The 72,089-nt window shown below is 37.9% G+C and overlaps 1 protein-coding gene across 2 annotated transcripts; it reads right to left on the bottom strand.

Moving 5' to 3' along the window:
* Positions 1 to 23,174: 23,174 nt before the first annotated feature.
* Positions 23,175 to 52,230, bottom strand: Fam174a (family with sequence similarity 174 member A). Of its 2 annotated transcripts, XM_059278481.1 has the most exons (3): positions 51,646 to 52,222; positions 34,721 to 34,855; positions 23,175 to 23,770 (listed from the first exon to the last, which is right to left on the bottom strand). In XM_059278481.1, the coding sequence occupies exons 1-3, from the start codon at positions 52,077 to 52,079 to the stop codon at positions 23,767 to 23,769; spliced, it is 573 nt and encodes a 190-aa protein (XP_059134464.1). In that variant the 5' UTR covers positions 52,080 to 52,222; the 3' UTR covers positions 23,175 to 23,766. The 2 variants fall into 2 exon arrangements, with proteins under 2 accessions (XP_059134464.1, XP_059134465.1); XM_059278482.1 differs by lacking the exon at positions 23,175 to 23,770 and having other exon boundaries at positions 34,717 to 34,855; positions 51,646 to 52,230.
* Positions 52,231 to 72,089: the final 19,859 nt, after the last annotated feature.

Below are 72,089 nucleotides of genomic sequence, written 5' to 3'. Positions count from 1 at the left end.
AGACAGAGTTTCTCTGTGTAGCTTTGTGCCTTTCTTGGAACTCACTTTGTAGACCAGGCTGGCCTCAAACTCAAAGAGATCCGCCTGCCTCTGCCTCCCGAGTGCAGGGATTAAAGGCGTGCACCACCACCGCCCGTCTAGGTAATGTCTTGCTAGATACAATTTGCAGTTTCAGTTATGCGTAGTCTGCAATTTAATATACTGTTGGTTTTCTAGTTAAATAATTATTGCTGTTTTTCTTATTTACCAGTTCTATTTTTTTTTTTTTTTTTTTTTTTTTTTAGAATTTGCCTAGAAGGTTCTACTAATTGTTAATTCCCTGCTTGCCCCATCCAACAGTGCTCCAGGGGTGAGTGAAGGAAGAGAAACACAGACAGACCGAAAGCTAGGATCAAGTGGACTGAACTCTCTGATGGAGAAGCCACAACATCCCAGAAGTTCAGCATGTTTATTATATATAGTCAAACAAGGAGGTGGGGATATTGCATACCCCTGAAAATCAAATGGAGTTATTACATATAGATAAGCTGCCATTATATACAGCTGAATTAAGGAGACACAGTCTATGATACACAGTTAAATCAAAGAGGTAGGTAGACTAATCTGGGTAGGAATAGTCTCCACAGAAGAGCAGTCTTCATGCCATTAAGATCTGGGGGTGGGGGTTGAGGGAGCTCTGGTGAACATTTTCTGCACACACTGTCAACATTTGTACTCAGACCTGAGGAAGGCTTTGCCGTCCATCTGAGCCTAACACAGAGAAGCACCCCTATGCAGCTGAAGCCTTGGTCCTTGACACGGCTACGAGCATGTAAGCAACAGACATTTACTTTGGACGTTTACTTAAGTCCCTTAAGTCACTTAAATTATCTAAGCATGATGTATGAATTTTACTGATTATTATTTATATTACATGGACAACTATGTGTGGTTCTCCTTCTTCCTCAGGATCGTTGGTGTGTTGGTCTATGAGGGTGGAGTGAACAGAAGCAGGAACAGTGTTCAGATGGTTGTGGATACAATGGAGATAGACCTTCAGCGAATCAGCTCAACTTTATTCCAGAGTATAGAAAATATATAGGATTGGGAAGTCTGCGGACAAACGCTAATTTGCATTAAGTAGCATGATGCTATCATAAGGTTTCCTATGTGGCAGCAAGGACCTATAGCAAAGCTCCTAGTATAAGTCTTAGTTACCATATGGGCAGCAGGGCGATATCTTCTAGCAGGAAACTGTGCCAAGGGTCATGCTAGAGATAAATCAGGCATCCAGGCTTAGAGACAGCTTTCAGATAAGGTCAGTCCTCCCGGGGCCTAGAGACATTCTCCAGATAAGGTCAGGTAGAAAAAAGAAAGTCACAGCTGGGGAGAGAGTCCTCCTCACATTGTCAAGCTTTGGAGAGACACGCCAGGCCGTGGTAGACTGCAGCCTCTGACCGTCAAGGCCCCCCAACAGCATGCTCTGTCAGTTTGGATTATGATCTAGCTGCTTTGCTTTATGGTGTGAGTATGCCTTGAGCCTAAGATAGGATGAGTTTCCTGCAGAAGCAAGCCAGTTTCTCAGGGACCCCAAAGCATAACTCTGAAGTAGTTTCTTTTTAATCTCTGCGTTGCAGCAGTCTCGTTCTGAGGGCCTGGCCTCAGTTTCTCCACGTGGCTGTGCTCAGACTTCATCATGCACCCCATTGTTGTCCTCCAAGTACAGTCTCTTACATCTTCTTTTGCTGCATCTTTAGACCCAGTTGATATTTTACTGTTTGTTTCCTTATTTGGGGGACTTGTCTCGCTTCCTTGTGTGATACCAGCCATGCTTCAGGGGACATGCCATATCTATCCTCTAGCTATTTGTGCTTATAGAGTCTTCCATCTAACAGTGTGCTGCAATATCCACCAAACAGAAAACCTATTATATTACTATAAATTAATATAAAATATTTTTTCATGCATAGATTTGGCTTTTCCCTGATTTTAAACAGCTTCATTAGAATGTAACAAACTGTGTTTTATTTTTCACTCGGCTTGCTTTGGTTTATTATTTGTTCATTTATTATACTTAGTTTTTCTTTCAAAAGTTTCAAGTATTATAACTTTGAATTATCTTTCCTTAATCAAGTACCCATGTTGCTATTAAAAATGAAATTACCCAGTGTTCACTTTACCTCTGCTTCACCATTTTTATATCCAGGGTGATTTTATCAGTTCTACATTGAATATACTAAAAGTATTTAGGGGTATCTAGGATGTGATAAGTCTTTTCTATGAAAATTAGTATGTAATTATTATATATTATTCTAATTTAGTATGCTTATTTTATTCTATCTTGGTATTAATACTTTTATTTTTATTTAGTAATTTATTCGCATCTTAGATTCTTAGGTAGCCTTTAACAGATTTTTTTTAGTTAATATAAGACATATGGGACTGGAGAGAAGGGTCAGCAGTATGGAATGCTTTATGCTATTTCCAAAGACTTGACTTCAATTCCTCGAACCAAATTTGGGCAGCTTACAACCATACGTAATGCTAGTTCAGGGGATTTGATGCCTCTGTCCTTCTGGAGCACCCACATGCATGTATACCTATGCCAGTATGAACACATGCATACACATAATTAAAAATAAAAATAAATCATAAAAATATGTACCTCTTCACGGATGGCCCACAAATTTCAAATCTGTATGTTCACATGATTTTTCTACTTTCCAGTGATCTTCTGGGTGTGTTAGAACAATCATTGAACTGAGCTATTAAAGGTGGAAAAATCATCAAAGACATAAGCCCTTGTATAATTTTATCTGCCAAAGCCAGTGTTAAAATTTCATTCTCCCACTTTACTGTTATCTGAAAAAAGAAACAAAAGTTTTGTACTTAAATTTAGTAAATCTTAGATCGAAACTCACCTTGTACTTTAACAGTCTACGTTTCTACAAGATCATCCCTCCCTGTGCTGTGATGTTATTTCAGCTCAGGAACTCATAGCACCAAAATAGGTCATTTGAAAATGTTTAGAACATGAGATGGGAATGTATATGTCGCCAGCATATGGCTTTGCCAGAAGCTCCACTGATGTCTCTTTTTCCCTCTCTCTACTACTACTACTACTACTACTACATATGAACACACACACACACATACACATGCATGTCCCCACTCATACATACACACACACACACACACACACACACACACACACACACACACACACGTATGGATGCACACTCATATACACATAGGTACACACATGCAGACACACACCCTCACACATACACAAGCACACACACACAAACTCGCACTCACACACACATACATGCAGAGAGTTTCTCCTACAAATGAAAAAAAAATCTTACTAATTATTTAATTAGCTCTGTCAGCTATGTTGACAGAAGTTGAAGCTACACTAAGTCTCTGTCCATACACAGACATAGAATTTGGTCTCAACTCCTGTTTTTGATTCCAGAATCTCTCAGATAAAGGATTTTATTCTCCATTGATATAGTCCAGATATTTTTTTGTGTAAGTATTTTTTTAGCATAGTGATATTTGCTTTAGTGTGTCATAAACTGGTTCTCTGCAATGGTAAAAGTAAGAGCAGAGATCCCTGTAAATGTGAAATAACATCATAAATGTTAACAATTTATCAGAAACAACATCTATGTAGAGAGCTATGCAGGATAACATTTGTTTTAGTGCCTCTTACAAAGTGTAAAATAAAAAAAAATGAAACAAATCATTGAAAATAAATATTTGATTAAAAAAATCAATGCCATTCCACAGAAAAACACCCTATAGTCAGTTAAAAACAAGGAATATGTTAAGAATTATTGATAAACCAGAGAAATACAATTAGATTTTAAAAGAACTATTCATCGGATACATCAACAAAACACTCCTGCATGTAAGCCTCAGGGAATATTGGGGAACAGGAGACAAAAAGATTGTAAGACCCAGAAAATCAGGGAGTTTGTTACAAGGTTGTCTATTAATAATATTCGAAGCTACACCCATACTGTCTCACCAACATGACTGCCCAAACATGAGCTGAACAAGGATGACAAAAATGTTCACACCAAACCAGACAGAGAAAAAAAAACCCACAAGGCCTACAAAAAAAAATTACAGGCAACTGAGGAAAGCTGGGAGAGGAAGAGGTGGTCATCCCTAAGGAAGAGCACATCCATTGGTTGTCCAGGACTGGGCACACAAGTGGCATTCTAAGAACTAAGCAGGTTATAGTTAGGAATATGTATGCACACACACACACACACACACACACACACACACACACACACACACACACACACACATATATGAAATAACAGTGCAAAAAAAGAGACCCTGAATTTGAAGGAGATAAGAAAGAGGAATATAGAGGGTTAGGAGGGAATTAAAAGAAGGGAGAACTATTGTAATTATAATCTCAAAAATTAAAAAAATGCTGACTCAGAAAACTTAAAACTTTCAATCATCCAGCCTTAGTCTTCTGAGTATAGGGATTATAGGTGTGCACCACCATGCATGACAAAAATACATCTTGAATAGAAAATAAAAAGCCACTTTATTCATATGGAAGTTGATATATGCATTTCTATGCTTAAGTTTTAGTAATTGTGCATATAAATACATCACAAGCATAGAATGCCCAGTGATTTTTTTTTAAATTTAGGTTATCTACCTTGTAGTGGCAAAAAAAAATGTGTGATAAATACTTTTTATTTGAAAAACATGATAAAATTTAAAATTCTAAAAGCTACATCAGACTTTCAGGTAGAAATAGTTGGTGACTACCAGCACCAGAGGAAATATTTTTCAAATGGAAGTATGGACTTTAATGGAATTGTAAAATCAACAATTAAATGAAGGTAAGAATGGAGAGAATTATGAAGAAAAATAAGTTTGGGATCATTGTACAGTAACTTATTGATCATCTGTAAAGTTTAGAAAAAGAACAAATACAGAAATTCCTGTTGTGGCCCATGTCCTAAGATCTTTTTTAAGCAAAATGTAGAGAGCTTACATAACTAAATAGACTAGATGGTGTTTCTTTTAAATCACTCTATATAATCTATGATTTGAAGTGTCTAGATAAATAAGTGGTTAAAAAAAAGGTTACACTCAATTCTTCTTCTGTGAAGGCAACACAGACTCCATCTTAGACCACCTGCTGTACTCAGTTCCAGCAAGGACCTCAGGAATGTGCCATGACAACTAGTACAGATACAGAGCAATATGCTCCTGTAGACATTCTGTCTGCGCTTTATGGTCCTTGAAGATATCTAGATAATCCTGCTGAGCAGTCCAGACAATCCTGTTCAGCAGATTGTGGTTCCCTGCCAAAACTCTAACCCAATGGTTTCAAATGTGGCTTCAAGCCAAAAGTCTAGACCAATAGTTTCAAAAAATCACCTTGCCCCATATCCCTTCTAATCAATCCCAAGCATGTAATTCCCTGCTTGTGGTTTTTCCCTATAAAAACTCTCTACACCTGGGCTCATGGCCACCACCACATTTCCTTCCAGCTGCCGTGTGGTGGCCCAGGTTGAACCTGACAATAAAAGAACTCTTATGTGCTTTCATCAGAAACCGGCTCCTTGGTGGTCTCTGGGGGTTTTATGAAATGGGTACAACACTTCCATATTGTAAGGGATCATGAAATCATTGCTGAATTCAGCACAATGATCCAAAATGAAAACCAGTTATTATATAAATGAGAACAATGATACAATTAAGTTCAGAAAATGTAGCTTGTATTTCATACAACTACTTCATTCTGTTTTTAGTACATTACAGAAATTACCTTTGGAAAATTCTGGCAAACTGGAAGCCTATCCTTGATGTATATTTTCCTGTGCCATTTGCTTATTCATTTCCTTGTTCAGGCTAAGATCGATGGGAATAGAAATAGATCCCCACCCCCCTTCAAGGAAGTAGTTTTTGTTGTTGTTAGTTCGTTTTTTTAAGTACATAAATAATTAATGTACCTTGCACACAGGTTAATTGAAGAGTGATTAGGTGGAAGCCCCACCTATCTCTCTCCCCAGATCCTGCTCCTAAGACAGCCCGCCAAGACTCAGTCCCTCCCTGGGGCTGCTCAAGAACATACTTACTTAAGAACTGGTCACCATACCTCCCCTGCCTTCCAGAAAGCCACCTAGGAGGTACTCTGCTCTGCTCAGATTAAACCTGGATTTATTGACTTGGCCTGATTAGTTTATTACATCAGCAGCAGAGGATACTCAATAACCAGGGATCCAAAACTTATCAAAGAGCCCATGAACTGGCCTACCCTGAGGCAGACTTACCATCCTAAGCTTTGAGTGAAATAGCTTTAAGTTTTTACATGAAATGAAAAACAAAGAAACAAACAAATAGAAAATCAAGTAGGGGCAACTATGTTTTATAACGCCGATGTCTGTCTAATAGTTATTTTTACAAAAAGCCAGGCCTTCGGATGAAGGATGCATGAAGGAGAATCCCATGAGTCAGGCCACGTTGACAGTGGGACCCAGCTGCAAGGCTGAGTCAAACCGCAACAAGGAGCTTCGCAGCTCTCCCTGCTACTCTTCTGTTAATATGCATCGATATCAACGCTGTATGGGGACAGCTAAGGACCCAGAGATGTGGCAAGGACACAAGAGGAACAAACAAAACAGGAAACTAAAATGCAGGTACCACTAGGGAATGTTCTTTCATGATATTCGTCACATCAAATATGTCTAATTCTCCTTTAGCTAATCACAAATTTTGGATGCTCATATTCATGGTTCTAAAGGCAATCACTGTTGGTGATAACCTTCAGCAAAGGTCAGTAACTCATACAGCAATTTTTTACATGTGTTTGTTTACATCCTAATAAATTAAACATTTTTATATAATTTTATTTAATATATCTCCCTATGATATACCTCTTTACTTTTTATTTTCTACACAATCTAAACGAACGTCATTTAAACACTTATTTCAACTGAAACCTGTCATTAAGACATTTTTTTAATTTTCATTTTATTTTATTTTACAATACAATTCAGTTCTACATATCAGCCACAGATTCCTTTGTTCTCCCCCCTCCCGCCACCCTCCCCTTCCCCCCAGCCCACCTCCCATTCCCACCTCCTCTAGGGCAAAGCCTCCCCCGAGGACTGAGATCAACCTGGTAGACTCAGTCCAGGCAGGTCCAGTCCCCTTTTTCCAGGCCGAGCCAAGAGACCCTGAATAGGCCCCAGGTTTCAAACAGCCAACTCATGCAATGAGCACAGGACCTGGTCCCACTGCCTGGATGCCTCCCAAACAGATCAAGCCAATCAACTCTCTCACCCATTCAGAGGGCCTGATCCAGTTGGGGGCCCCTCAGCCATTGGTTCATAGTTCATGTGCTTCCATTCGTTTGGCTATTTGTCTCTGTGCTTTATCCAACCTTGGTCTCAACAGTTCTTGCTCATATAAACCCTCCTCTTTCTCGCTAATTGGACTCCAGGAGCTCCACCGGGGCCTAGCCGTGGATCTCTGCATCCAGATCCCTCAGTCATTGGATGGGGTTTCTAGCATGACAATTAGGGTGTTTGGCCATCCTATCACCAGAGTAGGTCAGTTCAGGCTGTCTCTGGACCATTGCCAGTAGTCTATTGTGGGGGTATCTTTGTGGATTTCTGTGGGCCTCTCTAGCACTTTGCTTCTTCCTATTCTCATGTGGCCTTCATTTACCATGGTCTCCTATTCCTTGTTCTCCCTCTCTGTTCTTGATCCAGCTAGGATCTCCCGCTCCCCCAAGCTCTCTTTCCCTCGACCCTCACCCTTCATTTCCCCCACTCATGTCCAGGCTGTTCATGAAGATCTCATCCATTTCTCCGTCATTGGGCAATCCCCATGTCTTTCTTGGGGTCCTGTTTTCCAGGTAGCCTCCCTGGTGATGTGAGTAGCAGTCCAGTCATCCTTGTTCCATATCTAGTATCCTCCTATGAGTGAGTATATACCATGTCTGTCTTTCTGAGTCTCAGGATGATTTTTTCTAGATCCATCCATTTGCCTGCAAACCTCATGATGTCATTGTTTTTCTCTTCTGAGTAGTATTCCATTGTATATATGTACCACATTTTATTTTCTTTTGGGAACTACAGGAAAATAAATTCTGATGTCCTGTAAACCAATTTAAAAGTGTCTTTGTTATTATATACCATGATAAATATTGGGAATTGTAACATGAATTGCTAAAAGGTCTTATTAATAAAAAACCTGGAGCCAGGTATTGGGATAAAAGATGAAAGATCAGAGAAACAGAACAAGCCAGCCATGTTATTACCTCTACGAAGTCCTCAGCCTCAAGAGAGAGAATTCCTCTTTACTCATGCCTTTTATACCCCTCTGTGCCCTGCCATCTTACTTCCTTCTTAGTGCTGGGATTAAAGGCGTGTGCCATCATGCTTGGCTCTGTTCCCAGTGTGGCCTTGAACTCTGTATCCCTGCCTCCTGAATGCTAGGATTAAAAGTGTGTGTTACCACTGCCTGACCTCTATGTTTAATATAGTGACTGGCTTTGTCCTCTGATCCCCAGGCAAGCTTTATTAGGGCACACAATGTATCACTGCAGCTAATATTAGGAAGTCTAACATCCTCACATCATCAGCATTTATTCTGCCTTAGTTTGTTAGATTATGTTAAGGACATTTAGAATGAGATATAGACTTTAATAGCTTATGTACAAAATGAAGTATGACCATCTACGCGTAGTGTTATTTAACAGGCCTGTAGCACTTGTTCATTTGCATAACTGAAATTTCATATTCATTGAATATTAACTCTCACTTTTTATAATCTCAAATCTTAGAAATATGTCACATGAGAATCACATACTTATATTATTTCATTTTGCACAGCAGACTCCAAGTTTATTCATGGCATCAGTATTGCAGACTTTCCATTCAAAGGCTGAATAATTTATCACACTTACTGATTTCTATCCATTTATCCATTGATAAATATTTAGGCTTTTTCCAAATCCTGCCTATTGTGAATACTGCCAACAATTAACATAGTGGTGCTAATATTTCCTCAAGATCCTAGTTTCAACAAACGCCCAGACAAAATATTAGGAAAAGCTAATAACTCAACTGAACATTAGGCAAAAGACTAGATTATATATTTTTTAGAAGACCTATAAATTCAGAAAACATATGAAAATATTCTCAAGGTTCTTACAATAGAAATATAAATAAACCACAGTCTTCTCTTCACTCACACTATTATAATGACTGTTCTCATAACCTCAGCTTTAAATATCTCATGACTTCGAACCCTTTCCACCAGAAAGTGAACTTTAGTAATATACCCATGGCTTATACGGTATTTTGATTTCTTGAATGTCCAGTTTACTGGTCTCCTCTTTCTAAAGCTTCACAGTAGCTCCAGTGTTTTCATTACCTATCCTAAATTGCATTGTGAGTTATTCAATCACCACTTGTAAGCAATACAAAACCAACTTCATTTGTTCTTCCTCTAATATTCTGTAAAACCTTCATTTAGTTTTACCCAACAATAAAATAAATGTGTATTGCCTATACATCGAACATTCCCTTATGTGCTTAAACAACTTTTAATTTTAAAATTATTTTTTATGTATTAGTGTGATAATAAAAAGGGTATGTGGGAAGGTTTAGAGGGAGGAAAGAGGAAGAAATGATATAATCACATTATAATTTCAAAAAGTAAAATAAACAATAAAAAGGAAAAATATAAGACTCTTAAAAAAATAATGTGCTATGCCTTAATGAGATTAAATCACCCACGTGTTTTTTCCCAATCACCTAGCTAGGAAACAGAGAGAGAGTTTTGTTCAATGAAAGAAACTTTCTCTTTTTTTAATTTATTTTTTATTATGTTTTCATTGAAATATAATTACATCAGTGTATTTCCTCATTTTTCTCCCTCCAGAACTTCCTAGATATCTTCTCTTAAAACCTTCATGTCTTCACCCCCCATTTTAAATTAATAGACTATTTTTCTTTGATTATTGTTATTACATACACGTGTATATGCGAGTGCATGTATGTTTGCATGGGTGTGAGTCTGCTTTGACTGTTTGTATATGGTGGCAGAGCCGACCAGTCTACACTGGACAATCAGTAAGGGGCTGACCCCTGGGAGATGTTAATTCTCCCTACCTCAGTGGTCCTTAGTTGCCTGTTGTTCTGTGTCTTGGGAGGTGATCTGGTGAAAATCCCCCCTTTGACATTTTAAGTCCACCGATACTGCGATTGTTTCTGTACTGCTCATGCCTGATTTCTAGGAGAGACTGGTTCCCTGCAGACTTCCCCCACATTCTGGCCCTTACACTCTAACCCAATGTCCCCTGAGCTATAGATGCAAGAGAGGTGATGTAGCTGTATCCTTTGGGGCTGAGCTCCCCATGATCCATTGATCGCTGCACTGTGTCCAGTTGTGGGTTTCTGTGAATGTCTCCTTTTTCTTTAACAGGAGTGGTAGCTAAACTTAGCTGTGGGTATAAGGATAAGATAGAATGTAGCAAGGAATTGTTCTGGTCTGGAAAAACGGTAGCAATAGACTACTCTCTAATGTCCATGCTGTTACTAGCCTTGGGAAGCAGGCTAGGTTTCCAGTACCAGGAATAATTTCCCCTTTTTTGGTGGGTCTCAAGTTCAATGAGGCAGCTATTGTTTCTCATTGACAAGTGCATGGAATTTACTGAACTTTGATGCATAATTTACCATTCTGGTTATTGTCATGGTTCAAAAGGGTTGCACCTGGGTAGGATTTTTTAATTACTTCCATCCCTTGGCACCTTTTTTGGATTTTCTGGTACCATAAGGCTACACTGTAGGAAATAGGCTTTCAGGCCAGAACCATATCAAATTATTAGAGTCCTGTGTCATATTTTTGTCAAATGTTCAGTGATATAGGCTTACCCTCAATACCTGAAAGGCAACCAAGGGCTACATTGATAGTCTATATTGTTTTGGAAGTCATTTGGACTATCTTGAGCAATCATTCAAAAGAAGGTCTCTCAGGTCTGGTACTGGGGTTTTGTTGTCTATGGACTTGTTACTCTATCTTTTTTTGTGGGAAATATTGTCAGCCTAATGGCTTTATTAACTTCATACATACATACATGTATATGTATGTATATATAATTTTAGGTAAATATAGAATAATATAATTCCTTGAGGATTTATCAAATATATATCCTGGGTGTTATTTGTTCCTCATCCCTCCTCTCCTGCATTGCACATTCCCATTTTTCTATTTCCCACTTCATATTGCTTGTATCCTACTATTCTGCTATCAGGCCAAACCATGCTACCTCCTGCCCTGTGTACGGTACCTTTATGATTTCCTGCTTTCTGTGGTTATTCCAGATTGTGTACTGGATGTCTGAGGATTTGGATCTAGAAACTGCGGAGAGAGAACATTCAATATTTGTCTTTCTGGATATGGGTCAACTCACTCAACATATTTTCTAGGTTCATCCATTCACCTGAAAATTTGATGATTTTATTTTTCTTGAATAGCATTCCATAGTGCACATACTACATTCTAACTTTCCATTCGCCAGTTGAAGGACATGTAGGTTGTCTTCATTTTCTGGCTATTGTGAGTAGAGCAGCAATATTGGTCAGAATAACAGACCAAGCATCTGGAATAGGATGTTGAGTCCTTCGGGCATATGTTAGGCTTTTGTTTTTGCTTTTAACTTTCTGAGGATTTTTCCATACTGATTTCCAAAGTGGCTACACCAGTTTTCATTCCCACCCACAGTGAATGAGGGTTCCTCTTTTTTTCTACACCCTCACCAGCGTTCGTTGTCAGTTGTTTGGTTGATCTTGGCCATTCTGACTGTGGTGAGATGAAATCTCAAAGTTGTTTTAATTTGCATTCCCCAGTTCTAAAGACTATGAATGTGTTTTATGGTATTTCTTAGCCATTCTTATTTTATAGCTCTATAATGTATTTTGAAGTCTGGAAGAAGAATAACTAAGTATTCTCCTTGCTTGGAAATGCTTTGGCTGTGGCTTCTGGAAATAATTTGTTCATTTTCACAAAGAGAGGTGGTATTATGGTTCCTCTTCTTTGGTTGAAGGCCTCCATGGGAGTTCCTGTAGATGTGGCAGCCATTTTGCTCACATGGATACTAGTCATAAAGAAGATCAACACCAAAATGAGGTGGAGTTAATAAAGACTGCTCTGAACTATTAACTTAGGCAGCTCTAGGATAATGCAACATGGGAACTTCATTTATATTTTTGAGAAAAATCAATTTGCCTTATTAAGTTGACTTGAGGTTTTGTCTTACCTGCCATGAAACTGAAGCTATTAACCAGTATGTGATTGCATCGTGTACTATTCGACATTCTCATATTCCATGGGTCCCCTTACTTTCCTACTGGACCAAACTGCATTTAATTCATCTCCTTTACTTTAATTCCATGAAATTACTCACAGCCTCATACAACATCAAGATTTCTCACTGGTCCATTACTAATTTTCTGTCTTCGTTGTCTCTGCCAGTTTTTTGTTGCTTCTGGTGATATTTTAGGAAGAATCTACACCTCCATCTATAAAATATGAAGTGCTCCACTTACATTATTTTACTTCCAAAGTACTTCTGATTCTTTCCTGAGTCTCATCTCTCCACTTGCATTCAAAAAAGTGTTTGTTTTTCTATATAGTATTTACTTCATTTCATCTTCTGTCTTCTTACTTTCAGTTGGATTAAATCTGCGTCATTTAATTAAGTCCCACCTGGAAACACAACCAGTAACTGTTATATTTCTGTATCCAAGCTGTACTGTTATGTCACATTGTTAAAGCTCTCTGCACTACCTGATACAGTTGAGCACTGTATCTCTCCCAAGCATTTGTCTTCCTCAGTGGTGGTATTAATACTCCTGAGAGCCTATTCTGGAGTCTTTATACATTTCTTTTTTTTTTTTTTTTACTATAATACTTGTCTGTTATTGATCTGTCCTTTATTTTTTTTAATTTTTTATTTTTATTTTGCAATACAATTCAGTTCTACATATCAGCCACGGATTCCCTTGTTCTCCCCCCTCCGGCCCTCCTCACCTTCCCCCCAGCCCACCCCCCATTCCCACCTCCTCCAGGGCAAAGCCTCCCCCGCGGACTGAGATCAACCTGGTAGACTCAGTCCAGGTAGGTCCAGTCCCCTCCTCCCAGGCCGAGCCAAGCGATCCTAAATTTACATGCTTTCCCTGAGTTACAGGAAACTTCAGCTATTCTTATGACTTTAACCTTTTCAAATCGCATTTTGTTCACAAATACATATAAATATGTTTTAATCAATCCTTAACATAGTGTATTGATCATATACCATTACAATCTACTATAATTCCACCATAATAGAATCTACTACAATCTACTACAAATCTACTACTAGAATTTACAATTCCTGAAGGTTTACAGACAGGGATCTTATAATTCCTCTTCTGCAATGTGAATAATCTCAGTAGATGATTTCTTTTTACACATAAATATATTATATTCATGTTGATATATATTTCAAAACTCTCTAACAAAGTGCTATATGTGTAATGTATAGCTACTACTAGCTTAATTACTTCTCTAAGCTGGTAGTAATTAAATAAATACCCTGTGTGAGATGAATGGTTCAGTGGTTAAGATCACTTGTTATTCGAACAGAGAACCTGGGTTAAATTCCCAACACCAACATGGCGGCTCACAACTGTCTATAACTCCAGTTCTAGGGGATCCAATGCCCTCTTCTGACCCCCACAGACACCCAATATGGATGTGGTACACATGCATACATGCACACAAAAGATTTGTACACATAATAAATAAAATAATGTAAATGAATATTTAATACCTCTGAGTTCTTAACCTATAATGAATGTCTCACTTTTAACTATCACTTCAAAATTGTAAATTTCACTGGAGTAAAAGAAAATCTTGAAATTTTAGGAATTATACCCCATCTATTTTCTTATTCATATTCAGTATCTCAGTTGAGAATATTATGAGGGATTCCGTTATTGAAACTAAAAATGTGATGGCTTTTGCTACTATCCTTTCAGTCTTCCTGACACAGTCACTTAATTGGCCCAGTTGGCCGCCTGTGTCAAATGGTATCAGGTTTCATTCACTTAAATCAATTTCATCTGCCACCGTTTCTAATACTGTGCCTATTTATTTCAAAGGCCGCCTAACTGTTTTCCTCACCTATCTATACTAATATGACAGCAAATAGGGCCTTTTAAAATGCAAATCAGTTGCATCACTGACTGCTTTAAAGCTTCCCATAGGTCCTCATTCACATCAGTTATAATGAAACCAAGATTCTTGCCGGCTCTTATTAATTGCTCTGTACAGCCCTGCCCATGATGCTGTCCTAGTCTCGTGCCATTTGGTTTTAGTAGCACAGGATACCACACCTTTGAGTTCTCTAAGTTTCTATAGCAATTCAAATTGGCTCCCATCCGAGCAACGTTCAGATAACAATTCCCCTAGGATGCTTTCCGACTGATTTTTCAATAATCTGCCTCTTTCCTACACATCTCATTTTATATGTAACTGTTTCGAGAAGCCTGTCTTGAATACCACATATCGCAGTTCATCTTGCTCCTACCAGAGATTTTCTAACATAAAAGCTCAGTATTTCAAAATATTTGTCATGACTAGTAATCATCTCAGCGGACTTGAATGTGTGCTGTCATCTGCTCTCTTGCTGGAATACACACTCCTTTCGGCTGCATCTCTTTCCAATCTTTTTGCCTGTATGTGCACAGCAGGGTTTCTACAAAATTGTTGTTGCACTGGTGTCTAAGTGTTGAGACTAAGTGACATTATTTATCATCCAAGAACACATGGGAAGTGCCATTCTTTCTCCCAAAATCTTTAGTGTTCTCCAAAACACACTCAGCTACTGCTGAATACACCAAGGAACTTTACTTCTGGAATTTAAATTTTCATGCAATCTTTTTCATATTCTAGTACAGATTTATATTTATGCAAACTATGCCTTGTTCTAGAGAGAAAAATATCAAGATCAGAATTATTATTTATGCCAATAAAAAGAATATTTTAAGTTGAGAAGAAATAAACTGGAGTTTTTTTTTTTTTTCAAATAAAAGCCATTACTTAGTGTGAATTTACTTCAAATAGATACTTTGATAAAAGCTATTTCCATTATCCAACACTGTCATCACATTCAAGACTAGGCCAAGTAATGATACTGAAGCTTTAAAAATTATTAACAATATTCCCATGGCGAGTAAAGAATGGATGTCCTCAACATCCATGTGTGGAGTCTCTTAGGTTGTATCTGTTATATGTTTTATTTCTTTTCAGCAGGGGTGGGGGCACAGGACATCCACGAACAGAAGCCCCTACTTATATCATGGTTTAACATCCATTCTTGCATTCTTTCATCTTCTTTATGTAAACTAAAGGCTGTACAAGTTAAAAACTCCAGCCCTTGGATATCTTTCCAATGCCAAGAGCAAGTTTGTAGAATAGAACAAAACAAGGAGGCTTCTAGGCAAGGACATGAGATCTCCTAGCACATATAATTTCAAAGATCTGTTTTCTGAGCATCTTGTTGAAGTGCCTGCTTTTCTGTTTCTAATGTCCTAAGAGTAAAGTGATAAGTTTGGAAGCAGGATTTCCCTTCGAAAAATGTTTTCTATCTGGCCATTCTGGAGATTTTATGAGTTGTTTGCCATTGAAGTTAGCTTAAATGTATTGCTCTTGGACCTAATTACCTCGATTGATTTAGTAATTGCTGTAAAAAGTAGTTATATATAACAGATAACAAATTGTGGATTTGTCTTAATGGAGAATGTGGAGAGATGAAAATGGATTTTCAGAGACTAGACTAGAAAGCTAATTACTTTGGATGCACAATGGAAAGCGGTAGGATTAAATTTCCACCTGCTGCACTGTGTGAAGCAAACTGTATACTGTCTCACTGCAGTATTAGAACAAGAACTGGCAGAATGTTGGGTGGAGCCAGCTTGGCACTGTTGGGAAACTCTGGAGGTGAGAAGGGGCCTACAGGCACAGATGGGGGAAATGTCACTTCAGTAAGAGAAGTGCTTTCTGCCCACAGCTTGACATCTATATTTACAGATAATCCTATAATTCAGACCTTTAGAAGATTAAAAGATAAAAGCTCTGCCAGTGCTCTTAATAGAAACCATTCTGAGGAGGGCAAACTGCAGCCTTCGGAAGAGATAAAGTGGTAAGAGGCCAGGCAAATTCAGACAGTATCAAGGAAGAAATGAGAGTAAGATTTGGCTTCCACCCAATATTGTCTTCTAATACTATGTCCATGTCCAGTAAGCTAAGGGAGGGAAAGTGGGCATTGTAAAGACCATTCAATGAAAAAACAGTGTGAAGATACCCAGTCCAGGCTGTAGTGTGACTGTCAGCAGCTCCAAGTTCCCCCATTACAACCACAGCAGTTTTGAAAAAGAGTCACAGGTGTTAGGTCTGTACTCATCTCAAAGGATAGTGAAGTGTAGTAGAATATTATTTTAAGATGTGTTACTTTTGTTTATGTTGCATTTGATTGACTCTGTGAAGCTGTGTTACTGTGCCTGTCTAAAACACCTGATGGTCTAATAAAGAACTATCTACTAGCACTGCAGGAGAAAGGACAGGCAGGGCTGGCAAGCTGAGAGTATCAATAGAGGGAGAAATCTGGGAAGAGAGATCGGAGATGTAGCAGCCAGAGGAGGAGGAGGACTCCAGGGACCAGCCACCCAGCTACAGCAAGCCCTGGAGTAAGAGTAAGATTTTATGTAAATAAGACAACAGGGAAAAGCCAGGAGGCAAAAGATAGACGGGTTACATCAAGGAAAGCTGCCTTGAAACTAAGCCAAGCTAAGGCCGGGCATTCATAAGTAAGAATAAGCCTCCCTTTGTGATTTATTTGGAAGCTGGGTGGTGGGGGCCCCCAAAAAATAGTAAAAAACAAACAACACTGAAGCTGAGAGGGAGGAACGATTGGCTGACCAAAGAAGTCACAGTCACTAGCTCAGGGAGTCCTTGTCATGCTTATTAGCAGAATATGAGACCTGGTATAGATCAATACTTCTCTAGATTTTCTTGGTATTATTTTCTTGAATGGAAGTTTTCATAATAATCATTCTATTTTCCCCCCCAATTGTACTTGGCTTGAAGACATCTGATCTTTCTTTTAGGTAGTAAGCACATGAACCTTGGGACAGGCACCTGTTGGTAAGATGGCACACTGCCAGACATACAACTGGAATTGTTAAACTGGACACCATCACGAGGGGACAACTTGGGATGTCTCTGCTGAAATAGATTTAATTACAGAATACTACTGCTAAAACAGTAGTGGTGGGGAGAAGCCACCAAAGATGGGCTACAACCAATTAACTTCGTTGGGATTCCAATCAAATTCCCATTTCTTTCCTTAGTTTTTTGTTTTGTTTTGTTTTTTGTTTTTTTGTTTTGTTTTACAATGAATTCAAACAAAAATCTCTATTTCTCCAGTGTGAGCAGCTTTGATGAGATGCTTCAGACCACAGAGAAAGTGCAAGTGTGATAAGAATTTCTATGTAATCTGACTTTTTCAATTCTGTATACTGTTCCTAAACACAGACACCATAAAATTCTTTAAGCATAAATCCCTTCCTCTATCAAGATGGGACTTAATTACTCTCATCTTGAATATAAGAATGATTTCATGGCTAACTTAAATAATCAAGTACAGCAGAAATCACATCAGAGAACTCCCGAGATGTCATATAAAACTTTTCATTGACAAAAATTGAAATTACATGTTGGTAACACGTTCCCATAATGCAGAAAACAACCACAGGTGGTGTTTTAAGTTATAATCTTTCTGCCTGGAGGCTGACTCAGGAAGAGTGCCATTAGTCTGAAACTAATGGGATTTATAGTGGGTCCCAGGCCAGCTTGGGTTTGTGTGAGACCCTGTCTCAAACAAACAAACAAACAAGCAAAAACAAAAATCGAAATAATAAAAAAAAAAGAAATGGAGAATGGTTCCAATAATTTATATACCAAGGAGAAGGATAAAATTCCAACTAGTTTCTATTGGATCCATAACATAATATAAAGACAGGATAAAAAAAGATAAAATTCAGTATTTTTAGGAGAATTTTTAGAGGACAAAGAATAGAAGACACAAAATTGGACACTTTATCCAATTTCCCAGTAGCAGAACTCTCAAAAAAAGAAATGCATCAGAGCAAAAGGCAGTCTTAGGCTGTGTGGTGGTATTGTGTTCCCCAAAATATTGTGTACCCTAATAAACTTATCTGGGGTCAGAGAACAGAACAGCCACTAGATACAGAGGCTAGAAAATGGAGGCGCTCACACCTTTAATCCTAGCATTCCACAGGCAGGAATCTATCTGGATCTCTGTGAATTCAAGGCCACATTGGAAACAGCCAGGCATGGTGACACACACCTTTAATCCCAGAAAGTGAACCTTTAATCCCAGGAAGTGAGGGCAGAAAGCAGAAAGGTATATAAGGCGTGAAAACCAGGAACTAGGCTGGTTAAGCATTCGGGCTTTCGAGAAGCAGTTCAGTTGAGATTTATTTGGATAAGGACTCAGAGGCTTCCAGTCTGAGGAAACAGGATCAACTGAGGAACTGGCAAGGTGAGGTAGCTGTGGCTAGTTCTGCTTCTCTGATCTTCTAGCATTCACCCCAATAACTGACCTCAGAAGATGCCTTTTGTTAAAGCCACAACCACACTTGTCTTGGCAAGAATCAGTAGTCCTTTGTTTCATGTCCTGTCTGTCCATTTGGTCAGCAGTCGATTCGAGGATACTTTGTTGTTCAGTGGCTAACTTTTGCCACAATGAAAGTTAACTCCATATGCAGTTTCTTCAATGCCCATATTTTCTCTGAAGTAGATTGGTACTGCCAGGAGCCAACATGTCTCATAGTCATAACAAAAAGAAAACTTTTCTAAGTTATTAAAACATTTAAAATGCCATATTCTGTAGATCTCTGAAGGGTTTGAAGATGACCTGTCTATCTATAATATATCTGGTCAATCTTGAAAACACACCTAATAGGACTACAAGTTCAATTGTAATGTCTAACTACTAACTTTCATTTCTTTATATCCTAATAGTTGGTAATAACATTCAAGGGTCAGCAAATTGCATTACATTGTTAAATGAATGGTATAAGTACAATATCTTGAACAAAATTAGAAATGTACGTATGGCATTTTCTAACAATATCAATCTCAATATATATAATTTGTATACAATATAAAAAATCCAATCCAATGTAAAGTATTAAAACTAGTAATTGTCTCTCTCTCTTTTTTTTTAAAAAATAAGAACCTTAAATCTAATCTCCTTTGCTTAGCCCTTTTCTATTTTAATAAAACACGAAACAAAGGACTACTGATTCTTGCCAAGACAAGTGTGGTTGTGGCTTTAACAAAAGGCATCTTCTGAGGCCAGGACAATATGGCACCATCCCTGAAGTGGCCTTTGCAATCTGGAAAAGGTACAGTGCCCTTTTCTTCGAAGGCAGTTGAACAGGCAGTGGGCCGATGGCTTCTGATGTGCAGTGAAACAGCAGCTGAAACAGTTATTCTTGAAGAGTAACTAAGCTCACACCTCTCAATAGTAGACTGGCATTTAACAGAGGGATGTGGAGAAGAATGGGATGCTGAGATGAAGCCACACACACATATAGCCAAGAAGAATGGACAGCTGAATTAAAAAAAACACCAACAATTTCCAGAATTTAAAATCCTGAATCATGACATGACACTAGTGGAATTCAGGTGTTTCTGGTACATGGACTGCTGTCACCAAATGTGAAGTCGAACTATTGACCTTGTGTACATCCTAGTTCACAAATGAGTTTGTCAGATACGCTAAGCTTATAGGCTGAAGATGATGCCCCAACACTGCAGAGAAACCTCAGGTGACTGCACAGGCAGCTGGCTGTTTCTGTCAACTCACATTTTTTTGGAAGCTGCTTGCATGCACTTCCTGTTTTTATTTTTGTTAGCTAATATTTCCTTCTTGGGTCTCTGAGGGAGTTGAAGATTAGATAGTTATAGTTAAAGTTTAGATAGTTATAGTTTTCCTTGTTAAGAATTTTAGAAAAGAAACTCACTAAAGAGTAAGTGTATAAATTTGAAAGACATTATAAGATAGTTCTGTTAGTAATATAAGTTAGGATAGAAAGTGAATGAGGTACATTTTGGACTCACCAAAATAGGTAGATAATGGAATTATTTTCTCTGAATTTGTCAAATGCAAATGGACTAGACATTGTTTAGGTATTTATTGCTTGTATATATGGTATATAGTTATTGTACTTTTGTATATAGTTTTTCTTATATTAGTTATAACTTTTTTCTTTTTATTAAAATAGAAAAGGGGAAATATGGTGATATTTCATTTGTACTGAAATGTGATTTTATTTGTATGTTAATAAACAAAGTTGCCTGGAGGTCAGAGCTAATAGCAAGCCATAGCAGAAGCCGGGCGGTGGTGGCCCACACCTTTAATCCCGATCACATGACAAGACAGATTTCTGTGTGTTCAAGGAATAAGCCAGCATGGAGACTCACGCCTTTAATCTCAATACCACAGAAGACCTGGAGGTCTGTATAGGCAGGCAGTGATGAGGAGGTCATGTGGTTGGGTTTACAACCAATGAGAAGGCAGAACAGAAAGTCAATAAAAAGACAGATACACAGGAAGTAGATCTCTTTCTGAGGGGAAGGATGACAGCGTCAGTGAAGGGTAAGAAAGGTTTTTTAGTAGCAGCTCTTAGCTACTGCTCTGACCTCTTGGGCTTTTAACTCTGCATTTGGTTCTGTGTTTTTTATTTAATAAGACTGTTACATCTACAAGGCTGTTTTCAATAATGTGTAACATTATAATCTTAAGGCATGATTCTCGTCAATCACGCACTTAGAAAAACTTTTAATGACACCTCCATGGAAGAGAGAGACATAACATAAACATAGAAATGAACAAATAAATAAATAAAGCAAACTCCTTTAAATATCAAGATCTGCAAACGTCAACCAAACAAATGGCAAGATGGCATCAAGACTCTAAACCACAAAACAGAGAACCCCTCTAGGAAAAACAGAAACCATGAAGATAACATTATCTAAGGGAGTAAACCCCAATGAAAATGAAGGAAGAGACTCAAATTTCTATCGACATAAAGCAGGTCCAGCCAGTTATTCAAAATCAATATAACCCATATAACCTTACTGAAAGGAAGGTCTTAAGAGTCCAGTGTCAGCAGCCTAGAGGACAGACCAAGTGGCACAGATCCAGTCCCTTGGAGCACAATTAGAACCCAACCAAACAGGTGACAGGTGCAGAGGAATCAGTGTGACAGGAAGAGCTAATAACTGAGTGCTGTTTCTGCAACACCAGAACAAATATTAAATATTTTTATGATAAAGTATTATGTATTAGAGATGAGAGAGTTTAAGACATCCGATTTAACAATTCAACATTGTATTAAACCAAAATGCCACTTACTATTCCATGGAAATGTATAAGCATAACTTTTTAATGCTACGATTATACTGTCCCTCCAGTCAAAATTGACCTTTTATAAAATTTGAATTTTTAATGAACTTCAAACCTGTATCTCTCTCTCCATTGCACTACTGACTATTGAGCAGATCATTTGCCTCTGGTTTATATTTCTTTTGCTAAAGAGAAACCATATTTGAGGAATTGCATTTAAGTTCCTCAAACTACATCCAAGCCTCTCATTTTCTTTTAAATTTAAATGTATAAATCCTAGGGTTTGAGCCATGCCCTAAACAGAATATAATGTGGGGAACACCAGAGAAAGACTGTTCTGCAGAAAGGGGGATATGAATCCTGGTAGGAATACTGGTGGTCTCCACAACTGGCCACCACTGGATTCCCTCTGTGTGTTTGGTGTTGCTTCTCCCATGATGAACATGTAGACTGCAGTTTCCTTCCCTTGACTTTAAATTAATCTTGGTGACAGGCTTGATGAAGAGAATATGCCAGAGTTAATATTCACACACATCTGAACTGAAATCCTAAGAAATGTTGCTGGTTTTCACTCTTACCTTAGGATGGTCTCAAAATCTAGTTGCCAAATACATGGTAAGCATGTGAGTTAAACTCTCCACCAACAGTCCCCATCAGCTCCCAGACATGTGAGTAAGATGCTCGGGAGTCACAGTCAAGGGGAAACTCCAGGGGACTATAAGCCCTGCCACAGTCTGATGGCACCACATGAACTATTCCAGATGGACAGCCCATGAAGACTTGTCAATAGAGGAGAATGTGCTGACAGGAACACCTTTTAGCATATATGCTTTGAGTTTTATTCTGAAATATTACAGGCCTAGGTTATATTTAAATGTAAAACCATTTTCTTTCTATCTTTTTCTCTTTGTTAGAGGAGTGTCTATTGTGGCCTTGCTGAATGGGAGTAGCTCTAGGGTTGGCTTTGGTCAATACAAGAAGGGTAGAACTGAAATTAATTCATCATCATGAGGAAGTAGCCTATAAAATAACTAAGTTTAGCATTTGAGATAGATTTCTTGATCATCTTTGCTACAAAGAAAATATAATACAGAACAAAACTATAGACTATAAGTGTAGCTGATATATTAAAAAATAAATCTTTACTGTAAGCAACCATGACCGAGGATGATCCCATTCTGTTACACATTTAAATGACCTCACTTATGCTAGTAGAAACAGTGTTCATGATCCATGCCTTTTCTGTAAGTCTTCTTCTAAAATTTAAAATACGTAAAATCAGACCTGGGTGAGATTAGATTTGCTGTGAGATAATGAAGCTAATCTCTACATAAATTCCTGACTTCAAAGTCTACAGATGGAATACTTCAATCCCTTGGTCTCTTCAATCTCTTCTGACAAGACTCAGAACCATACAATCTGATCTGTAATTAACTCTCTCACATTAAATTATAAATGCCTTTAAAATTCATAGATTTCCAAAATATCTCATCTCTCAGAAGAAATTCAACCTTCTTTGCCCCATTTATCCTTGGACTCAATCTCAGAGAAATCTCCTGTCTTATGCAAGAATTATAGATGTGAGACACTAAGCTAAGGAAAAATACATTTTGGACTCAGTACATAGAGATAACATAAAAACACACATTAATGCATAATAACGGGGTGTTTATTTTGTAAACACATTCTGTCTGTACCACTTAAATAATTTTAAATTACATTTATTCTTTTGCATACAATAGCACAGACAATTACTATTATTGAAAAACTCAAAAACATAACAAATTTGGCTTTTTCCCCACAAAAATGGGAAACTTTTAGTAAAGAAGAATTTTAATTAATTTTTCATACCAGTTAGTTGTGGCTTATAGTTCTTTAAATTATGACACTGACAAAAATAATTAACAACAATTGATTAGTACTTAAAAGAAAACAAGGTACAATAATATGGTAAAAGGAAGGGACAAAGCTCTTCAGAAAATACCATTTTAAAATAATTTTCCAATGGAAAATCCAATACAATAAAGTTTGTCCCTAAGAGCATGGAGCCCATTAATAGAGCAGTTCCAAATATACAAAGATATAACAAAATGATACAGTATTTATTGCGCAACAACAAATTAAAGGTTGTCATAATGTATACAACTTAAATCCCCCTCCCCTCAATAGAGTGGCTTCTTATTCCTTAGACATAGAAATTCTGTTCTTCAGTAGAAATATGAAGTCTTCTCATGAAAGGCACATTCTCATCTGTAAAATGAATAAGTAAATATATAAATAACACTTCTGTATAAAATCTAAACACATCTAAATATTCAGAAGTTTTGAGGGAATAAAATAAAGCTAAAAAAAAAAAAAGAAGCTTTACTGTAAGCCACTATGACTGGGTGACACTGTCATTATTAATTGTTTTGGATATTATCCTTTGAACTGTAATTTTAACTATTCAAAATAATTTTATATATAATATTATTAGTCATAAAAGCCTGTGTCTATATTCATAATAACATTTCCTCACAGAACATTAACAAATGATTTCAACTGACTTCAGGCAATATAATCTTTTCATTTGTTTTATAGTTTCTATAAATACAGTTCTTTATTCCTGCTTCTCAGCTTTCAAAATGCAATCAAAGGCCATAAGTCTGAAATTACACTCAATGAAAAAGACAATATTTTAGAAATTTGTAGTATGGCAACAACAACAACAAAAAAATCACATGAAAGAAAAAGTTTTGCTGAGTGTGGATGTTTGCCATAAATTCATGGCTAGCCTGGGCTACATACTCAGACCCTGTTTCAGGCAAGTGAACAAACAAATGAGACACATTCTTCAATAAACACATTCATTGGGATGTCTGCTCATTTTTCTTTTAAATACTTATAGCAATATGAATCTTCATTCTTACTCATTCCTCACTGGACCATATAAAGCAGCTCAAAATACTGCACCTCAGTTCTTTCTTAACTCTAGTAGTGAGTAATTCACAAACACTAGAGTCATCTAGAACGTAAATGCAATAGTTTTACTAATTTCTTCAAAAGCATGGGATGGTCTGGGAGCACTCTTGACTGACAAAATCAACCTTCAGTTTTGTTTTCATTTTTACATGAACTTCTTAATTTGGCTCCAGCTATGATAGATTTCTCCATACTCCAATCCGCAAAGCCTGAGAACAAGTGAACATTTCTATAACATATAACACCATACCTTAGTTGGAACTTTAACTTCCCTTAACACACAGTATCTTCCTCTCCCACATGAACATTTCTGGCTATCTTGTGCACTTTAAAAAAGTAACTGCAACTCAAATATCACTTCATCAACATGCCATTCTCAACTGCTATCCTTAACTCAGTTGCTCTTTCTCAGGAAAACCAGGATGACATTAGCAATATATGAGAATAAATAAAAAAAAAAAATCCAAGTTCCTCTTCCTGAAGAAAGAATACAGATGTACAGATGTTATAAAAGGTGGCCTGGTAGACCAGAGTCAAGAGGGCAGTCGGGAAGTGCTGAGTGTTGAGAGCTGTTTCTATTAAGAGGCTCCTTTGGGCAGAGACAGACACTGAAGTTGGGGAGCAATTAGGACAGACTGTAGCCACTTTAGACAGGACTGCCAGCATACCCTGTCCTAAGAAGAAGGCTTAGGACACAGTATTCCATACTATGAGATGGAATAATATCCTAGACAACAAAGTTCAATAATTTCTGTGCCAATAAAGAATCTATCACATACCAACAAGCACAACTGCCACCACAAGCTGCCAAATTAGTCCAGAGACGAAAAATGGAAAAACATTTAGGAGACGGTTAGAAAAACACTTGTATAAAGTATCATTACATTGTCAGAGTTAAATTGGCACCTTGTTTAGACATTTTAGTGATCAGCCTAAAAGCTATAGAGCTTCAGATTAAGTAAGTAATGGTTTAAGTCTCCACAGAACTTACAACGATTTGAAATGGACAAAAGATGGGTCGAATCTTTTACTAAACAAAGTAGTCAATTTCCAGTGCACTCAGAGCAGCCATGCATGTATGGCACACTGTATGTGCCAGTGTGTGGAATAGTTTTAAAAAAATTTTTAAAGCAAATTTTTTTGTTGTTTAATCACCTAAAATATATTGAAGGACTTAATCTTTTTTTTTTTTTTTTTTCCAGACAGGATCTAGGAGTCCTCCAACCTCAATCTCCCAAATTTTAGGATTAAGGCATGATCTAACATGCTTGGTTCTGGGTTTTTACAACTGTTAGAAATACTGCCTTTTAAAATTTTTATCATCATCATCATCATCATCATCATAAGGTCTCATATCACTAAAGATGCCTGCAATTTTCTGATACCCTAGCTTTATTTTACGAGTCAGGAAAATTGTTTAATTTTGGGAAGCTGGGAAAACAGTGATCAATTAATAAATTAATTAAAGAAGAATCTCAATTCTCTACTTTGTAAGACAGTTGTACTTGTGAAAGTACCCACCCAGCTTGGAAGTCACTCTGATGCAGCTAATCTTGACCTGAAATGAATGCCTCTTTTCTAAAACACCTATTTGGCCAGTTGGTTGCTGAAGTTATAAACAAATTTTAATTGAATCAGACTATAATTTGCAACGAAGATTACTGTTGATTTTTTTTTTTTTTTTTTTTTTTTTTTTTTTGGGTTTTTCGAGACAGGGATTCTCTGTGTAGCTTTGCGCCTTTCCTGGAACTCACTTGGTAGCCCAGGCTGGCCTCGAACTCACAGAGATCCGCCTGGCTCTGCCTCCAAGTGCTGGGATTAAAGGCGTGCGCCACCACCGCCCGGCTTACTGTTGATTTTTAATAGTAGTCTTCAAAATGTGAACCGGCAAAGACTACAAAGTAGAAAGCAGGGCCAAGTGTTTCATAGCGCAGTCAACCTCCATAATGTGACAGTTACTGGCAAGGAAGAATCTAGCCTCAAGAGACTGGTCTAAGCCACTCTCTTAGCTAGAATTGACACGTGGCCAGAAACACGTCGGTCCACCACATTCAGCAGCTTAGGGTATGTCACAGCACTGTTCAGGCACCCATCTGTATAGCCATCCCTATAAGATCCTGCTAATTACTGCACATGTCAAAACTGAAGTAAAATCTGTTTTCTGATTTTTGACAGGCTGATATAAACAGCTAGAAAGCGTTTTATGACTAGGTATCTTTAGGTACAAATTATAATGAACACATACAATATTAAGTTAAAGTAGCAGAGCGAAAGTAGTAAGGCAGCAAATTCAGGGCTTTCAAATGACACGTTTGACACAAATTACTAGCATGGCATTAAAACGGCATTAGCACTAGCTTTTACAAGCCATTTCCATAATCTGAGTTGTCTTCTAGTACATAGCATTATACTAATTTTAGTTTTGATAGAAGTTAAACTTAACACTACTAATATATTGTTTCTATTTGTTGTTTGTACTATAAAGTGTTTTAAGTTTCCAACATTAAAGTGGATTATTGGCATATAATAAAATAAAAATCTCAATTTTTTTCAGAAAAATAATAGGCTGCCTGTTCCCCTGGGTTTTTCTGTTCAAAGTAGGAGGAAACTCCATCCATCATTTAAAAATGTGATGTGTTCTTCCTATGTTTATAGTCCCTAAACAATAGAATGGGATAGCATAACAGAAATACTCTTTATAAACAGTACCAAAAGCTAATTTTTAAAACTGTAAGCAAGAAAATTCCTCTCCTTCTCTACATATGATTTGTTTCCTGGTGCTTTTAAAAAAAGAATCTGACTCTGATGAGTTCTCTCTAGTTTGGTTTGGTCGTCTCTTGAGGTTTCCCCATCATGATCCTGATGCACTTGCTCATAGAATCCCTCATTCTCTCTCTTTGACTGGACTCCTGGAGCTCTGCCTGGTGTTTGGCTGTGGATCTCTGCATCTGCTTCTCATGAAAGTTCAATCAATGGCTGTAGAGCCTAAATGGGACTAGACTAAACCCTCTGCATGGCCATACAGTTGTGTAGCTTGATCTGCTTGGGGCCCACTACCCATGATGGGACACCTTGTGCAGCCTTGAGGCAGGGGGAGGGGCTTAGACCTCCCTCTACTGGATTAGCCTCCCCATGAGAGGCCTTGACTTTTTGTGGGGGGGGGGAGGTGGGTTGGGAGGGAGAGGCTGGGGGGCGGGAGGAGGGAAGAGGGGGATCTTTGATGTATAAAATGAATAAAAAATTTTTCTTAATAAAAAAATAAAATAAAAGAATCTGGGCAATAAAGGAGAATTTTGTAAGTATTAACACAGTAGAAGTAAGATATGATCAAAACTAATTACTAGAATGACTATTGCAGAAAACTAATGTTCTTCATGCAACAGGAAAGAGAGCGACTCACAAGACTCATATTCATAGGACTCATATTCCTACCTTATGGATGTACATTTGAAAAACTGATAGCAATGGAGGGTCCTAGCATGAGGGAGGGCCATAATGGAAATGTTACATTTATAGGTATAAATCAAATGAATATTAAACAAATGGAATGAGATTGTAGCAGGATGAAGAGTCTAAAGCCATTTAAAGTCTCTCAGCCTTTTTCCTCTTTCAAATGAGAGTCCTAAAAACTACTTTAGAAGACCATACTGATAAGCCTCCTAGTAAAGCGTCCAGAATAGTGCATCTGAAACCTATCAGCTAACACTTCAGTCATTCCTGTTACAGTTCTCCGACCTCACTGTTCCCAAGTCAGAATGAGTTATTCCCCTCTAGGGAAATCTGCATCGATTACTGAGATATTTTCTATCCACTAAATTTGAGTATTATTTCTGCTAATAGAAGGCAGATTCACTGTTAAATTTTACACAATATAGGAATAAAAGTGAGACATGGTTGCTCACACCTACAGCATTTGGGAGGCTCAGGCAAGAAGATCACTATAGGTTCAAGACCAGCCTGTCCACATAGCACACACACACACACACATATATATGTGTATATATATATATATATATATATATATATATAGAGAGAGAGAGAGAGAGAGAGAGAGAGAGAGAGATGGTGCTGTAGATTCATCCAATGGACTGGTATCTACAACTCTGAATTTCTGCCGCAGAGGTGCAAAGGCTGTAAGAGGCAGAGGATTAAGAAGTTTGTTGTCAGATTGTATCTCCTAGAAATGTCAAAAGCCACATCCACAAATTCTCACCAACACAACTGCTTAAGATGAGCTGAACAAGGACAACATCAACAGGACTGTTGAACTAGAGAGGAAAGACCACAAGGCCTCAACCCTATACAAAAAACCTACAGGCAACAAAGGAATGCTAAGAGAGGAAGAATAGTATTACCCAGGGATGATCACAGCAATTTGCTTATCCAATACCAAATGGTCAGCCCTGAAAACATACAGGTAAGTACTATCTTATCCAATACCAAATGGTCAGCCCTGAAAACATACAGGTAAGTACTATCTTATCCAATACCAAATGGTCAGCCCTGAAAACATACAGGTAAGTACTATCTTATCCAATACCAAATGGTCAGCCCTGAAAACATACAGGTAAGTACTATCTTATCCAATACCAAATGGTCAGCCCTGAAAACATACAGGTAAGTACTATTATACAGACTGAGCACGTTGTACTTAGGTATTTAGGAGTGTATATGTGTGCGTGTATACGTGTGTGTGCATACATATAAACATATATATATATAACAATAAATTAAAAAGCCACAAATTTAAGAGAGTAAGGTGTGGTGTATGGAAGGATTTGGAGGTAGGACAGGGACAGGGAAAAGAGAAATGCTATAATTATATTATAACCTTGCAAAATAAAATAAAAAAATTAAAGAGCATAAAAGCATTATATTAAAAAGGCAAACACAGAAACAAATTTGGATGAAGAATTATAAAAGGATTAAAAGTAAACCACAGACTTTGTTTGCAAAGTTATGATAACACAGATATGACTTAATTTCAGATAATACTCATTTGACTGTCTTATCCATATACTTAGAATGTTTTTATAGAATTCTGAACCGGCTGAAAAGTTCATGAAAATCCCTAGCTTAAATCACGCTTGGTAGATTTACATAGATTAGCCTTCTCCCTTAAGTATTTATGTTATTAAGGTAGCTTCTTAAATAACTGTGAGGTCTGGGTGGATCCACCTATGTTAAAAACAGGAACCTGTTCTGGGCCCACCCCCACCCCCTTTAGCAAGCATGCCACCACTGAGCTATAGCTTAAGTCTTGGGTAGGATTTTACAGTACTTCTAGCAAATCTTCAATAGGTCTAAGGGGGGGAAAAAGATCAGAAATATTCCAGTTAACAAAGGAATCACCCTTTCTATACTGTGACAAATTCCAAACTTGAACAGTTTTATGTCCCTTCTTTGATGGCTGACTTTAATTTCCTCCTTATGGCACAGTATGTGACGACTATAATCAGTGCAGCACAGAACACAGCTACCAGTCACCAGTCTGCTGCAAAGCCTGCTCCATCCATTGCTGCACATTAGCAGCAGTCTTCACCACTGAATACCGTTGTTTTTAACAAGTGCAACAGGAAGGAGAATGCGACATTCCTCAACTCTTCTGCTTCATTAATTTGTATCTTTAAAAAGAGGAATGGAGCTACTATAAGGTTTGGTCTAAAGAAGGGAAGCAATACAAAGGGAACAAGAAGGAACAGAGGTGGAAAGACTGAAGAGGGAATACATCAAACAAAAGAGAAAATAGGAGAGGAAACACTGCTTGTGGGTTCCTGTAACATTATGTTATATACAATCTAAGGCAGGAACTTAATAATAAACAGAATTTTGTACAACCCTGGTACTTTTCAAATGTGTAATATACACAAACAAATAAACCCGTGTGTGTGTGTGTGTGTGTGTGTATGTATGTAACTACGTGTAATACAAAAATTGAACGCATTACTAACATTTTTATCAAAGGAAGAAAACTCCACTCCCTAATGCTCCCATTCATGAATACTGTCAGCCAACAAGGAAGCAACAGCAGTGATACAAATCTAGTGTGAAACACAAATACTGAGCTGGGGACGCAGCGCAGCAGGTGCTTCCAGACCATAGACATGCTAGACTCCAGATTTAATCTTCATCAACACACACGTACACACACAGAGAAAGGGAGAGAGGGAGGGAGGGAGGGAGAAAGAGAGAGACAGAGAGAGAGAGAGAGAGAGAGAGAGAGAGAGAGAAGAAAGGAAGAACACAGACACAATTTGTTTTTGTTACGATGTGGCTCTATCCATCTTTGTTTCTCATTTAAAAAATAAACATATGCCTGGCCTCCAAAAGTATATTACCATTGATTTTGGTAACCTTAATTAATAAAAATGTGGAATCTGAAGTTTACTATTTTTAAGTTTCTTTTGTTCTGTTTTGCTAGCCTTAGGTTTAATAGACCATTTTTCACAGGAAACTGGGCAATTTGCCTATCTCTGTTCTCCCTATAAAGCCAGAGGCTGATAGAATACCTGGGTACATAACAGATAACAATCACTTATTCTAATAACAGAATGATTCCTTTGTTTGTTTGTTTGTTTGTTTTCTAGAAACAAGGTTTCTCTGTGTAGCCCTGGCTCTCCTGGAACTCAACCAGGCTGGCCTCAAACTGGGAGACCTGCCTGCCTCTGTCTCCCAAATGATGGGATTAAGGGTGTGTGCCACCACCATCCAATTGGCTCTGATCACTGGGATACTGCATAATCATCCTAATTCCTCACAATAAAACAGGCTTCATATTTGATGACCCACAATAACTTTCACAGCTTCATTATAGCTTGAGTGTGCTCCCCATGGGTAGCTGTGCTACATGTAATACCTACTGTGATATAAACTGAGTAATTCAAATTTCAGGATAATTTAACTACTTTATCTCTGAACATTATACCACCTTTATTATTACTATCTCTTTCTCCTCTGCCTAGAAACAGTAATTCCTAAATCCGGTTGGTAGCCCTCTGATACCCTTAAATAGCGCAAGTCACTTGTATATTTGCAGGGTCTAACTCACATTTCTTCTTACTCTGGCCACCTCCAAAATCTACAGAGTGATCATCACAATGGGTTGTGGAGCAGAGTCCCAATAGATATACATCTACAAAACACTCCCCCACCTAAGGCTCAAGGAAAACCGCAGGAGTAGAATGACTCAGAGCCAGAGGATCAGGGAATTCGCTGTGAGACTGTGTCTCCTAGAGATATCAGAAGCTACACCCATAAAGTCTCACTAACATTGATGCCCAAATGTGAGCTGAACATGGATGACATAAGTGAACATGACAAGTGGACAGAGAAAAGCCCAGGAAGCCTCAACCCTGTACAGAGAACTACAAGCATCTGAGAAAAGCTGGGAGAATAGAAGTGACCTTCTCCAGCAAAGAGTACACCAATTAGTTATATCACCAATTAGTTACATCAGTATTTACCCATGTTTTCCTAGGTTACAAACTTGACGGCATATAATTATACATGTGAGTTTCATGAGTTTCTTCTTCTGTTCCTGAAGCTTCACCTTCACAACAACTGAACTTTAGGTAGTTATTTTTACCTGTTGCCACCTCGTCAGTGAAGAATTCCTGTACTATTTACCTTCACGGAAGTAAGAGTTTAACTTGGCTTACACTCTGAAGGGCACATTCTGTCACGGTGAAAAAGGATGGCAGCAGAAGACTGTGAGGCGGCTGTTCACACTGAATCCACAGTCAGGAAACAGAAAGCGGGCAGGAACTGGGGCTGGGCATGGAAGTGTTATGCCCCACTGACAGTGTCCCATTTCCTTCAGCAAGTCTCTACTGGCTAATGCTTTTACAGGCTTGAGAAGACAATGCTACCAGCTGAAACCAAGCGTTCAAACATGACTGTGTGGAGGATGTTTCACATTCAATCTAAAACCTGTTTAATATAGATGAACTGATATTCAAACTAAGTTCTTCAGAGGTAATCACGAACTGTTAATTTCATTTTATGCCTTTCCTTTCTATGAATGTATATAGCAGACATCTCATAAGTACCCAGCATAATTAAATACAACAATTGTCACTGCAAATTATAATTAATAATAATTTTGAAAAGTAAATGGGATTCTAATGCCATTGTTTTACTTAGCACTCTCACGTGAAGCCCAAGATGAGATCATCTTCTATTTACTCAGTAAGCCTTTGTTCTCAATGCTACTTCATATTATTCTCTTTTGATTTTAATATATTACATATATTCACTTTTAAATGCAAGCTAACAAGTTTGGTTGGCCCACACTTCAAAAAGAGACAACCAATAAAATTAGTCTTACCCACCAAATAATACAGGCATTTGTTATTCCTCGTTTATCCATTAGAACAAGATGAAGATAATACCCATTGCTGAAGACAACACACATTCAGATGCATGATAAAAAGAAATCAGGCTAGAACTGAGCCATAACTTTTTCTCCCTGATAGCTTTCCTACGGCTGCGGGGATACTTAAAGGCTGCTGCTGGGCCTCTCTACCATCAGCTCTTAAACAGTTATCCCATCTCTGCCTCTGAGAATTTTATTTAATAAATGTAATAGCTTTTGGGACCAATGCTATTCAGCCATGTAGGATATCTCCATCCTAAGAACAGAGAAATCTTGGGATTCAAACAAAGGTAATAAAAAACTGGGCTATTCAGTTTTATATCAATACAAAAGGTCACCCTGCAAGAGTCCTAACATTCACAATGGTAACCTGCAGGATATGCCCACCAGTACAATAGCAACACAATTGTTCCAAGGATAACCAACAGCTTTTAGACTGAATTCTAGGCCTCTCCAGAGAGGAATCCATGCCTGGTGTTAAAAATAGTAGAAACAAACAAACAAACAGCCAACAAAGCTAGGGGCTAGGGAGCTCAGGGCCTAACTAGGGATTCACTGCTGTTGTTTAGGTAAATTGACATGGAACCAAACTGCATTCTAAATGTGTATACCCATAGACAAATATTACTCTTATCCTTAACCAATGATATATCTCTTTGCAAAGAATAGCAGTGAATGCGGAGGCATGGTTGCTCAAGGGGCTATTAATAAGTGGTATTTGAAAGCTCAGCCCTAAGTAGGACACTTAAACCTCCCCCAGGAGGCTCAGAAAACATTTCAGAAGAGTAGAGAGAACACCACAGCTGGAAGATTCAGAAAAGAACTGTGAAACGCTGTCTTTAGGGCATGACATAGCATTGCCAAGGGCAGCTTGCAGCATCTGCACCAAGCCTTTATAACATGGGCCTGTCAACTGCCAATCATGAACTGGGTCCTCCCTGCTGAGCTACTGGAAACTAAATGATTGTCGTGAAGGGACAGTCATTCTTATCAGTTATGGACCTCACTGTGAGACCACCATGTTCCGGGGGGTGGGGGTGGGTGGGGGTGGGGGTTGTTGTTGTATACCTGTGTTCACACAAAGTCAAGGTTAAACTCAGTACATCTGAACCAAAACACAAAGGCATGAATGTGGGAAAGGGACTTGCAGGAAGGAGGGTGGGAGGACTACAGGAAAGAGGGTGAGGTTAGGTAGAATGCACTATACACAGGTCTGACACTGTCAAAGAATAAATTCAATCAAGTAAGAAAGATTTCTGTGCTCCCTGACTTATATGATTCTAGACTCTAGCTTTCCTTCACCAGAAATCCTTCTTTCTCTTAGGATATTTCTCTTACAAGCTGTAGCATTTGTTGCCTCTTCTCATTCCAAATGCAAATGCACTGATATTAATCATATACCAAACCCCTTAGGAAAGATCTTGACATGTCATGAGACTAGATCTGAATACAGACATCAGAGCTACACCATGATACAACAAATCTCCAGTCTTACAGTTCTGTCAGGGAATGCTATTTCCAAATCAAATAAACCAAACAATAAACAAAATAATTTCAGGATATAAAAATAAAAGCAAGCTTACTAAATATTTCTCAAATACAAACATATGCCAAAATAACTAATACTGTAAAAATGAAAAATTTCAAGCCCAAAACACTGCAAAGAAATCTGTAAAAAAGAAGGCTAACTTTAGGGAATGTATACTATTGGTTATATCCAATTCAACAAAGCCATGTGAATAATATCTGTGAGCTGGGCAGAACAGAAGACATTAAATAGAAACCAATAAAATTTGCTAGAATAAAGACTGTAAGATTATCTGAGCAAAGATCTACATCGTTATTTAACTCCTGTACCAACTTACCTTCTAGGATGATTGGCATCAAACAATGTGTTGTCATCATCCTCATCATCTTGTTCTAAGGGTGTCAATTCCATGTTTTCTATGTTAGTGTCCAAAACTCCGTATCTCCTAGTTTTACGGTTTCTCCTCCTCATCCTATTAAATCAAACAAATACATTAATAAAACAATTTTAATATAGCCTAATGATTACTTCATATGCAATTGGAAATTAAAGAAATTAGTTCATGTTTCCTACCAAGCACATAGTCAGTACAAAAATGATTACAATTCAGGAATATTAAAACAATCAATTTAGCACCAAAGATTACTGGCAATTCATTAAATAAACCTATTCCTATATATTTGTATGGCATCAACATTTCTCCTGTCTAGCATACTCTCTAGTCTTTCCAATCTCTCTGAGCTGAAGTTGAGAGATCATTTATTACTTTTCAGTTATGTGTATGTGTGTGAGTATGTGTGAGTGAATGAAACTTGTGTGGATGGTCACCTAAGCCAGAAGGATGAGGGTATCATAACTCTTGCAGTCATAGTTACAGTTGATTCTGAGATGCCCCACATGGGTGCTGGGAACTGAACTCAAGGTCCTATGGAAGAGGAACAGTACTCTTAACTGCTGAGCCATCTTTCTAGCCCCAAAAGATAAAATTTTAAGCCTTATTTCAGATATCAAATTTTCCTTGAGCCTTCAATTCCAGCCTTTATTTCATGTCCTTGATGCCTCCTAATTGACAGAAACAACTAAGCATTGCTATTACCATCAAAACTTAGATAACGGAAGTCCTAGACACACACTCAAATTTAGTCAGTGGCTTATAATCTGGACTAAACATCAGAATCACCTGAGATTTTTAAAATGATCATACTAGGGCTATAATTAAACCAAAATGTTCAGAAATAGAGACCAAGCATCACTAAGCTGGTGATTTCTGACTCAGTGATTCAAAACTATGAACTTGCAGCCAATGTCCAAGTTGCTTCCAATGCAATAGCTTCAACACTATATACAGTAAGCAGTGCTTCACAGGAACTTTTTGGAGATTAGAAACAAAACAAAATATTTCAGGAAGTGATCACAAATGAAATTTGTTTTACTTAAACTATAATTTACTCAGCTTAAGATACTAATGTTAACTGATATTTAGAATATTAACTTCAGCACCAATGGCAGAGTGATAAGGCCCTCTTCAAAAGTGACTCTGGGAACCCTGACAAAGTATCCACACATTTATGCAAACATACATATATTAAAATCCACGTTGGAACTGTATTAACCAATAGACACTATATTAGCTTTTGAGTATATGTGGTGATATTGTGTCCCCCAATATATTGTGCACCCTAATAAACTTATGTGTGGGTCAGAGAACAGCCACTAGATAGACATAGAGGCCAGAAAATGATGGCACACACATCTTTAATCCTAGCCTTCTGCAGGCAGAGATACATCTGGATCTCTGTGAGTTCAAGGCCACACTGGAAACAGCCAAGCATGGTGACACACGCCTTTAATCCCAGGAAGTGATAGTAGGAAGCAGAAAAGTATATAAGGCATGAGGTCCAGGAAATAGAGACTTTTTAAGCTTTTAGCAGGAGTTCAGCTGAGATCCATTCAGATGAGGACTCAAAGGCTTCCAGTTTGAGGAAATAAGATCAGCTGAGAAGTTCTGTTTCTCTGATCTTTCAGTGTTCACTCATAAAAATAAAAACATACCTGGCTCCAGGTTTGTTTTTATTAATAAGACCTTTTAAAATTCAGCTACAAGTATAAAATATCTATTCTCAGCAATCAAAATTTTAAGATATTATGTCTGGAGAAAAATATAATTTCCAAAAGTCATTTCTTACAGACCTATCTTTATATCTACCTAAAGGTAATGGACTAAGAAACTAGTTTCTGTACAGTATTTATCATCACATATTTAACCACTGTAAAACTCAATAAATGCTTTAACTAGTAAGAATAAGACAGTATGAAGTATAAAGTAGCATTTTATAGTAAGAAACTATATGCTTAACCTAAGAAATTTACCAATGCATATATAAACTAACACATACACATATACACAAACATGCATATTTGTATACATTCACACATATCATATAGAACAGAATCCTAAATGTTTCCTGTTATTTAGGTTTTATGGGTCAATATGATTTCTGTCAAATATTTGTCTTAGTATTTTGTTTTGTTTATAATTGTTTAGAAAATTCTTCTATCTAGGACTTGTTTACAAGAACTTGCTGGCAGATGGAAGTTAGCTTGTTTACCAAGATTAAATTTAGACTTATTAAAGTCCTTTACAGAAAAACTAAAAATATCACTTTGGAAAGAAGAAGAAAAAAGTTAAGGAAAGTAGCTCACTATTGGTCCCTTTTCACTTAATGATTGGTAATTAAGATGCTCTTTAAATATCTGTGATGTTTCACATGCCATCCTGTGATTTGAAAATGAGTGCACAGTGCGACAAGTGTGGATACTACAGTTCTAATAGGGCCTCTTCTCTCTGGCAATTCTTTTAGTGAAATTCTTTTCTAAATCACATGACTTCGCAGGAACTTGGTGTCATATGAAGTCATCTTGGGCAACAAAATAAATTTTCCCAAGTCATAAACATCAAATGGGCAATATGCTAGTAACCAGGATTAACCTCAGCTAAGGCTTTATCTAGAACTAAAGTCATCACATAAATTGAATGAATTCTTAATCTTCCAAAACAGATAAATGCATCTGTCTAACATTATATCCCATTCCTAATTATAGTATAAATACCTGACTACATTGATGTAGGGATTTTATCATTTGTTTTAGTTTATGTATTCTCTAGGCATATTCTCACTATAGTTTACATTGTAGATTTATTTTGTAATATATGTAAATACTACCTCTCAAAAATCTCTTGAAACCAAGAACCTATTTCATAAATAGATACAGAATAGTTAAGTGCTAAACATTAATAAATGGGAGGTGCATCTTGATTAAAATAATTCACCATTTAGCATATGTATTAACTCATAAAAGTATTAAACAAAATTTAAAAGCCATATATTAATAGAACAACTTGAAATGCTATTTCTCTAAAAATGTCTTTCCCCATTCTAGTGATATATGAAGTGATGGCTAAATGGTTATGAGAGCTGCGTCCCATAACAATATCAACTGCTATATAAACACTGCGGTATGTAGTGGTACTTCTCAAGGACAATTTAAAAAAAAAACACAAAAAAATTTAAAATAATTGTGATGACCCAATGACCTAAAATGCTAAGTATAAAATATACATTTTTAATAAACAAAAATACTAAGGTAAAAAAGCTATTTTTTTTTTGCTTTTATCAGTTTATTTTTTTTCAATCAAAACATGGAGACTTTAAAATCCAGTCCTTATAGTCTTTACTCTCATACATATAATTGTGCTAATAATCAAATACATAGTTATTAATATGCACACTTTTCTTTCTTTTTTTTTTTTTTTTTTTTTGGTTTTTCGAGACAAGGTTTCTCTGTGTAGCTTTGTGCCTTTCCTGGAACTCACTTGGTAGTCCAGGCTGGCCTCGAACTCACAGAGATCCGCCTGGCTCTGCCTCCCGAGTGCTGGGATTAAAGGCGTGCCCCACCACCGCCCGGCCACACTTTTCAATTAGGCATAACAAACACATATTACAACATGAAAGAGTATTTTGTTGGTCCTACTGAATATTATGACTATTACCTAAAACAAGTAGAAAAATATCGAATCCTGAAATGACAGGAGACAGTGAAACAGTAATCTATATTGAGCTACATTTAATCACAGCATAAGTGATTCAAGTCACTGTCTTAACACAGATGCAGATTCCTTAATGTTTCATCAAATATATTCAGCTCAGTCAGAACTATCTCTGTTTCAATAACATGCATCAGTTATTTATGGAATCAAAATAGAAGTACTAAAATAAGCATGATAAAATTTTATGTAAAAATGTTTGATGCCACATAAAATAAACACAACAAAATAAAACTCCATTTCATTTTACTACTCTACGAAAGTGTGAACACCTGATTTGATTCATAAATTTGTTTCTCATTTTCTTTTACTGGAATATGTGCAAAGAATGTATTAAGTGTGAAATAATAGAAATATTAGAATTTCTTTGTTTTATAATACATCCTAAATCGACTGAGGAATATATAAATCAGTCACATTCATATACACATGTACATATGAATCCTCTATGTGCTTAGACATAAAACAGAGTGGATTTCAATAAATAAATACACAACTATATATTTATATACTTGTATATTTGCATAAATAAAACTTTGTCATTGATTTCTTTACCATAAAATTAACCAAGAATTAATGTAGTAACTTGTGAATAAGAATTAATTCAAATCATTTTCTGTAATAGTAATATAAGCAAATAACATTAGTGAGCCCTATTAGTTCTCTACAATTTTCATCATGAATCAAAGTTGGATGTGCTACATAATCGAACATCTCTGACTAACTGGACATCTCTCATTTCACCTCCTCACATTTATATAACCAAAAACACCAGTTGTCAGCTGAAATTCTTCTAGAAACAGATAACAATAATGGATATAGTGATATGCAGACTGAACAACGTTCTCCAAATTTTGTACTTGAGTTAGAGTTGAGGTGCTAATTCCAAGAACTGCAGAATGTGGCTTTATTTTGACATATGGTCCTTACAAAGGGGGGGAGAGAGAGAGAAAGAGAGGGGGAGAGAGAGAGAGAGAGAGAGAGAGAGAGAGAGAGAGAGAGAGAGAGAGAGAGTGTGTGTGTGTGTGTGTGTGTGTGTGTGTATGAAATGGATAGGGGACTGTCTTAGCTACTGTTCTATTGTTGTGAAGAGACACCATGACCAAGGCAACTATTATAAAAGAAAACATTTAATTGGGGCTTGCTTACAGTTTCAGAGGGTTAACCCATTACATCATGGCAGGAAGGAGACGGGAATGAAACTAGAGCAGTAGCTGAGAGCTTGCATCCTGACCAGCAGGCTACAGATAGAGCAGAGACAAAGGGCCAGGTGTGGGCTTTTGAAACCTCAAAACCCAACCTTAGTGACACACTTCATCCAGCAAGGCCAAACCTCTTAATCCTTCCTAACAGTCCACCACCGACTGGGAACCAAACTCTCAAATATATGAGCCTATGGAGGCCATTCTTATTCAAACCCCCACTTTCCTCTTTCTTCATGGCTTCCATCGCCAACTCTTTATCTAGCACTATCAAACCTACATTCTTATAAACATTTCATAGGCAATACCACACAGATGAGTAACTACAATGCCATACATAATTTATATATATGTATATATATATATATATATATATACATATATATAAATTGACATTTGACATTGGAAATTTGGGGGCCTTTATTTACTAACTGCCCCAATAAAAGTAATTGCTATTTAGTGTGCAGACATATGTGGCAGGCATGAGCTATGTAGCTTATAAGCCTCATCCTTTATAATGTTTTAAAATAAGATCCACACACAAACAGCTTGACTACACAACTAGAAATTTTAAACATTAATGTATAGTGTCTTCATAACCTGCCTAAGTTATCTTAACCAAGGTTACAAAGTTAGTCAAATGGTCTTGTGATTCCCCAAACAATATTCTTACAATATACTAGAATGAATAACTTCTGTGAATATAAATTATGTGATGCATCCTCCCCCTTTTTAACTTTGGTGAAAAATAATGACTTAGCATCTATTTACCCATCTCTTCCATTTCATCATAGTAGAGGATCTGCTCTCTCTTTAGTGATTGCTCTTAAGCCAATGTAATCACAATTGTATTTTGAGAGCAATGACATAAACCCAGCCCTAAAGAATAGAAAATGATCACAACAACTGACATAAACTAATCACAAAAACACAATTTCCTTGGTAGGCATTTTGAGTGGGTTGGAAATTAAGCAATTTAGACAAATGAGATTGAAAGAATGTTTCTTGTGGGCTTTCTAGGAAAGACTGCTTCCCCTACCCCCCCCAAAAAAGGGGTCTTCCCTACATTCTAAAAAGTCTGTTGTGTGGAAACACAATAATTATGGCTAAATTATCTATCCTACAGAGACAGAGACAAAAAATTAAGAATGCTTGACAATTTTATAAAGCCACTGCCCCAAACTTGGTCCGGCTCACAACAGGAAAGCAGAGCCAAAATACGACTTTCCATGCCAGTAACTGTTGATTGTGTATTTGGTTTCTGAGAATTCAAACCCTCCTAAGAAATAAATACCTAGTACTTAGGTTGTCTGTGAGACACTGCCATCCACACTCCATCTGTGACTACTTCCTCCTAACTCTCCTCAGGACCTGTCAGGTAGTTCTGTTCAAATGCCCTTTACTCTGAATACCTTCATTAGAGTTCCTCAGCAGATTTTACTGTCAAAGCGCTGAGCCAACAGTAAAATAAATAAAATAAACCCCGTTAACTCTTTGTAGTCTTATTTAACATATACTGTTCCACTTTGCACAGCAGTTTCAATACACTGAGCTATCATTTCTATCAGTGTATTTGGATCAAGGAAAGAATACAACTCTAATTGGGCTCCTCAGACTCCTACTTCAATGAACATCAGCCAAACAGTACAGCATTTTTTTTTCCTAACTATTTTACATACTGGGATCCTCACACTAAAAATAAATGAATAAATAAATCCATAGAAATAACTAATATCAGAGTAGTACACAAAATATTATATATTGCATATACAAAAATACATAAAATATAAAAACAATTCTATTCATGGCATCCTCCCAAAGAAAACTTATTCTACCTACACACTCCTGTGAGTGGAAAAGCAATAACAGTCATGGTTTGTACCACGAAAACCAACCAACTGCAACTCACAGGCGGATTTAAGATGACCTGGAAATGAGCACCATTCTCACACCAAGACTGTCAATCTCGTAAAAGAAGCGTCAAAAGTAGAATTCAAATTGGTTCCTGCAGGGCTGTGGTTGTACAGAAGTATTATGGCCTTTTGGTAGATATAACTATGTTCACCAAATCTGAACATACCCCTCTCCACTGAAGAACCAAAGCACCCCCATTTCAAGCAAGAACCTCACCCCAGCTTGAAACAGGCCTGAGTATCAAAATTCTCAGAGCTGCTGACATAGGTCCCAGGACTAAGTCATGATGTTTGAAGAGCCATCTGGTAGCAATTGATTAACCACAGAATGCCCCAATGCCAGAGGTAGTCTATAAAGTTTGTCAAACATCCTCTACAGATGGCTTGATGAGGTCCCTGCCGTGGCTTGAACTGCTTCAATAAACCTTGCTTTTGCATTTTGGTGAGTTCATGTCTCTAGTGGTCTCTTTGGGGGTCTCGCGCCCAGGGCATAACATTCATGACACACATACTTTCCAGCCCTAAATAGTTAGGATCATGCCTACTTCTAGCCAAGAAAACATGGACAGAAGCAGCTGTGACTAACAGACTGTGACTAACAGCTGTGACTAGATAGTCGTCTCTAATCAATAACTCCCAAGCTCTGACAACTGCAGAAGACATGTGCTAAAGTAGCAAAACCAGATTATTACACAAAGGTAAACTTTTGAGTATATTTAAGCAATTGAGAAACACAGTTCAAGCATCTAGCTGAAATTTTCTAAAAATAAATCTTATCCCATGGATGTGAGCTGCTCAGAATTTTATGTAATAATGACATTTTTCTTTTCTGATTCATTGCTACCAGTGATGTAATCTCTGAGTGCAGGAAACGCTGCTCTAACTTCATTTTAGCTGCATTCATTCTAGATGCATATAACCAGTGACTAACAGACTAGACAAGAGAACCACACCACACGGGAACTGTAAACACACATGCACATGTCATAACACAGCTATAGTTTAGAAGGAGTACAATTCGTTCAGGATGGAAGATAAACCGAAAAGACATATTTAGAGTAGAGAAAATAATTAGGATGGCTTCTACCAGAAGAACAAAGTTATTAAATCCTAACAAATACAAGGCTGTTACATGTAAGGGACATTTGTAAACTGAAACTAGATGACTGGAGGTAGATGGTAAACAAGACTAAAGGCGGATCAAGCTCCTAGCCCGGGGAACTGTAAATGTGAAGGCATTCACCTAGGGAAAATCATGTAGCTTAAGTTTAGTGGAGGAAAAAAAAATATGATGGTTGAAGTTGGGCATAGTAGTGCACGCTGGTAACTCACAAACTCAGCAAGCTGAGGCAGAATTGTGACATCAAGGGCAGAATGGATTACATAGCAAGACCCTGTCTCAAAAACAGAAATCATGCTTTCAAATTGAAATTTGCGAGACTGTATCATCTGTCTAGTAAGAAGCTAGATGACTATGCAAGCTTATAACTCACAACGCTATTAGCAGGGTTGAAATGGCAATAAAAAACAAATTTTGAATGGATCACAGAGGCAGCAGGGATAGTAAAATGCAAAGGGTTAAGGGAAAGATACATGTCACTGAAATAGATTAAAAGAGGTAAGAACATTCCCCTTGCAAATATTCATATTCTACTATCAAGAAAGGGACCTTGGTAATCAAAGACCTGCTCTTCAAGGCAAATAAATGGTGATCAAAACAGGAAATAAGGTTGAGTGGTCCACAGCTGCCTGAATCATGACTCTCCAAAGGCAGAGGAACAGGAGTTCAAAGCCTGCCTTGGCTATATTTTGAATTAGAGGCCAGCCTGGACCACATGTAACCCTGTGTTAGACGAATGTAAACAAACAAACAAACCAAAAGTAAAAAAAAAAAAAAAAAAAAAAAATCAAGAAGGAAACTCATGAAAAAGCAAGATACTATACACAGAGAGAAAAGAAAAACTGAGACACGATGCTGCGGAAGTCAAAGTAAAAACTGTTGTATCCACTGTTCACAGGGGGTAGAGGGAGTACATGAAGGGAGACAAAAGTATTTATAAACTGTCCTCTGTAAGGATATCTTAGAGTGGTACATTTAGAAGCCAGGCTATGCAAAGGAGACTAAAAGACAGGGAAACAGATGTGTCAGATGAGATCATTCATGTGCAGGGGGGTATGGACATAGACAAATGGGGATATTTCAATGCAAAAGCTCTTTGCTGCTCTGCCCATGTTATTCCTACCATGTGAGTATTAGATACTCCTTCCTGTTTTCTCAGATTCTGTGCTTTCTCATACCTTCAAATGTTCCTTCTCTATTTGCTGTTTTTCCAGTATTCACATTCAAACATAATTGGACAGTTTATTCTTGAATACACATCTCTTTACTATAGTAATCCAAAAATTCTCCGTTTGTAGGAAGCACAGCTTAGAGTAAGCATTGGAGAAATCAGATCGTCAATCACGGGTGCCTATTCTCCTCAACAGAAGGAAATGAATGATACCTGGTCACCTGGAATGCCAGAGTGTAAGTGGTCAGACAACTTGATGATCCTTTACTATTATATTGGGAGCCAGCCTCCACCTGAATTCCCCAATATCCCGAGCATTGTTTAGGTCCTAATCCTCAGCTTTGTCTCTCAGTGACTAGAACCATCCTTATGACATCCTCCACCCACAGAGTCTATTCTTATGCTTATACAAATCCTTCCTCTCTAGGCTCTAGCCCTAAGCAGTTTATGGCAACCAGAATTCATTCTTATTCCAAAGGTCACAGGTGCTTTGCTACTTTGCTTTGCAGCTATGCTTAAGGCTTTGTTGTGATACTTGTTACATGGAAACCTTTTCCCAAAGTTTTATTGTGTTTAAATATCTAAAGGACCAGACTTGGGGAGTTTTGACCCAGTGCCTGAAAGGTGGTACTCAGTTGTTTCATCCCACCACATAGGGATCATCTCCCTCCAGGCCAAGGAAGTCCCTGACACGTGCCTGCAATTTTTCAATTGTTAACAGGAACCAAAATATTTTTCTGTAAAGGTTAACTGAGAGTAGACTGGGTTAGACCTGAAGATGACACATGTAAATTATAGACATATAGCACAGTGTAAACAAATAGTTACTGTTAACAAAAGAAAGTGTCCTTTCAAATGGCCTATCTCCAGAGTGAGATCCCAGAGCAGTTTCCTCCAACATCAAGCTTGATCTGTTATTCCTAAATTCCTCTGACTTCAACTTACTACCCCAAGCAGCAAGAAGACTCCTTGACTGGACAGCTGGCTTCTTGAGGAGACACATGACTTAGCTTTGAAGTCCCAACAACAAGAATAATTTGAGAGGTTTAACAGTCACTCAAATTTACCATGAACTAACTATACTTTAATATAGTCCACATTTACCACCATCTTTCAAATACTTCCCAAATAACATGCCATACACACAAATGCAGAACATACATGCTGATGCATAAGGCAAAGTCCCTCTCACTCTCCATTCTTGAAGTCACTGAGCAGGGTCTAGGATGCATAATATCAAAGAACACCATATAGATATAAACTTCCCTGCATGTCAAAATGACAGGAAAACGTCGGGAAGCATAGTCCTGGCATTAACATCTAAAAAAATTAGAACATGTTTACATTTCAGCTATACACAAAAGGTCAACTAAATGCAGCAGTCTTGGCATATATGGAAGGACAGTGTGAGAAGACTGCATTAAAAACACTCAAGGAGAGCAGGATGGCTTAGGGAATAAAAGGGCTTCCTGGAGAAGCCTGACAACATCACACACACACACACACACACACACACACACACACACACACACACCATCAACAACACAATAATAAAACAACAGAAAAAAATGAAATGCTCAAAGTGCTTAGCATTGTACTTCACAACTGTAAGTTCAGTATTCAAGAGATGGAGACAGGAATATCAGGTGGTCAAGGACAGCCTCAGCTATGTAGGGAATTTGAGGTCAACCTGGGCTACATGAGAATAAAACATTGTCTTGAAAAAAAAAAACTCTCAAAAGTATTGATTATGTTTAAATAATAGGAGAAAAGAGGTAGATTTACAGATGATGCTTAAGAAGAAAAACAATAACCATCATCACCCCCAAGTGGTCTTTACCTGGCAGGACCCGTACTACCCACTTTATGTAGATCTTTGACTAATCCTTTCAGGTAGAAACCCTCAGTTTCCCTGATTCACAAAACTGAGATGGACTTTGAGGACACCATGTAACTTACATATGAAAGTCGGAATACATTGCAAGGAGGTTGACTTCCTAACAGGCTACACTGACATGGATTTGGGCTAGGACAACTGAAAAAAAATTAACATGGAAAAATTAAAACAAAATAACCCATTACTGTACTGGAACTGTTCAGAACTGATCCTTCCTATAGAATTATGACTATTAGCGGGTGTGTATTTGAATAATGACCTTATGGACTGATGGGCTTGACTCTGTACTGCTACAGTATCTCCTATGCTAACTGGTCAAATCATAAGATGTTTTTTGAGCCAGTCCCAAAGACAGGAGTTTTAATTTGCTGGCTTATAAAATAGTAACTTAAAACATAACATAATGGTCCTCCCCCAAACCTAAAGCAAAGATGAAGATGAGCATCAACTGTTTCTGATGACTACAAACTTTGCCTTCCTTGTAGCACTCTGTATTTCCTTATTGGTATGATCTCCCCAACAAAAGTCATCATCTGGAAAAATGGTCATTAGGTTGCTACCATCCTTGGCAACAAGTGAACTTTTTTTTCCTCAAGCATCTAATTCCTGAGCTGAAGGACAAAGGCAGAAGCAAAGAAAAGACACGGGAAGCTGTATTCCTGCAGTACAGATGCAGAGACCTGTGTGCTGTGCTGACTTTGTATCCTTCTTGTCTTAGCCTGCACTGATCCCTGCCTGCTCCTCCTCAGATCCTCAATTGTTCTATTTTCTTTCTTTCCTATGACTTCTTGATATCTCAAAATTCTAGTAAATGCCAGCACTCAGGAAATTTTTCTTTTTTCTTTGTGCATATTTTGTAGGGAGAGAAGGCTGAATACTTCTGTTGAAAAGCTCAATGAGATAACTACTATATATTAAACTACTGGAGAATGACTCAGGAATACTGATGCTGATGACTGACAGGCTACACTGTTGCATCACTACTGTCACCACCACTGGTCATATTTGGCATCAGGAGAGTAAGCCACATAGCTTATTTAACGCTGTGTTATTTCACAATATACATAAACACTTGGGAAAGTTTCATCTCTCAGAAAAAAATACAAACGCTTGAGGAGTCACACTTCTTAAATTTATTTCAAAGCACTTTCATATCTCTCTATATAATAATATTAAATATGTATTTCTTGTCTGACTAAGTGATGACAAACCAGAGCACAAATGACTTTCAAAGGATATCTAAACAATTAAATAGATTCTTTAAAAATGTACAAACTTCCCATCTTATATGTTGCTAGTTCTTACCACAAGGTCTAGTACTGACAGGCATTGAGCAATACTTATTAAATTAATAGCAGTGACTAATGGATATAAATAGCTTTACAGACTTTCTGTCTCTATCACCGCCTAGGTTGAATTTTTATCAATGACATAACTTTATAATTGGTGGTGAAACTTATTCAGTAACTCATATTCTTAAGAAACCAGATAGGGAGCTGGACATGGTAGCACAGTTTTAATTCCAGCACTCAGGCAACAGAGGCAGGTATATCTCCGAGTTTAAGGTTATCTTGTTCTTCAGAGCAAGAACTAGGCCATCTGAGGGTAGATAGTGAGACTCTATCTCAAAAAGAAAGTGAGAGAGAGAGAAGGGAGGGGAGAGGGGAGAGGGAGAATAAAGAAGCAGACAACACAATGTCTAGCAGCAGTAGTTACTTTAAAATACAGCCATTCTCTGACTATATCTAGCAAATCAAGAAAATCTTTGAAGGATGAGGCGCAGGGCTGACATGGCACGCTACATTATTTTTCAGTTTACCACATTAATGAATATCAGCAAATACTAAAGTTGTCTTACTTTTTCAATTTGTAAAGTCTTAAAGAGTCACGTTCACCAAAAGTCATCTTTTACAAAGAATCACTACCCACTTCATTTTTCCGTAAATGAACTGGCCATCTTCACAGATACCAGCACCTCAAACGGTACATTTGTTAAAGCCGACAGCACAGTCACTGGCTATGTTAGGTCCAGGAGGACCTGGATTTGGGCAGGTCCTACAGATGTGCTCTAGACAAAGCCTTACGCTTCTTGAGCTTCAACTTCCCTCAGAAGAGTACCACCCACTTTGAAGACTGTTTTACAAGAATTATTCTAATTCTTGTAAATGTATTCTAATTCTTGTAAATGTGCCAGGCGGTGGTAGCGCACACCTTTAATCCCAGCACTCGGGAGGCAGAGGCAGGCGGATCTCTGTGAGTTCGAGGCCAGCCTGGGCTACAGAGTGAGTTCCAGGAAAGGAGCAAAGCTACACAGAGAAACCCTGCCTCGAAAAACCAAAAAAACAAAAAAACAAAAAAAAAAAAAGAAAAGAAAATGTACTCAAATTACGAGACGTTATGTGTGATACACATCACTTAGTATTAACATTGATTAGTTTATATGTACCATAGGAAAAAAATCTCAAAAGCAGTGTTTTAGTCACAAACGTTCTTTGAAGGAAGAGTCACTTTATACTGTAAATTAATGCTGTGTAGTTTCTGCACACTAAGTATTAATAGGACCCAGATATAATTATTGTAATTCTACTTTTAATTGCTGTACAATAACTGTTCATGCACATAGTCCCTGTCATCCAAAGAAGCCAAGATGGAAAACTGAAAAAGGATCACTAGCAAGGAGGGAGAGAGTGAGTCAGGGACTTTAATGCTCCTTTGTTGCAATTTTTAATTATCTGTATAACTGTTTGATGAATGTCCCTGTGTTCTTCCAGGCTGGAAGTACCATGGAGGCAGTATTGTTGATTTATCTCAAAATGATACTGTGATTGCCCAGTGTAGGACAGCTGAACAAATACTGGCTGGCTGAATGAAGATTATCAAAGCTAAATCTGGTGCTGATCGCCACCATTTCAAAGAGCTCTTTATCTCTATTTCATAGAGTTCTGAGACCAGAAAAGTGGAATAACTTCCCAAAGAAGGAAAAGTAGATTTATCACACTGAATATAAAAAGACACATCATGGGGGGGAAAAAAAAGAATCTCTGCTTTAAGGCAAGAAAATTAATCATAAATTTTTAATAGGAACTGTTTTTACATAATCAACATACAATGCTTAAGACTGTAATAACTCTCTATGATTATTTTCTGGCTTTACACATTTTAGTCCAGGAGGAATGTCCTACAAAGAGGAAAGAAATCTAAGTAGCAATTGAGATCTTCATATTTCTTCGTTCTATCAGCAAGCAGCAATTATCCTTTAAGTTTCGAATTCTACCACTTACCTATTCAGCAACATAAAGAATGAATTAAAGCTCATTCACTAAGCAACACTGTGCTCTCTAGACACGGTGCACAGTGCTACCAACTTCAGTAATGGGCACAGAGTAAAGAATAAGACACACAAGATGCATTTTCACAGAAAGGCTGTATTCTGTATTCATCTTATGAAGTCTACTTTGCCCCTACAGCACTCCTGTAATGTATTCAAGTCCCTCTTCAGAAAGAATGTCATTGTCTAGAGAATTTCTAGAATGCCAGTATAAATTATTTCTATCCAAATATTTGTGATGCTGAGTTAGATGGAGACAAAACATTTTTGAAGTCTCATAGTTTGATATAATAAAATTTTACATGATATTTGATATTTATTTGATATAATAAAATTTCACCTCATATCATCAGTTAAAGAAATGATTGCGAGTATTCTCCCTTGGCACAAATAAGCAACTCTGGTTCACTGTCACACATATTTTTGGAAAGGGAGTCCAAATGAGCAACCACCATAATGAGGACGAGAAGTATCATCTGGAAGAGTGTGAGTTCTGGGGATCCCAGATTTATCGTCAATCAAGCTTTGGATGCCAGACAACCAACTACATTTAGAACTTGGACTATACCAATGTGTGAGATGCTGCCTGAAGTATGCAGTTTTTATCAGTCACAGTTCTGAATTTGGCTGTTCTCATACAACATGTGACTGATTCATCTAACACAACCAGAGAAGGCTGAGTTCTTTCAAGATTCACATAAATGAACAGAGAAGAGCAAAGGCAGTAAACATTTATATATAAGACTATAAATTAAATGAAGTAGAACAAAAAGGAAAAGCAAACAAACCAAGAAAATTATCATTCTACCCATCTATGTACCTTACAGGGATTACACACAGTAGTAAATAATTATATAGTAAAAAAGAATTTAATTTTCGTTTAAGATTTCTTAACATCAAGAAGTCCCACTTTGGTAATCACAAGCTTTTAATACCTTCTCAACATTGTCTAACTTCCCAGTGACAAAGAGTGGCTGTGGATTTTCTGAACTTTTTTAAATCAACAGTTTTTAGCTCAATAATATCTCGTATTTGAGGGGTTTTCAAATGCTTTGAATTCCTTTTCACTCTTAAAAGTTACTAAGGGCGGGCTGGAGAGATGGCTCAGAGGTTAAGAGCACTGCTTGCTCTTCCAAAGGTCCTGGGTTCAATTCCCAGCAACCACATGGTGGCTCACAACCATCTGTAATGAGATCTGGCGCCCTCTTCTGGCTTGCAGGGATATGTGCAGACAGAACACTGTATACATAATAAATAAATAAAATCTTTAAAAAAAAAAAAAAAAAAATTAAAAAAAAAAGGGCCGGGCGGTGGTGGCGCACGCCTTTAATCCCAGCACTCGGGAGGCAGAGGCAGGCGGATCTCTGTGAGTTCGAGGCCAGCCTGGACTACCAAGTGAGTTCCAGGAAAGGCGCAAAGCTACACAGAGAAACCCTGTCTCGAAAAACCAAAAAAAAAAAAAAAAAAAAAAAAAAAAGTTACTAAGGGCTCCAAGGAGCTATACAAGTGGATTATGATGAAATCTGAGAAAAATTAAATACTTGATTTTAAATGCTTTAGAAAGTTCATAAAACCAAAAATAGTAAAAAGAATTGCCCAATATTTTTCTTCAAAATCTAACATTTGGCCTGAACTATATATACAAAATAAAAACAGACAAGAAAACACTAGATTTTCAAATGTGCTTCTGCATCCAATTCTTTGTAATATTAGGTTAATGGATACAAAGAAAATCCAGCCTCAGACACATATCAACCTGGGAAACAAGGGAGCAATTTAGTAACCTTTTCTGAATCGTTTTACTTTTATACAACACCAAAGCTTGACAAGAGGTATTTCCTCAGTATCAGCTTCAATGTAGAATTTCAAACCTTACCAGTAAATATTTGTACTTTATACACGTGTATAGACTGACTCACAAATAGGAGTGCATTCTAAAAGGCAAAACGCTGGCGAGTTAGTTACACCAACTGCAGAGAGGGAGACATGGCTCAGTGGTTAAGAGTACTGACTGCTCATCCAGAGGACTCAGGTTCAATTCCCAGCACCCACATGGCAGCTCACAACTATCTGTCCCTAACTTCAAGATCTCACAACCTCACACAGACATACATGCAGGCAAAATACCAATGCAAATCAAATTAAAAAGTAAATAAATTACTTTAAAAAAAAAAAAAAGAGTACTTGCACCGTAGTGTAATCAAAATTCCAGGGGATGGGGGAATCATTTCCACTTCAAATTAAAGGTATCTTTTAAGGCAAAGGCAAGCCTCGAGGAACGAGATACTGGATGTGGGTTACTGATATATAAGTGAAAGACATCAGCTTAAGTCGCGGAGGTAAGGTATCTCAGGCCATTAAGACAGCCAACCAGGTGGTTTTAGATTCCAGTCCCAGATGCTGGGGGGTCAGGGAAGGAGTCAAGCCCAGTTCACAGACATCCACCCAGCTTCTTGGAGCAGGTCACCTGTCAGCATGCTCTAGGCCGCAGGGGGCGTGGGGGGACCCATCGAGGCTCTGCCTCACCTGACGGTCCTGACCACGAAGTACACCAGCACCGCGCCGCTCACCACCACCAACACGGTCAGGGCCCGCTGGGTCATGGGCTTGTCGTCAGGGTTGGGGCTCACCGCCAAGCTGCCACCCACGGAGCTTTCCCCGGCTTTCCCTCCAAGGCCATCGGCCTCTGACTCCGCTCCGGGGCTGCTGCCATTGCGGCCCTCCGAGCTTCGAGGGCCGGCGGCTTCAACCTGAGCTTGACCCCGGGTCTGGGCCGCGGTGGGGCCGGGAGGCAGCGGTGACAGCGTGCGCGGCCCGGGCTCGGGCACCCCGGATCGGGGCGCCGCCCTGGCTGCTGTTGACAGCACCGCCCCGGACCGGCTCAGCGCGGGCAGCAACAGCAGGAAGAAGGCCGGAGCCAGGAGGCGGCGAGGCCCGGAGCAGCCGCGCGGGGCCGGCATCCTCCCCACGCCGCCCTCTCAGCACGCCGCAGCCGCCGGGCCAGCCTCCCGGTCCGCAGCGCCGACCATGGGCGCGCCGGAACCGGCCAAGAGCCGACTCCCCCGGCCGAGAGCTTGCACGGCGGGTGGCGGAGACTGCAGCGGCTTCGGCGGCGGCGGCGGCGACAGCTTGCCGGGACAACCGGAAGTTCGTACATCTCCGCAGCCACTGCTGCTACGGACGCCTCCGGTTGCTAATATGTAGGGGCGGGCCGCGCTCAGTGACGTCAGCGGCCCGAGCCGACTGCGCACGCGCAGCAGAGGGAACCTCTTCCTGGCGGGCTTTTTTTTTTTTTTCTTTTTCTTTTTTTTTTTTTTTTTTTTTTTTTTTTCCAGGAGTGGACCTATCAGTGAAAGCGCTGGGCCAGGTTGGGCCAGGTGAACGGAAACGGACTGTGTAAAATAAGCCTCAGTTCTTTCCATGCGGAAAACATGAGAGATAGGAAATTAAATTCCCTGATGCCAAACTTCAAAACTGCACCTCATCAGTATGCACTTGGTCTCAGTTCCCTCAGCAGGATTACCAACTTCAAGGGAAGCTTTTTCCAGCTTCAAGAGTCCCTGACTTTTCTTGGAAGCTTTTACTTTAGAAAATGTAGAGTTGTTAATTCAGAGTTGTCCCTTTAAAATGTACATATTTGTAAAGCCCTCTTCTCAGATTCTGGGGAATCTGATGACCTGCAGTCATCTTTTTGAAATACAATCGACAAGAAAACAATGCCCACATTTCCTAGTTTCTGCTGTAGGATAGGACTCTAACCCAATCAAGCACCTTGCCTCAAGGTGCGAGACTACTCCTGGACTTGTAGAACACAAAAAGTTGTCTTGTCCTTTGCATATTGACTTAGGAAATACATGGGCCTATGATTTACCCACACAATTTGATCTCACAGAACTGGAACTCAGACTTTCATCTGCTTACGTTTGAATAAAGTTGTCTTTGTCTATGTCTCCCATCAACTAGAACACTGAGACAAATGAAACACCCGGGGCGGTGGGGCAAGGGTTGTGCATCAATATGGTTAGACGTTGTTAAATACCATTGTTATTGGTAAATGCTATTCGAATTTTTAGTCCTGTGTTGATATTTGTTTCAGTCTTTATTATAAACAGACTTTTAAGGCTTTCTTAAGAGTAAAGCTCTCAAGAGGCAGATGTTTAAAGATCTGGAACGGCCATGTAGTCCTTGTACCAGCAGACAGAAGCAGCACTCTGAAGACACTCCAGCAGCTACAGAGAACTGCTGAAGACATGCTCCAGACAGCCCAAACAGTCTTAGAGAGTAGTAAGAAGCAAGACAAGCATTGATGAATTCTACTTAATTCTGCAGCCATTTTCACCAAGACCTGGAGCACTTCACTAAGAAAAATTCATTAGCCATTTGTCTCTGATTCCAGTCCTTGGAAGGTAAGTTGCCCAGTAACCCTCACTCAGTGACCACACTCAGAATTGTACAGCTGTACTACATGACTGACTGCTTTTTTGGCTTCTGTAACTACTTAGATACCCAAAGATTGTTTTGAGTGGCCTTAACCACTTAAACTTGGCAGGACAGACCAGTTTGTGCTTGCTTGCATAAATATTGGAGGTCTTCTTGTGGTTTCACCTTTAAAAAACCCTTCCCCATAACTCTCCTTGATGACATGCCTGAGATTGAGCTTTAAGGCTGATGTCCTTCCGGCAGCTAATCAATAAACCTTTTAATTATAATTGGATTGAGTCTGTGGTCTTTTCCCAGGGGTCAAGAACTCCATAACACCTTTTTGGCCCACAAGAGATCTGTCATTGGTACAATCACAATCCTTTATTCCTATGAGGTGTTGTGCTGTGATTTATAAAAATATAGTCATTTATTTGCAAACGTGCTGTAGTTAGTCACCATTCTTACACCTCCTTTCTGGCTGTTCTAAGTAGGCTGTTGAGCTTACTTTTTGAGCCACCAGGAGACAGTCTTCTGTGCTGTTCTCTGTTGTTGCAACATTGGGCACAGTGGTTTCCTCTCTATTATCTTTCCTTGCTGACTTTTTATCTTTATCACTACTGGAGCTGAATAAGCTGTAAGAGGAACAAAGGAAGAGTTGTCCAAACAGCAAAGCTTCAGCAGTGTCCAGAGAAACAGTGAACCCTGGTGACCAGAAGTCTTCCAGAGTGCCATCAAACTTCAATGGGCAGATATGTCAAACAGTGTAGGCCTGAAAACTGGGACTGTCAGGGTTGAGGATCCTGACACCCTCAGCTAGTGAGCTGTGTTATTTGTCACAGTAGATCTGACAGTCCCAGCCATAGGGTCCAATACAGGGACCCGCAACACTAGAAAGCTCTGACTACTATTGTTTGCAACTGTTTTGCACTGGCTCATGGCTGAGAATTTCAAAGGTCAGGGCTTCTTGGAACTCACAGAACAAGTCAGGTGGAGGTGGCACAGGCCTTTAATCCCAGCACTCTGAAGGCAGAGCCAGGCAGATCTCTGTGAGTTTGAGGCCAGCCTGGGCTACAGAGTGAGTTCCAGGAAAGGAGCAAAGCTACACAGAGAAACCTTGTCTCGAAAAAACAAAAACAAAAACAAAAAAAAAAAAAAAGAAAAAAAAAAAGAAAAGAAAAAGTACTCACAGAACTAGGCCTCCAATCTAAGCATCTGGACACAAGCACAGTAAGCTCCTAGTTATCGGGAACTGGAGCAGCTCTGCCACTAGGCCTTCAATACTCAAGAATTGTTAGCAGTAGAAAATATTCTCCTTTCCCACCCCAGTTTTCTGTCCAATTAAAGATAAATGACCCCAACAACTTTAGGCAAACATTAACAAAAAGATGTCCAATCATGACCAGCTGTAAGTATCTGTATAAATCACCATCAAGTACAGGTGTTTTTGCAGGACATTTGATCACACTGTAAACCTGACACTGCATTATTTACTGAAAAAAGCTGTTTCTAGTTTTATGGCTCAGCCCTAGTACATACCTTTAATCCAAGAGCTTTCTGCTTGAATACTGTAAACAGGATTAAATAAAGTCAACCATAGGTCAAGAGGCGGAGCAAACAATCAGTTGACAAGATAAAACCATAGAGTGTAAGTAGAAGTCAGGACAGATAGAGAGATGCAGAAGAAGTAGAAGGAAAGGAGATCCAATTGGAGGAGTTTTTGTTTGAGACAGCTCTTTTTCTGGGATGGAGGAAACAGCTGGGTGCTATCCCTGCCTCTCTAAGCAAGCAGGTTTTCACCCCAGCATCTGGTTCCTGAGTTTTTATTGATAAAATAGAATGATATACTCTTAGTTTAAAAACAACATTTGATACTCCAATACATGGCATGAATACATAGACAAGAGAATTCATACCAGTGAAAGACAAACTGAGAAGTCATTGGACTTGGTAAGACACCTGGAAAGTCCTTAAGGAGAGAGTTAAGTAATATTGAAAGGTGAATCTTTTCCATGTTAAGGATGGGGAATATCATAATTCAGGGCATTAGGATGCTGTATAGTGAATGCTACTTTAGATGGCTTGAAAATAGAAGCAGAAAATGAAAATATAAATGACTTAACTGAGATTGACATAATGCTGACTATAAGTATCAGTCTGGTAATTCAAATTTTATCCTAAATAGCCATAGTGATTTTTTGTGCCAAATATGAAAAGTGGATTGATAAGATATCAGCCTTAGAAAGACTTCTAGATGAAAATAAGAAAAATACTAAGGCACAAACAGTGGAATTTAGCCTAAAACTTATGCACCACCCACATAATGAAGCTAAAGAGGGGCAACCCAAGGTTGTTAGAAGACCAACCTTAGTTTATCTAGTTGCTATACAAGAACTACAGGGGACAATAAGCACCCTCAATGTTATCAAGAAGTTAAATGGAATTCTATAGAAATATTAGATTTGAGGAGATTTAAGGAAGCAGTCGTTTCATATAGTATGCATTCAATGAATGTGAAGCAGATATTAAATTCATGGACAGCTCAGAACAGAACTATTCCCCCGAGACTGGAAAGATTTAGCAACACAAGATTAGAAGCTGGTATTCAGTTACAATGGTGAACATGGTGGAAAGAGGAAGCTAGGGCTGTGAAACAATTAAGTGAGGCTAGAGGTATTAATATTTCCCAAGATCAGCTTCTAGGTGAAGGCCAATATGCTGAATTGCAAATGCAGCTTGAATTTGATGATCACATGTTGACATTATGTTGTTTGTCAGCTTTAAATGCTTGGGACAAGGCTGAAGAATTAGGAAAGAGGTCGGAGTCATTTGCTAAAATTATACAAGACTCTAAAGAAGGTTTAACTGATTTTTTTTTTTTTTTGCAAAGACTGACTTCAGCTGTAAATAGAATATCAGATCCAGAAGACAGACAAATAGTAATCAAATTTTTGGCTTTTGAAAATGCTAATTCAGAATGCAAAAGGGTGACTAGGCCTTTAAAAGCAAGATCAGCACCAACAGGTGAATGGATTAGAAATATAGTTGATATTGGATTTCATGTTTATGATGCTGCTCTGATAGAATTAATTTCTAAAAGTTTTAAGAAAAATCAAAACGTCAGATGTTTTAATTGTGGCAATCATTTGAAAAGGGATTGTAGGCAAGGCTTTCTTAGAAACAATGCTTTTTCTAGAGATAATCAAAACAGAAGGCCCCAGCTTTCTGGAGTATGCAGAAGGTATGGCAAAGGCCAGCACTGGACTAATTAATGCAGATCAACATGAGACAGGCAAGGTAACCCTTTGCCACTGGAAAATGCCCTAAAGGATGTCCTCCAGGCCCTGATATCAAATTAGATTCAATCATTCCCTGTCAACATTGGAGAAACTCATCCAAAGAGCAATTAAAAGATTTAATGCCTGTTGTTTGTAGTGGGTAGCCATTTCAACCTTGATCTGGAAGTTCCAACCCCCATTGAGGCTTCGGTAACTGTCACGCCTAAAAGGTGGGGCCAAGAGAGGACCCTGAAGATCTGAGATCCGGATGTGCCCATTTCTCTTGGTTCCTGGACCCTGGACGCTGGAGGTAGACCAAGCAGAGTTCTCCAGAGAACACCGCCGGACTGAGCCACGCCTTTCCTAGACCCTGTCATCTACCTATCCCTTCATTTGTAAGTTTAAGATAGAATAGTAGAAAGCCCTTTTTTTTTCTGGGATGGCAGAGGAGGAGAAAGCAGCAGGGGGCTTTCTCTGTCTCTCCGAGCTAGCAGGTTTTCATCCCAGCATCTGGTTTTCTGAGTGTTTATTGAATAAAATAGAACAATAGAGACTTAGTTTTTAAACAGCAGATTCTTCTTTTCTGATGAGAGTTGAAATATGCATTAATCTATGAGTATATTATCAAGTCATTAGGAGTTTAGTTTAATTTTACATCCATATGGTAGCATAGTAGTAGGTTGTGCCCTAGGGCCTATAAGCTATTTAGTCACAGGTTCTTGGCCCAATAATGGTATCAGATATTGCTTTCATGTTGTGGAGAAGGACTTAAATCTCATAATAGAGTGGTTGGTTACTACTATGATATTTTGCCAATGTTTTAGTTAGGGTTTTTATTGCTGTGAAGAGATACCGTGACTATAGCAACTCTTATAAAGAAAATATTTAATTTGGGTGGTTCTTTTATACTTTCAGAGGTTCAGTCCATTATCATCATGATAAGGAGCAGGGGGGCCTGCAGACAGATGTGGTGCTGGCTACGTTTTCACCAGAAGGCAGCAAGAAGTCAACTGATTCATTGAGTAGTATCCTAACCATAGGAAACCTCAAAGCCTGCCCCCACAGTGACATACTTACTCCAAGTCGTACCTGCTCCAGCAAAGCCACACCTCCTAATAGTGATACTCCCTATGAGATTATGGGGATCAATTACATTCAAACTACCACATTTCACTTCCTGGCCCCATAAGCTTGTAAAAATATCATAATGCAAAATTCGTTTAGTTCAATTTCAAAAGTCTCCATAATCTATCACAGTCTCAATGATGTTTTAAAGTATAAAGTATAAAGTCTCTTCTGAGATTCATGCAATCTCTTAACTGTAATCCCCTGAAAAAGCAAAATCAAAAAAACAGATCATATACTTCCAACATATAATGGCACAGGATATATATTACCATTCCAAAACACGGTGAAGGAATTATAGTGAGGAAATATTGGACCAAAGCAAGACTAAAAACCAGCTAGGTAAACCCCAAGCTTTGCAGCTCCATGTCTGATGTCTACATCTTCAACTCTGTTCAGCTTTGTTGACTGTAACACATTTGTTTCTCTTGGGCTGTTTCCACTCCCTGCTAGCACCTCTCCATGACTCTGGCATCTCTAACATCTTGTGGGTTCTCCAAGGCAATCCAGGTTTCAACTTCACAGCTTCATGAAATGGCTCCTCTACTAGGCCTCCGTTCAGGGACAACCCTGACACATGCCTGGACTCAATGTCTTTATTCCATACTTCCTTTCTTCTGTCCTTAATCCTAAAGCCAGAAGAACCACATGACTAAAGCTCCACATTTTGCTGCTTGCTGGGGCTAGAACATGGCCCACTTGTTCAATTACATCTTCACCAGCTTTCTGTCTTTCACTGCCTAAGCTTGGCTGTCCTGAAACTTGCTCTGTAGACCAAGCTGCCCTCAGACTCAGAGATCTGCCAGCCTCAGCCTTCCCAGTGCTGAGATTAAAGATGTGTCCCAACACACCCACCTCTAAGCTTTTCTTTAGTTCCTTTCTACAAGTTAGAAACTTAGCTGTGTGGGATTTTCATCCTGAGGTCACCACTCCCTTTATTCCATTTCTTAATCTGTTTACCTCCTTGAACACAAGATTTAGCTCCATTCCACTTCCGGGTTCTCTTTTTCTCCTCAAAATTTACTGTTTGTAATTTACCCTGCTCATCTTGATCCATTTCATTATAAATCTGCATTAGAGTTAGCACTAATGTCCACAGGATAGAATCTATACTAGGCTCTTTTGAGATTTCTTCTGCCAATAGAATTAATGCAAAACTCTTCACTTTAGCCTCTTCAGACAAGGGCAAAAGGCAGCCACTTTCTTTACCAAAATATCATAAGAATGATCTCTACTCAACATACTAAAATTCTTGCCTTTGAAACCTCTTGAGTGAACCTCTGACAGTTCAAATAACCCTTACCCTCTCTGTCTTCTGTGCTCTTAATAATACGGCCCATTAAACAGTGCTTAAAGCATTTCACTGCTTTCATAACCTAAAGCACCAAAGTCCGAATTCCTTGAAACACACTCATGGTCAGGCCTAGCACAGTAATACTCCAGCCCCTTGTCCCAACTTCTGTCTTAGAGTTTTTATTGCTGTGAAGAGATACGATGACCATGGCAAACCTTATAAGGAAAACATTTAATTGGGGTGGCTCTCTTACAATTTCAGAGGTTCAGTCCATTATCATCATAATGGGGAGCATGGCAGCCTGCATACAAATGTGGTGCTGGCTGGATCTTGACTAGAAGGCAGCAGGAAGTCAACTGATTCACTCAGTAGTATCCTGAACAGAGGAAACCACAAAGCCTGCTTCCATAGTGACACACTTCCTCCCACAAGGCCGTACCTACTCCAACAAATCCATATTCCTAATAGTGACACTCCCTGTAAGATTACGGGGGCCAATTACATTTAATCTACCACAGCCAATATTATACCAGTGGGCATCTTTTTCCCAGGACAGTTGTGTTTCCCAGGATGTATCAATACATGATTATATCAGCATGCACAAGAACTGTGCAGGCTGTTTTAAAGCCATATTAAAACTCAAAATGGAAACAGGAGGCAGATAGAAAGCATGACCTTCAGATGAGGAACTGTGAGAAGTGATAGGTTCTAGGAGACAGAGAGCCAGTTTTCTTCAAGAGTGTAGTCCCTGGTAAGTTAACAACTCTCCAGTGGAAGTCCACATGTTCAGGATGTATAAGAAAAGCAAATTGAATTTGATGGGTGCCAAAAAAATAATGAGAAGACACAAAATTGAGTGGATAGGGAAGAGGAATGGAGTTTGGATGAGTTGGGAAAAGGAAGAATATGATCAAAATGCATTGTATGAAATTTTCTACTTAATAATGTTTTCAAAGAAAACATTTAATCTCCGTTAGTTGATATTTTTTAAACCTTTTTGAAAATATTCTGTTAAATTATGAATGTCAGTGAACAAAAGACTTCCTGCCTGTCTTCGTAAAATACAGGTTCATGATGATGACAGTATAATCACACTAAGTTAATATACTGTAATATATGTCCAAAATGAAAGTATAGGATATATAGAACTCAATTTGCAGTGGGCTGTTTTTCAGCAGGGACCATACAGCATGCCTTTTAGCTGAGCTTGGAGACTTAACCACTGCAATCGTTCTGCCTTGTAGAATTGTCAGGAAGTCATCCCAATGTTGGCCTGTAGTGTGGTGCAGCCTGCATGATACACCTAATTGTCAGCTTCCAGCTGACATCTATGAGCAATAAACTGGCTCATTTGATTTTCCATTCTTTGTACTCAGGCATTTATCCCAAACTGTACATACTTGAGTGTTAGTATTCAATGCACTCTCTCAGACCTCCCAAGAAGTCCAGTATCTAATAAGCAAGGAAAGAAATAGAGACAGAGGAGGAAGAGGGGAGTCATCATCCCTCCTTCCTTCTGAAATCTTGTTTTAGCATTTTGTTCTTCATTTTCCTTCATGGAATTTTGATTTTCTTCAATGGTTAGGTATAAAATTATGGAGCCATTTGCTACCTGATCATTCCCATCTATAGGCATCCCTGCCAATATCTGGGAAATAGAAAAATCTAAATCATTTTGAATCTGAGAGTCACACTAATGTTTCTAAATCTTCAAAACAAGCTGTTTCCCAACGTGTCTCAAAATCTGATCCTGACCACTTGAATAAAAAAAAGGGTGGGGGCTATGTAAAGTATAGCACCTAGATCCCTATATTTAAAAATTTCTGAGACACAACTTTCAAGAGTAGTAACACAGACCACATATGAGTAAAAAGAGTGTTTTTATTATATTGCAGTTCTTCAAGAATCGTTTTCTTCCCTCACCGCCTGCATCTGGGTGTTGTTCTGTCTTTCTTCTTCCCCTGACATCTTTTCTGCTCCGTGACCATAACAAGAAAGCTTTGTCTTGCTATGGCGACATGCTTTCCTACTCGGCTTCCTGCCCTTTGTGCATTAACCTAAATCCTAAATATCTAAATTACCATTAGATTAACTTTTCAAGTTCAGATCTAGCTTGAAATAACAAACTGCTAGAAAACACATCTCCCCACCCCCACCCTCCCGCCCCAAATCTCCAGTCCTCAGCAGCAATAATAGTAAGCAACCCAACCACCTGGAGATGGTTTTGCTCATTATAGAATACCATATTGTAGTAAATCATTATGGTGTAAAGATAGAGTCAAATCTATAATACGAATGAGAACGAATTTCCCTGGGGAAAAAGCTACTTGCTTTTGGAATTTAAAATTGTGTATTTTAAGCACATTTCTACTTAAAATTCAAGTTATAGGAAACAAATGAATAAATACAGGTTTTCCCAAATTGGTATAAATAGTTGTTTCTGAATTTTTATTAATATTAATGTATCAGTCATTCATTTACTGTTTAACTTACAGTTTGTTCCAAGCATTAGATATTTAAAAAAAACATTTAAAGAACATTTTACAATGAATTTATTTTAAATTGACCAAGTTGATATGCATAGTGGAGATAAAAAGCAATGTTTTAATTTAAAAAAAATATAATCCAACTAAACATATTTTGTCAAAATACACTTAAAACTTTGCAAAGCGGATTATAATTTGAACTTAGTCTAGATTTAATAGAGGCTAAAACACTGTCAAGTATGTACCAGATACCATGCTAGCAAATATTAAATAATTACCTTGTTTTATAAAGAAACACCATTATTGTTCTTATTTTATAACTAAGAAACTGAGATATAAGATAATTTTGCTAAAACACATATGTTTCACAGTATTGCAAAATATTTGAACCCTGGTGATACCAGCAAACAGATTATTTACTGCTTTGTTATTATATTTGCCTAATTAAACATGCATATGTCTTGATTCTAGCTTAATGTTTCAATCTGCTGTTCCTGGGATAATAGTGCATAGCCAGTAACCATAAAATCACAGTGGCATATAGCAAGTAAACACATCTCTTTAGGGTATGCATGATTAAAATGTTGCTAGCGAGCTCAGCATAAATCTCTATGTGCTTTGTTCTAGGACCACCTATTTCATTCATTTTTACTTCTTATATTCTTCAAGGATCAGAGTACTAAAGGGATCAGGTTCCTTTCAGAGCTAACATCAAGTAGAAGGCTAGTGAAGAACAGACATAGAGAGAAGCAATCTGTTTCTTTTAGCAATGAAGAGAATTCTACTTTAACCTAATGGAGAAGTCTCAACTGATGCTACTGATGCCTGCTTGTTTGGTGATAGCTGATACAGTCCACATGAATGTATTTAGCTTTTGAGGAATCTGGCAAGTTAAACATTTAAATAAACATGTTTGGGTTCCAACACAGCTATGTTCATGTCATGTCAGTAGGTGAAAATGTAAACCTGATATTGACAGACAGTCCATTTTCAGTTGAATCACACATAGGAAAAAAGTTTAATAATTATTCTCTAATGTCAAAAATCACCATGCTTGTCCATTAATGGTGAGGTTCAATGTTAATGACCATTTATTACTATACCTGATGGAAGGAATCTCATCTCACATCTTCATGCTGTTTTTTGAAACATTTTAAATTTTATTCTTTAATAAAGTCATACAGTGTGTGTGTGTGTGTGTGTGTGTGTGTGTGTGTGTGTACATATGCACACAAGAGAAATGTGGGGATTAATTCTCTCTCTGTGACACTGAAATTTTACCTTGACTTTGTGGGTTTGAACATTCTATTAGCCTAATTCCCTAAGGTTCTCTGTTCTTTTCATATTCTCTTCTCTGGACTGTTGAAATGAATCATGTCTAGATGGAAGCATTCCATGGAACCCCACCCTAGCCCTGATCCTCTGGTTTTCTTCTTTCTACCTTCTCTTTGATAACATTCCATGAGCTTTGTGTGGGGGGGGGATATTTCCTCTTCAGGAGAGTTACTCACTTTCAGCACTTTAACCAGTTCTGTTTCCCTGCATGTTACTCACTAAGAAACAAATGGAGATTCTCTGAGCAATAATGTGAGTGGTCCATTTTTTTTTTTTTTACTCTGCTATTCCTTCCCTATAACTGGGAGGCCCTCTCCATTTATCTAATAGTAAAGAATTTCTACAAAAGGTAAATAAATGACCTTCAAAAAGATAAAAATCAGTAGTCCAGCAAATAAAATACAAAAAGAACACAGAACCTTTGGGCAATGGTCTAACAGAATGTATCAAAAAATAGAAGGTAAAAGCATACTAGGAATGTCACAGAAAGAATTAAGAACAATCGGAAGAAAAGAATGCTGCTGGAATGGACAGAGCATAGCCAAGTAGGAATATGAACAGTATACATAAAAGTAGGCAACATCACAAATGTGCTATGATTTCTGCGATGAACAAAAAAGGGAACATCACAATTGTCTTATATCTTTGTAGAACAATTTGCAATATACAGGGCAGGGACCTTGAATTAATAGGAATATGGCAGGCAGGTATCTAACCGGACAGAAATCATAGTGCTCTGCTTTTACAATGGGTGGAATCCAATATGGAGTGAAGGAGTTTGTGAGATTTATCCACATCATCTCTCAGACCTTTGCAGAGGGCTAATCAAGACAACCACAGATCCACTTTACTGAAGCTTACAATCTATCCCCAACAGAGTTCTTAAAAGCAATGGAGCTAAGAGATTGACAATAGCCAATTCAGTGAGAGTTTGAGCTTTTCAGAAAATAATTCTATAGGAATTACAGTACTCATTTAAAGAATAAACTGATCTAAGGAAAATAAAGAGCATGACATTCCTGCAACTGTGTAAAAAAAAAAATCATAGTTAAATCAATACACATTGGAATGCTTGAGAGTGGAATACAGGGAGTAAATTGAATAGTTTATAAAACTGATGGATAGAAAACTGTAACTCGAACTGGGTGGTAGTGGTGCACACCTTTAATCCGAGCACTCCAGAGGGAGGAAGAGGCAGGCAGATCTCTGTGAGTTCAAGGCCAGCCTGGTCTACAGAGTGAGTTCCAGGACAGGCACCAAAACTACACAGAGAAACCCTGTCTCAAAAACAAAACAAAACAAAACAAAAAAAGCTGTAACTTGGAGTTTTAGAAAAGTCAGTGATTAGCATGCTAGAGAAATGAAAATAGATCCAGATTTACACAAATCAGAGTCGCTTGTGATATACAAAATCAGAAAATCCTCTAAACACAAATGGAAGAGCATTCTCTCTCAAAATCACAGACAGTAGAGACTGCAATAACATTGTGAAGATGTCTTAGGGAATCAAAGATACCTGTCTTGAATTTCATATGCCATCAGACTATCCTTGAAAATGGTGAAAAAAAAAGATATTTTCACAGAATTTAGTAAGAAAAACTTCCATTTCAGCCCTTTATATGACAACAAACTCTAAAGCATGTTTTCTCCGACTAAGTGAATAGATGTAAACTTCAAGTTAACTGGAGGTGAGGGCATCAACTGGCAATGGAGATAGTCTGGGGGTAGAAAGATCTGCTTTTAACACTCTTCTAATTGATTAAAAGTGCTAAAATTTTATACAAAATAACATTACCCTGTAGTTAAAGTTTTTTTCTTTAGGTCCTGCCAAGCCCCGGCAGTCTGACAGTCCATTTATAAAATAAACACACAGACTTTTACATTTTTTAAACTGTTTGGCCTAATGGCTCAGGCTTCTTGTTATCTAGTTGTTATATCTTAAATTAACCCATTTTTATAAATCTATACCTTGCCACATGGCTCGTGGCTTACCAGCATCTTTACATCTTTTCATGGCAGTGGCTGGCAGTGTCTCTCTGCCTCAGCCTTTTATTTTTCTCAATTTTCTTTTCTTTGTGCCGCCTATACCTCTTGCCTGGCTACTGGCCAAACAGTGTTTTATTTATTACCCAATCAGAGCAATACACGTAACATACAGAACATCCCACAGCATTACCCAGCTACGTTTATCATATATAAAAGTAAGATATGGATATAGTATACATGAGATGGCCTCAGCCTATCTGTGCATGAAGGGTGAAGTTTGAAATTAAAAACATTCACTGAGGAACAAGACATTTGTGTATGCAGTTCCTCATGCCCTTCCAACATTTTTACACTCATCACTTGTAAAGTCTAAAGGAATAAAGAAACCTATAATACCTAGCATTAACCATGTGTTCATATTTAAAATAAACATATTTCATTTCAATGTAATTATTTTTAAAGGAAAATAGTGATACAATTTTGTCAATTTACATATGAAAATATAGAAAACTACTAATTTTATAATTGAAATCTTATATAATAAAATGCATAATTGTAGGAATATAATAGCCTAAGTATTTTCACTGAATTTAAATTTCAGATGCCTATTACAGTTTCTCATTAGCATAATATTTCTGAGCACATAAAATAAGAATCTTAGTAGAATCTGAAAGTTTAGCTGTAAAATATTTGGAGTCCTATTTCACCATATCATAATTATAATTAATAATCAATTTTTTGTTTGTCTAGAATAAAAGACATCAAGAATTCACACTGTACACACTCATACAAATGGTGTATCAAAGAAGGTATGCCAATTAGCTTAATTGTGGTAATCACTGACGAAGTTTTCATGTACAAAAAGATCACATAACATTACATTGTATTTATTAGCTTATTAATTTTATGTGTTAATTTTATACCAGTGAAGCTAGATAAATGAAGCAAACATGTAACAGTGTAGAAAATTTCTGAATCAAACAGGACATCAATTCACATAAAACTACTCTAACAGAGTATTCCTACAAAACACAACAGTGTCACATGAGTGAAATTTTAATGTTTCTAAATGTTGGTGCGCTGAAGAGTTATAAATTCAAAGGTAAATTGCTTTGAATGAGGAGATTTATACATGAATATTTGCTTCTGAAACAATTTTGAGGAGGCTGAATACAACTTCAAGTTAATTTAGGATGTCAGAGTACTTGAATTGAGAAAACTATGATGTTTATTTTGCAAAGCAAACTGGAATGAAAGTCCTTTCACATAGCACAGGTAAAATGGCATTTCCAGTCATATGATGCTATTGAAGAGTGATAGTGACAGAAAGAATGTTTCCATCCAGGAAATATAATCTCTTTCTGAATTTTGCAGATTGCTACTTCGAGGCAGCAAAATTGAATGTTTGCAAGCTACAGCTTCCTGGATTGCTCAAACTATAGCAAAAGAATTGGTGTGAGCTTAAAGTGCTTTCATTTCAACATAAGGCTCTGGGAATCATCTTTAACAAAGCAAAAACAAACAAATAAATATATAAAATGACAAATTACAGCAAAGACTTAGACATTCATTTCAGACACTAGAGAAATGTTGCTGTTGTTGTTGTTAAAGGTAAAATGAAAAACTTGGAAGAATTTAAAATTCAGAGTTTAGATCACTTTGGTAAAATCAAATGAACTAAAAAAACATTGTTCATTATAAAAAAAATAAAGAAATATTTAAAATTAAAATATATACTGCTGTTTTTAAAATATGTTTATAATTGAAGTAAATTACATCACATTCTCCCCCCTTTCTTCCCTTGAGTCCCTCCTAGGTGTCCTCTCTCTAACTCCTCTCACACACCCACACTATCAATAGCCTGTTTCTTATTATTGTTACACACACACACACACACACACACACACACACACACACACACACACACCCTCTCAACTATCTATCTATCTGTCTGTCTGATTGTCTATCTATCATCTACCGATCTATCATTATCTATATATCTATATCATCTATCTATCTATCATCTATTCATCCATCCATCTATCTATGAATAGATAGATAATATATATATTATATTTGTTCTAAGTCTTTGCTTTTTTTTTGTGTATATATATGTATTGTTTCAAGGCTGACCACTCTGCATTCAAAACCAATAATGAGGCTCATCCTTGGGAAAGCCTAATTTTCCCATCAGTCATTAGTTGCCTGTAGTTCCTTTTCTAGAGACAGGTCACCTTAAAACTTTCCCCCATTTTACATTAAAATGTCCATTGATATTTTCATTGTTCCATTATTGTTTATGGAGAACCCATTTCATAGCAGATTTCCTAGTATTCTGGCTCTAACAATCTTTCTGCCCCACTTCCCCAATGTCTTATTTGCTATAGAGTCAGAAGCTTTGATGTAGCTGTATCCATTGTGGCTGGCTTTCCAGGATCTGCGGGTCACCATTATGTCCAGTTATTGTTTTCTATGATGGTTTCCATTTTCTGTAAAGAAAGGCTTCTTTGATGAGGGGTAGATATAGAGATAATATTTAGAATATAGTAAGGAATTACACTGTTCTAAAAAGTAGCAGTAGTAGCTGCCGGGCCCTGGTGGCGCATGCCTTTAATCCCAGCACTCTGGAGGCAGAGCCAGGCGGATCTCTGTGAGTTCAAGGCCAGCCTGGGCTACCAAGTGAGTCCCAGGAAAGGCGCAAAGCTACACAGAGAAACCCTGTCTCGAAAAACCAAAAAAAAAAAAAAAAAAAAAAAAAAAGTAGCAGTAGTAGTTTATTTTCTAGGACCCATAACCTCACTAGCCCTGGAAACCTAACAAATTTCCAGTACCGGGAATCATTTCTCTCCTATTTGGTGGAGTTTATAGCTAATTAGGAAGATGCTGGTGCCAGGGAAATATGAATGTCAACTATTGCACATTTGTGCATATCTTGGTATGCCGGTAATTGTTAGTGGTACACAGGTGTTGCAGATTTGTAGGACTGTTTAACTGCTTCCATCCCTTGGCAGTTTGCAAAGTATGATAAACAAAACAACTGACAATAAATGCTCATGAGGTGGTGAAGAAGAGGAAGCTCATTCACTCTTGGTGGGAATGCACATTGGCATATCCACTCTGCTAATTGGTATTGAGCATCCTCAAAAAAGTATCTGTAAAAGTAAATCCACCATATGATCCAACTATTCCACTCCCTGGCTTATATCTAAAAGATTCTTCATTTCTTCTATAGAGTCTTGCTCGGCAATTTTCACTGCCACCTTATTCACAATAACCAGTGAATGGAAACAACCTAAATGTCCTTCAGCTGGTAAATGGATAATTAAAATGTGGTACATACAAACAGTGGAATACTATTCATCTATAAAGGAACATGAAATCATAATTTTTTTCAGGTAAATATCTGGACCCGAAAAAATTATATTGAATGGTGTAACCAAGAGACAGAAAGACAAATGCCACATTTCTGTCTGTGATTCCTAGCTCCAAATCCTCAGATGTGAGCATATATCATGGAGTATCCATAGAAACCAGGAATGTATAAAAGGACCATAGGTGGTGGTGAGGTTTAGGAGGGGAATAGTATGATACAGGGGACATAAAATCAGAAATGGAATAAAGAGGATGGTATGCCTGCTGGGGAGAAGGGAGGAAGGTCAGTGCAAAAGGAAAAGGAGGAATTAGGGAAAGTAACATCAAGGTTTCTTGGTAAGGCTTAAAGAAATTATGTTATTTTATATTTGCCTAAAATTACATAATACGTTATAAGTGTATGTGTATATACGCATATATGACAAATTATATACATTATACATCTTAAAGATAAATATTATATATAACTATATAAATATAGATATATGTGTAGATATCTTATAAGATATAGATTTCCTAAAGAAAGATAACCTACTTAGGCTGATTATGCTTCCCACAAAACTCATAGGCTAACAAAAAACCCAGTACCAAGCATGAGAATGCTACTTTCCAATGGTTGGTCAGGATAGTTCATGTGACTCCCAAAACAACACAGTATAGACATCAGCTTTGGTTGCCTCTTGAAGGTTGAAGGTAGGAGTCACCGTTACTAATGATATTGCCCTCTTAGACATAGGATTCAGATGAGATTTATTTATTTTTGTTGAGATAACTGTGACCTGAAATCCTGTTTACTGTGGTCTTTCATGGTTCAACTGCTAAAATTTCTAAGCTGTATTTTTAAAGCAAAGTCATTAGAAGAACTGTAAATGTCAGGTCATATACAGTGTGAGCTAGAACCTCCTGTCCTATAGCAATAAGATGGGAGAGATATGTAGAGGACACATTGAATTATAAACTATGATTATATGAGTCATAGCCTATTCCCTATGATTCATAGGGCATAGCCTCTAACTTCCAAGTAGAGGGCAGCCTCAGGGCTTACTGAAAAGGCCATCACTCCTGTCATTCTAAGGACCAGAAGATGTCAAGTGGAAAAATAATTGGTAGTGAACTATTAAATGCAAAAGCCATGAAAATTAAATACTATTACTTTAGCTCATTGAATTTATGTTGAGTAAAGTGTTCAAGGGAAGATCATAGATTTGAAGATCTCTACTTGAAGCCTGCTATGAAATTCCAGAGTCTCATCAGTTTCAAAACATGTCAAACCATCTGGGGTCAATGTCAAGGACACCATGTGTAATATTCATCTTTGGAAAATAAAACCTATGTAGGATTTAACTGGCCTGGATGTGGGGAAAGGGGACACTTATTCACTGTTAGTACAATAGAAAACTGGTGCAGCTACTACAGAAAGTTTTGAAACTTTCTCAAAAATGTAGAAGTCTAAGTATTTTCCATTATGATCCAGCTATACCAGTCTTGGGTATATTCCCAAAGGACTCTGTGGGGCGTTTACCCACCAACCCCACAGTTCCCCAGAGTTTTCTTGAGTGTGAGCAGCAGGAAATATTAAATAGAAGGATTTATTGTGGCGAATCTTGCGGAGATAAACAGAAAATAAAGGATAGCCTCGAGGGGGCCTGGAACCTTTTCCAACGGCCCCTACTATCTCTGCCCAAGGGCATTTATAAAGATGCCAAGAGGTGGAGCAAAAGACCTCCTCCCCCAGCACAGCCAAGTGCAGACCATCTCAGACACCTGCACTCAGGCCCGTGGTCCTAATCATCCTCTATGAGGACATGCTGGGTAAAGCCATGTGGAACCCGAAAACGGGCTCCCACAGGACTCTATATCTACTACAGAGATATTTGCTCATTCATGTCATTGCTGCTATATTCATGATGGCCAGTGAGTGGGAAAGGCCTAGATGTTTATCAAGTGATGGAAAATGAATTATGTTACATTTACACAATGGAGTAATATTTGTCTGTGACGAAAAATGAAATTGTAAAATTTCCAGGTAAATGGATGAAACTATAAATATTCATTCTGATTGCAGAGTCTGACAAACAAATGGTACATATTCTCTCTCATATATGGAAATTAGTTTTGAATCTTTAAATTGGAATACATGTACATAACAAGACCCTGGTAAGGGGTCAAGGTGGGATTTTAAGAACAGGAATAAAGTCAGATGACATTACTAGAAATGAAGAACAATGGAATAGAAAGGGTTAAAAAGGATGTGTAATGAAATGCCTGGGTAAAGGATGAATATGAGGGATAACTAATAGTACAGGTATTTTTAAAAGCCTTATGGAAACCTACTACTGTAAGAACTTACTGAAGGTAAGTATGCATTATATAAAAGGAATTTAAATGGAGTTATCCCACAAAAGGAGGCCAGTGTCTTTCCCAGAGACAATAGGCTATCATATAAAAAGCACAGTGCCAGGCCCAGGCAGTCATGGGGTACCTCTTTTTGGGTTGGTGGTCATTGAGGTTGGTGATCTCCAGACCCTGTCTCACACTGAGGGAAGATTGATAATGGATAATTGTGGGGAGGGGAGAATTATTCTGTATTGAAAATATGGCCAATAATCTGTCTCCTGTGTACCAGTGGATGGCCCTACACTCATGCACATCTAGATAACACTAACCGGGCTTAATGTCTAATCAAAAATACAAAGGCACATTAAATTGGGATACGTGTATATTGGGAAGGTAGGGGGAAGGTAGGAGGAGAAAATGGGAGGTAGACATGATCATGTTTTATTGTATACACATGACTTTTTAAAAAAATTAAAAATTAAATTTAAATATTAAAAACACATTTACCTCAGACCTGTTGATTTGATTTTTAGAAATTTATCATGTGTATATTAATCAAAAATATCAAATATTTTTTAAGAAGTAGGAACAAATACCATCAGCTTCATTCATTAGAAAAAAATGAGAGAAAGAAAGAAAGAAACAAAGAAAGAAAGAAAGAAAGAAAGAAAGAAAGAAAGAAAGAAGAAAAACTATTAAATCAGAAATTTGGTTGGAGTTTTATGAGCATTCCCCCTTCCGTTTTAGCATCTCTGTTGGTGTTCTTGTATGTCACATGTTGTTTAAGCAGCCATGTTGATGAGTCTTCATGGGTATAGCTTGTCTAATATTTCTAGAAGACACAGTCTCGCAACAAACTTCTTGTGCCTCTGGTCTTACAACATTTTTGTTCCCTTTTCACAGTGATCCCTGAGCCTTAGGTACAGGAACTGTACTGTAGATGGATAATTTGGAACTAGGTGTCACATGATCTCTTGTTCTCTGCATTTTGTAGAGTTTTCCAATGGTTAAAGCAACATCAAGTGGTCAGCGTTGAGGTCATGTGCATGCAGGTAACATTTTGTGACCTGATCAGTTTGTATTTACACACACACACACACACACACACACACACACACACGTACGTGTGTGTAACAATAATTAACAATGTTATATTTTATTACATAAAACAATAGTTAAAGAAAAAGGGGTATGAATTTGAGAGTATGGGGTTGTACCTGGAAGGGATGAGGGAAAAAAGGGGAGAAATGATGCAATTATATTATAATTTCAAAAAATGAAAAGAAATTATAAAATTATAAAAACAAATATTTTCAAAAATTGGGGGTTCTATGACCA

The sequence above is a fragment of the Peromyscus eremicus genome, chromosome 13 (assembly GCF_949786415.1).
Source record: "Peromyscus eremicus chromosome 13, PerEre_H2_v1, whole genome shotgun sequence".
In the NCBI taxonomy this organism is placed as follows: Eukaryota; Metazoa; Chordata; class Mammalia; order Rodentia; family Cricetidae; genus Peromyscus; species Peromyscus eremicus.
The sequence above is the reverse complement of the archived record's forward strand: the minus strand, read 5'-3'. Positions and strand labels throughout refer to the sequence as shown.

Bases quoted from the DNA above. Each gene is read 5' to 3' on its own strand.
- Fam174a (XM_059278482.1), bottom strand. From the start codon at position 52,079: ATGCCGGCCCCGCGCGGCTGCTCCGGGCCTCGCCGCCTCCTGGCTCCG. The intron at 34,856-51,645 runs GTGAGGCAGAGC...TTGATTTAATAG, and splicing joins TTCGTGGTCAGGACCGTCAG to GATGAGGAGGAGAAACCGTA.